Genomic DNA, 72,089 nt, shown 5'->3' with positions numbered 1-72,089 from the left:
TCATCACGCCTTATCATAAGAACGCCAAGTATTCTGTTTGGGAACACTTGGTGCTCTATGAGCAAATGATGGAGACTTTCCATTTGAAGGACAGCAGTAGGTGCATCCAGTACGTCAAATGGACATTCTCCCCAGAATACTCCAGTTTCTTTGCAGGGCTGGAGGACCAAAACCATTCAAGATGGTCCGCATATAGGGCGGCCATCTTGAAACATTTTTCTGTTCATAGAAATCCCCAAGAGGCTCGCAAGGCAGCCTACAATTTGCAATGTGGGGAGGATCAGGCCCCACAAGAATTCGTGCAAGAATTGAAGTGTGCCTTTGCGCAGACCACCAAAAGGGTGCGCACAGACAGCAAAGAGTTTGTCAATACTTTTTTCCATGCCTTGCCCAAATACATCATGACCCAGCTAGTGAGAGATTTTCACGAGAAGAGGTCACTAGACTGGGTCATTGAACAGGCTACCCGGATCTATGAGGTGCAGAAGCCCATAGAAAATAAAAATAATGTGCGGAAAAACCCCAAAACCAACAGCACCCCTGCTGCTGCCAAGGTGGCAGAGGGAAGGGTTGCCCCCATTTTACATTTGGGGATGGGGGGCCTAAAAACCTGCCTGCACCAAATAAATCTAACACCAGAAGGCCCTCGGGCCAGTCACAGACAGGGAGTCAAGGAGGTAGTCCCACAAATGGGGACCCTCGCTCCCCTGATTATGTAAGTCCCCGCTACAAGGGAAACCGACCCATCCTGGGTTATGTGTGGACTCCTCCAGCCCAAGGGGGGGGGATCCGGCCAAGCACCTAACCCAGGGAATTTCCCTCCTATCTTCCCCCAGGAGGGCAGAAATTCACCAAACCCTGGGCAGAATTTTTTCCCCAGGTATCCACCCAACTTCCAGCCCCAAAACCATCCATCCTTCTTTCCCCAATTCCCTGAGCCCAGACAACATAATCCGGGAGAGGGGAGGCCAAGGGTGTAGGGGTACCCAAATCTTCCCAACCCGGGGTATTACCAGAGAAGGGATAGCTACCCTTCCCGGGATCAGCCCAGGGGGGAAAACAGAACCCCGTATCAGCCTGAGCGGGTTTCACAACTTGAGCGCCAGGTCCAAAACATGGCACGGGATCTGGGTCACATGCTGAGGGCGCAACAGAACCCTCAGATGGGCATGCCGGCACAGAACGCCCCAAACTCTGGACCTGGTGCTCCAGAACAATGACGGGGGCAGCACCCCGATAACCCACCGGTTCCCAGGGAGGAGGCACAAAGGGAGGGGGTGAAAAGCCTTGGAGGAAGCTTCCTCCCTCACTTGTAAACAGCCCCTGGAAACCCAGGAACCGGAAACGAAATCTCCTGCCCCTGAAAGTCTGCCTCCAAAGGAGCAGAGGGGGGGTAGGAGAAACAAAGTACCCAAACAGGCCCAGTTTGTGGAGGAGGTACAGATCTTCCAATTTGAGGGAGAGGGATCCTCAGAGGATCCTGGGAAAAGGATCTTCTCCTTTAGAGATGGGGGAACTACTCCCAAAGAAAAATGGGTCCCAAGGGATTCCAATCCAGACTGGGGAGATATGGAGACTGAGCTACCGCCGCCCATCATCTCATCCCAGAACCCACAATACTGAAATCCCCTGGTTCAAACCCATCCTGGTGACTGCCTCCAAAAGGGGGGGGGGCGGCCCATCACCGGAACCAGGGGAACCCACAATGGCTCTGATCTCCAGTTGCCAACTTTTTCTTTTAGATTCCCAAGGCTCTCCACAGAATTCTGCCCAAATCCCTTCTCTTGCAATGTCCAAAACCAGAAAATTGGCCCACCAGTTGTCCAAAAATGTGCATTATCTGTGCCCCCTTGAGGAGAAGGAGGGAAGATATTATGCCCCGGTACAAGTACAGGGGCAGGGTACAATTTTGGCACTGGTGGACACTGGATCCCAAGCTACCCTTCTGTCCAAAAGGGCCTTTGATGAACTGAATTCAGGTAGGGGGGAGAAGTACCAAATTCCCCTCACCTCTCTTCCTGGACAACTCCAGAACTTTGACGGGAAGGAAATTCCCATCTAGGGGACCGCAGATTTGGACATCAAAATTGGGTGACACAAGGTGAAACACCTGGTCATAGTAGTGAGGGCACCGCTTGTTTACTAGGGAATGACCTCCTGAGAAGGTTGTCACCCCTAATAGATTGCGTAAACAAGGTCCTCTGGACCCAGACTAGCCGACCAATAAAATTGTCAACCATGTTAGTTTAAACGGCACCTGCCACATGGTTGAACAAAAATCTGACCAAGTAGAATTTCACTCCCAGAACAACCAAATTCCAGACGTGACAGTAATAGCAGTAGGACAACAGACTGGCGATGGGGGGTCCTCTCTATTTCTGAAAATCAACCTTCCTTCCAGTTTAAGGTGGTATTCCACACTGGAAGGAAACACTCTGAAATTCTTTACTAATCTACAATCAGAAACTCCCACTCCTATAGTCCAGAAAGATGTGAAATCAGCTCAGAGCCTGGCTGATATTCAGCAAATTGGAGATCAGTGTTCATCCCTGTTCAGTTAAATGATGGGAAGGACTTTGTTCTCGCCCGAGTGTGTGTGAACAATGTTAAGAGCTTCATCAGCGAAGCCGTGTTCCGCCAACTCCCAAAAGATACAGCCATTCCCACATTCAAACTGATAGACAAATGGGAAATGGACCTGGAAGCACCTAATTCCAAACATCTCCTGCCAAGCAGGTGTATGCTCAAAATCTCCATTGGCAACAAGAGCATAGTCCATAATTGTTGGGTCATGCGAGACGTCACTGCCGCCTTTTACTTAGGCAGTGACATTCTCAATCGCTTTGCCATTAGTTTGGACCTAATAAACTTCAAAGCTTGGTCCCGATTAGCGGATAATCCCATGGGCTTTGATGATCCAGAAAAAGCATTTAGGTCAGCTCAATTGCTACCTTATGCAGTTGAAATTCAGCTTAAAGAGGAAGTCACCATCCCGGAAAGGACCCGACAATTCTCCCTGGAAGTGAAAGTTAAAAGAGGACAAAAATTGAAAAACCCTGATGCTTATATTCATCTAAATGCTTCTCTCCAACAGCAAGGGTTAGAGGTAAACCCAACACCATTAGTCAACATAGAACATGACACCATTCCAATAGAGGTGGATAACAGCGACTTACAGAGTATTACTCTAACTGCAGGCACCATCATTGGAATGGCGGTTGATGACCGACATTTCTCCATTGATTTTGGAAATGAACTGTTAGGACAAATCCCCAAGGACTGTTTTGACAGTGACAGTGATGACAATACAACACCAGACAGGATTTTCACCCGGCATGGGGGGAACTTGCTGGTGTACACTTCTTACCCTTATGATAAGGAAGATGTGACTTGTGACTTCAGAGGGGACGAGGTGATTTTCCAGGTCCATGAGGGCTGCCTTTCCCACCTGAAGCCTCCAGTCCAAATCAGCACTCTGACCAGGGACTTCTCCACCCAGCTGGAGGAGGCCGCTGAGATAGCCAAACCAGACGTCTTTCCAGGCTTCAGGCAGATGGTGGAAGAGAGAGTCAACCTAGCTGATGCCTGTGTGACTCTGGAACAGAAGCAAAAGTTGAAACAAGTTTTCTTGGATTTCCAAGAACTCTTTACGGTAGACTCATATGACTGTGGTCGCACCGACATCCACACAACAACAATTCCCACGGACCCTGGAATGACTCCAGTGTTTGTGAAGCAATATCGTTTGCCTCTCGCATCCATGGAGTCCCTTACTGAAATAATTAAGAACCTTGATTCCCGGGGAATAATCTGTCCAGTCCACAGCACTTTCAATAATCCGGTGCTGCGAATATTGAAGCCAAACGGCCAGTGGAGACTCTGCGCCGACCTTAGGGAGCTCAACAAACGGGTCCATACTTCCCGATGCCCTCTGCCCTACATTGACCAAGGGCTGGCCCAGATCCAGGGGTCACAGGTATTCACAGCAATAGACCTGACCAATGGATACTGGACCGTGCCTGTCAGTATGGAGGACCAATACAAACTGGCTTTTACCTTTGGGGGCCAGCAGTACACATGGACTCGGACTCCCTTCGGATACCTCAACTCTGGCAATGAATTCAACATTTTCCTACATAAGGCCATGCCCGACCTGGGTGCGAGGGGTAACCTGGCTTATGTAGATGATGTCCTCATCAAAAGTTCATCTGTGGAAGAACACATAGCGGAGATCCGTTATGTTCTGACACAGCTGAGGGCCGCCGGAGCAAAACTTTCCTTTTCAGAAAGCACAGTGGTGTAGAACCTGTGTTAATTTCTTGGGGCATGAGATTACTCCTCAGGGTCACTGTCCCCAAGAAAAGAAAGTGTAAGCACTTCACAAACTGAAGGATCCCACAACTCTGCGGGAACTAAGGCGCCTCCTTGGACTGACTAATTACAGCAGAAAGTTCATTGAGGGATACGCAGAGATCGCCAGACCCCTGATTCATCTCTTGAAGGGGGGGTCAAGTGGGAATGGGGTCCAGAACAATCCGAGGCAGTAAGACAACTCAAGAGAAGCCTCTCACAAGCGCCTTACCTAGCTTACCCTGTCAGAAACAAGGAGTTCTTCCTGGAGACAGGGTTCTCTAATATGTGCTTGACGGCAGTATTATACCAAAAGCATGACAAGGTCAATAAAGTAATCTCCTATGCGAGCAAAACTTTATCCTCTGTGGAGGAAAAATTCAACGATTGTGAAAAGGCACTCCTGGCAACGGTGTGGGCATTGAAGAATTACTGCCCGTTTATCCAGGGGGAACACATCATAGTGGAGACTCCACACCAGCCTCTGCAATACCTCCAAAGTGACAGAATCCGGGCCGGAAATGTGAGTAATTCCCGAATTACTTCTTGGATTCTGTCAATGTAAGGCTTTCCTGTGGAGGTCAGATATGGCCAAAACAAGAAGAGTCCCCTCGCGCAAGGTCTGGCTGACTTGCATGATTGTGCCAGAGAAAACTGTCTCGAGGACGAAAGTCTAAAAATCAAGGACAACATGGAGGCATACCTTAATTCCCCACACAAAGTCTTTGAAGAAGACAAGTGTGAGGGAATGCCCACTGTCTATGTGGACGGATGCTCGTACCATGTTGACAACAACAGGGAGAAAGAACTGGTGGCCGGCGTAGCGAATGCATGGGTGAATGAGTCCCCAGAACCCTCCGCTGGATACAAAATTGGTCCCCGAAGTAGTCAGGTGGCAGAATTGATGGCTGTGCATCAAGCCATCCTCACTGCTGTCCAACATCAACTCCACAAACTGGTCATAATCACAGATTCGGATTATGTACGGAACGGGTTCGTGGAGCACCTGGTTAATTGGAAAACCAGAGGCATGCTATGTGCTAATAACAAACCCTTGAAACATGGGAAGTTAATCCAAAACATTGATGATCTGGTCACCTCGAATGGGATGACCATCTATTGGAAAAAGATCAAGGGTCATTCCAAAGTAGAGGGACCAGACAAAACTGGAAATGACTTAGCTGATCAGCTGGCCAAAACTGGGGCCATCCAAGGGGATCTAATAGAAACAGAGTCCTTGTTGGGGGAATCCAGGTCACTGCTATCACTAGGTCCCAGACAAATGCTCACAATGATCTTTCAACTGCCCAATGGAGTAAGGAGACCCCTGATGCTGATTTAATTACAGCTCAGAAGGGGGATCCAGTCATTGGTAAGTTTTACCAACACCTTGAGGACCCTGAGAACTTTCCCCTGACGGATACCAATTACATTGGGAAAGAGGACCTAAGAGTGTTGATGAAATGTCCAAAAATGTTCCGAATCCAAGACGGTTTGTTGGTTAGGAAATCCAAAGCTGGCCATGATCAGTGGGTGGTTCCTACCTCATTCCGAAGCCTGATGTTAAATCACACCCATGATGCGGCCATCGCCGGTCATAGGGGGTTTCACACAACATTGGAAATCTTAAGAGAGGTTGCATAGTGGCCACACATGGGGCAGGACCTCAACCAATACTTGAAGGGGTGTCTTGTGTGTGCACAGTTTCAGCCAGCATCCCTCACACACCGTACGCCTCTCCAAAAGAGGGGGTTGACACTGCCTTGGTCAGATTTGCAAATCGACTTTGTAGGCCCTGTAATTCGCTCGTCTAGAGGAAACATGTACATGTTGACCATTACATGCTTGTTTACCAAGTGGGTGGAATGTCTCCCGGCCCCAAACTGCAATGCAGATCAGCAGCTGCCCTGATGATTAACCACATCTTTTCCCGTTTTGGTCTACCTCAAAGGATTGAGTCAGACAGAGGTAGCCATTTCACCAGCGAGGTAATGACAAAGATGTGGGAGATACTGGGGGTCAAAAGGAAGTTACATATTGCTTACCGGCCAGCTTCCTCTGGGGCAGTAGAACGCTACAACCGAACCATTGTGAGCATCTTAAAAAAGTTTGTGGCAGATTCTGGGCCAAGTTGGGATATCTGACTACCTCTGGTCCTAATGGCCATCAGATCTACCCCTTCATCTTCAACTAAAATGTCACCATTTGGGTTGATGACCGGACTCAAGATGGTGCTTCCCCAGCATTTGCTCTACAAGACCCAAGAGCAGACGTTGATAAATGCCTCCACAACTCATGAGTATGTGGAGAATTTAAGGAAACACAGTCAACATGCTTTTGCCTATGCTCAGCGGAATCTAGAAAGATCAGCTGATAGCATGAAAACCCACTACGACCACCAGGAAAGTATACGAGGTGGGGGACCGGGTCTATCTATACAATTTCCAAAGGAACCAGGCCAAACAGCGAACATTTTTGCCTACATGGAAGGGACTGTTTGAAATTATAGACAAATTCTCCCCTGTAGCCTATAAGATCCGCATCCCTAAAGGTAGTCTGGCGGAAGGGGAAGATAAGTGGGTCCATATAAATCAGCTAAAGTGTTGCCATCACAGGCACACTCTGCAGCAACTGGAGGAATCCTCTGGAATCCCAGAGGGGGCCTCCCCAGAGTAATTCAGTTCCCATCCTAAAATATGCCACATATAGTCTCTAAAATATTATGATTGGAAAAAAAAATGTTTCATGATGATATCTTGTTTTTCAAAATATGAATGCTATGATCTATTCTCGTGATTTATAAAATGTATATGTTGCCCCACTATATCAATAGTGGGGGAGAAATGTCTATGAATAGGTATTGCCGCTTTCCTTTGTCTTCCTAAGAGAAAGAAAACCTTTGGACTGGCCAAGGAGAATGATCCAGGGACCGGGAGCAAAGATCCGAGGGGCCCGGGGTACCGCCCAATATTCCCATCAGGACCGGCGAGGAGAACCGATCGATCCAACTGGGTGGAGGAAAAGATGCTGAACTGTGCCATCTACGGAATTGGAAGAAGATGAGGCGAGCATCCCAGATCTTGCAAGTTCCATCAGTGAAAGATCAGAATGGCCATCGCAAGAGGGGGGGCTTGTGGGATGTTTTTACCCATGCAGCCAAGCCCTAACATAAAACTGTGCAGTACTGGCATTGAAAACATCATGATGGCCAGAACTCCCCAGAGAGTGCACAGGGAAAACATGAAGAATAGGCTGCCACCCATTTTTGCCTATGTTGTGAGCACAAGAGGGCACTGCCTAAAACCACCATTGGGCTACACACACAGTAGCCTGAAACCATTGGGAATGGCAATGCTGATTGCCAAAAGCAACCCAGAATTGTGGGGAATTCATTTTATTAATGTCAAAAGGGATGCAATATTGGTGCTCACCACTATCAGAAAGCCGGTGTTTTAAAACCACCAGAATTTTGTGTAAAACTGAACAAATGAACCCAAACCAGGCCAAGGAAAGACTTGCTAAGAGGTGGATACAATGTAAATCTATATTCTGAAATGACTTGAAGCAAGTAATTATTTAATGTATATATAATAAAATAGCTGGGGATGTCAACAGCTTAAGTGAATTTAGGGGTAAAGCCACTAAAATCGAAATGTTTAGAACCTACTTTTGAGTGTCACATAGGTTGCAATTGTTTAAATGTCATAGTTTTGAACTTAGAATCAGTGTTCTAGCTGCATGTGTAAAAATTGTAAGTTTGGGTTGAATGTAGAAAAATGGGAACTAAAGTGACATTTAGCTGAATTCTGCCTGACAACTACCTCCGACAGGAGTTGAACTGGCTCAACAACTCTTCCCAGGCCTGGCTGCATCCTGCTGCCCCTGCCAAAAGGAGATGACACCTCTCTGATTGAATTAGGGGAGTGGCACCTGGGGACTACAGGAAACTGAACAAAGCCCTGTCCTGGACTCAGGCAAATGTTATATTGGGGGGGGCCGTAAAGTGGCTTCCTCTTGGGAGAAACTGGGAGGGGCAGTACCTGTGAGGACAAGCTGAGCTTGGGGGAAGTGGGCAAACCAGAAACTCCACCATGTGCTTGGGGGAAACCACACCGCTTTGGGCCAGAGCATAATTTAAAAAAAAGATGGATAATTCATAGTATGGACTTGTCAGAATTATATAAGTAATATCATTATTCTTGTGATTTTTCTGTGCACGTTTTAAAAGGTGTTAGGACCCTGTGGTGCATTCTGGGGGGTTGCTAGCGGAAAATAGGGTCTTACTCCAAATGTCTGCATGTTAAAAATCTGACACTTCATCAAATAATGTCCATACTCCTTGCGCACATTTGTGTAATTTTTGGTAAATGTCCGATATTGGTAAACCGACCAAAAAGCGCAAAATGTTGTCATTTCTGAATCCCAGCTCGCAGGAACATGGGGCTTGAACAGAGACCTGTCTTAATTCATCTGTAATATGTACATGTAATGTCAACCACTTGTGTATCTGGGAAATATGTATTTGAATCAAATATAGATTTGTGGGCAACTTGACCAGGGGAGGATCCTCTGACCCATAAACAGACCTCATCATGAAGACAATCCATTTCCTCCCCCAATCATGGGAGAGGGGAGAATTGGGCCAATGACAAGTAGAGAGGGGCAGGCTCAGTTATGCCACGCACACACCCACTTTCTAAACACATAAAAGCAGACAGTGCAGGACAGGTGGAGACATTCACTTTCCACTTTCTTGCGGGACGCTTTGCCAGGAGACTTCAGACTTCACATCCAGAGATCCAGACTTCAAATCCATCAATCTCCAGAACCTGTAGCAGAAATTAACTCCAGAATTTGTAGCAGAGAGGCCTGAATCCACAAGCTGAATCCTCTTCAGCAGGCCTCAAAACCAACCAAACTATTCAACAGCCGGGCGAGCTGTTTGAATTTTTTGCCAAGAACTTTTGCAAGAACCTGTAGCAGTATCCAGAAAGCAGTGCTGTATCCAGAACCTGAGAGAACCACAAACCAGACCGTTGTGAGCAGAACTGGTGCTTGACAGACCCAGAGAGCAGAGCTGACCCAGATAGCCGGGACTTCAGAACCACCCGCCGGAAGTCCCGTCCAACCTGACCAGACCTTGACGGCTTATTTCAAAAATATAGTGTGAGTACTCACTGTGCCAAAACCAATCTCTTAGTTTAAAATAATCGAATCCAAACTATTTTAGCCTATTAGAACTGCCTCCTAGAATCGTGTCATTCTGTCATCTTTAAAACTGAAAACTGTCATCTGTCATTCTGAATTCTGAGCTTTAAAATTTAAAATCCGAAAAACTACCTTGACTAAATCGGCCGTATCTCCGGAACCGTTTGTGCTAGGAGTGAGTTTCTTAAAGCTAAGATTCTAGGCTTTCCAACGAACCTAGAACCGACTTGTTACTCCTTATAGGGCCTCCGGAATTACGCTCGATGCACACGTTTAAATTTGCCGCGATTTGACATTTTGCACAATTTCAGCCACGTGTAAAAATCAGCAGCTCCTTGCTTTCCTTTGCTAAAATTCGTTTTTAACCTGCTAGTTACTCATAGAGCATTGCTAAAGTGAGCATGAACTAGATATCACCCATCCTGAACCCCCTATAGGGAATTAAAAGCCTTTTTAGCATATGTTTCACTTAATTGCAACCACATCAAAGTATCTTGCCTGTGTTAAAACTCATACCTGTTTTCCTCTAAGCTTGCTAGGGGGGAACTGAATTATATTTGATTGCATTCCTGAGAACTGTGTGTCTTCTTTCCATCTCCTTATATTGCATAAAGGGGGGGAGTGAATTGTCAAGGAAAAGTGATTACATTATCTTTTGTTGAAGCCATATCAAGTTATTTTCTGTACTGCATTTCATTCATCTTTGCGTTTCCTTGAACCATATAAAGCATTCTTTCCCATCTCATTCTTCTGTTCCTATTCATAAGTAACCAAGAACTGTGCTACTGTAGGATTACCTATTGCTGATTACTGCTCATATTCACAAGTGTACTATCCATTATCAATTTATTTATAGAAGTGTGAGATATATATATATATATATATATATATATATATATATATATATATAGTTTAATTTTTCAAATAAACCTTTTAAATTTGCAAAACAAGCCTATTTCTTGGCTCAGGGGGGTCAAGGGGGATTCTAAGAGAGGGGTGTTATACAAGGGTTCATCATCCAGATTATAACTTGCCATAAAAATACATAAATAAGGGCTTCCCTTGGGCATCCCAGACAAGGCACTGATTTAGTGGGATTGCTTGATTGAAGTCACTTACAGCTGGAGGAAATGCAATTCGCTGCTGTCACCTGGTCACAAACCCGTACGAACAGTGAACTCTCGACTGCCCAGTGGAGTAAAGATATCCCAGATGCAGATTTGATCAGTGCACAGAAAGAGGACCCGATCATTGGAAAATGTTATTGACACATTGAAGACCCTGTCATCTTTCCTTTAACAGAATCAGATTATGCTGGTAAAGAGGATCTCCTGGTGGTGATGAAGTTGTCCAAGATGTTCTGGGTCCAAGACAGTTTGTTGGTAGGGAGAGCCCTATCTAGATGCGACCAGTGGGTGGTGCCTATCTCATTCCGAAGCCTAATGTTGAACCACACCCATGACATGGCCTCTGACAGTCAAAGGGGGTTTCATACGACATTGGAAATCTTGTGTGAGGTTGCCTACTGGCCACACATGTGCAGGACTTCAATATTTACCTAAAGGGGTGTCTTTTGTGTGCTCAATTTCAACCTAGTTCGCTCACACATAGCGCTCCCCTACAAAAGAGGGGAATGACACTGCCTTGGTCAGATTTGCAAGTCGATTTCATTGGGCAAGTGATTTACTCCTGTAGAGGAAACACATAAATGTTGACTGTCACATGCTTGTTCACAAAGTGGATAGAATCTCTTCCTCCCCTGAATTGTAAGGCGGAGACAGCTGCCGTACTAATGATCAACCACATCTTTTCTCATTTCGGCCTCCCACAAAGGGTTGAGTCAGATCGAGGACATTATTTTACCAGTGAGCTGATGGTAAATATGTGGGAGATTCTAGGGGTAAAAAGAAAACCACACATTGCCTACCGCCCAGCCTCGAGCATGTTTCACAGTTCCTACTCACGATTCTACAAGATAGAGGTTTATAGCCAGGCTCTCCTTAGTTAAAGGGAACCGATATCTAGGTAGTCTCACAGGTCAGCCCTCGTAAGCAGATTCAGTCTGTTTCCCTTGCAACTTGTCCATCACCTAACTAGGGTACTATCTTGCATAAAGCCTTATTTGTTCCGAGAGCTCCATTATGGCCAAGAGGACCTTGTTCTCAAGCTAAGTCCTGGGATATCGAGGCTGGCATTTCCTCCTGCTCTGCTGCCCACTGGTCACTGACTTTGACCTTATTTCTCTCATGTCCAGTCTGTTCCCAATTCTTTGTAGTGCCAGAGCTTAGGAATCGGGTCCTCATATATGAGAGCCAGAGGACCGTACCCCTCCCCCCTGCGCATAGTTGACACATGTGAGAGAGGCTTTCTGTACAGCTCTTTCATGGGGATTGTGCCAAAGCCTAACCAGAAAGAGGAGGTGCTTTACCCAACGGTATTCTTGAGTATCATTTACTCCAGATTCTGTTCTCAGCATGATTGGTGTGGTGCCAAGTGGCACTGACATCAGTCTGCTCTGAGCCATATTCTCACCTGTTACAACTGCCTTAGTTGTCACCTGACCCCTAGATTTCAGCTCTGTGGGCTGCCGTCCCCTCACACACATGGTGGCTTCCCTGACAGTGTGCCCAACGCATTAGTTAGAGTGCAATATGCCCACGCTCACTGACTGCCCCAGTACGGCTCTCTTTTTTTGCACTTGCCAGACCTATGAAGTGGAAGCCAAACTCCAATGTTGTCAGAAAATGGGACCTTCTCGAGAGGCAAGTCTACCAACAAGAAACTTGTGCTTGGCATTTTCTCCTTCCCTACTGGTCAGCAGGATCTTACACCTCGAAAAGACTTCTAACCGCCCACATTACCAGCCAAATGGGCCCAGGAGTACAAGTGCTCTCAGGTCATTCTAGACAGCAGAATCCCACCACTAGCCAAGAAGACTCAGTTAACTTGGATATGACCTGTATGCTAATGTATAAATTAAATAGTAAGTGTGCTAGTACTCATGCCTGTCACAGTTTCTCTGTGACTAACACCGGTTCAGTCTGCTATCCTCCTCCAATATACTGTGGTGCACCCTGGCCGAGTTCACACTGTATAGCACGTGCCATTAGTGCCCAGTCACGCTGAACAGCCTGTGTGTCTCCCATAGCTGGCCCCTACCGATGAATAGAAAACATGCTTTAGGTTAATGAATGCATAACAACAAACAAGCAGAACATAAACAGTAAGATACAGTGTATGTGCATAAGTGAGGTACAGTGTAGCATTCCATTGGTTTACTACTAACTTGCAGATTGAGCCAAATCACATATAACATATAAATCGCTTATCCGGTTGGATACTAGATAGAGAAAACAGACTTTGGTAGTTACAAATACAACAGCAATGTGTTTGCAGTGCTTGCGATGTGGCCAGTGTGGTTCCGATAACCATAACCATTTGAGTATAGTTCACAGCACAGCATGTTTTATACAGATATAAACTAATCGTTCCCTATATATGCTTTCGCCTACCCACCATGTTTATTAGTGAAACGCATGATTCAGATTTACACTGACAATAAATCTGATCTTTCAACCATATCTCGACCCTAGGAACGGACTACACCCCCCTTTCAGAGCCACGCGTCTTCTGGCCACTATGGTGGTAAGATTAAGGAAACACGCATCACATACAAATTTACCCCTGAAGTAACCCAGTAATCAGCATTTTGGATCTAATGGCACCTCCTGCTCCATTATTTTTGCGCATAATTTAGGGATATTGTGTGGGGTTGAGTGCATGCCCAATTCCATTCTGTCTCAGAAAGTGGTTGACCGAGAGCAGTCTCCCATATTGTTTTAACTGACATTGTTGCTTGGGGTTCAGACCTTTTAACTTATATATTTTGGATACGAGCTGGGTTCTGTCTGTTATTGTGATGAGGAAGGGGTGATATCTGAAACCAATGGTTTATCAGGACACCCTGGGACATATGCCCCAAGCTTCTGTTTGTAAAGACATCTATTTTTAATAGAAAAAGACAGCCAAACTGTTAATGTGGCTTTTTATGCAGAGGTGGTCCAAAGATACAAATGTACCCTCTATGAATAAGTCAATGAGTGTAATCACCCTGAGAGCCTCTATGCAATGTTGTAGCAGACCCACAAATGTGATGGGCAAAACCACTGTCCTAAAGAGTGATATTATCGGAGAGTAGGGAGACTCATCGCTGGGTTTTTGACCATGCTGTGGAATATTTTCTAGGGTGGGTACCAAAGCTGCCATTTCGGTTTGCATTGCTTAACTTTGCTCCAGATCATTGTTGCAGTGGAGGCTGGTTTCGTCCTCGTCAAACCACTATGAATGTGAGTTATCAACTGCTAGACCACGTTTTTCATACAGAAGAGTGAGCGTGTTAAAGGAGATTGGTGGAACCTTGTCTGCCCCTAGGGGTTTTAGCAAGATGCTCATAGTTCTATTGAAAAATCTTGCTGGCCGCAAGATAGGAATATTCTGGTAATCATGAAGCAGCTTCAGGTGTCTAACAATTTTAATTAGCCATCCTCCATCTAGGAAAGAGATATGCTTTATCATCTCTCCACCTTATGGTCAAGTACATCTGGAGGTTTTATAATGTTTTCCTAATAAAAGATACCCACATTCATAGAGACCATCACTCTGACGACATGTTGCCACTTTTTAAATTGTCAGGAAATTATAGAAATGTCTAAAACCATCAAATTTCACTATACAATATTAATGTCTTTAAATGTTGTCCTGACTTGCATAACATTTTTTTTTATCAAGAAAGCACAGCACATAGTGGTTAGAAATTATATATAAAAACACAATAGCCATGATTTTTAAAATGAGCAATTCCTCCCACATTTTTTGGTCATGCTGATAAAGAACTACACCTGTGTGGCAAGGCATGGGTGGGGATATATGGAGACATAATGGTATAAACATAGGACAGAGGGGGAATGATGGAATACTGGGCGAGGAGATTCAGAAGGGGAAGACACTGAATATTGGAACGCAGAGCGACTAACTCTACCCAGATGACAGATCTGTCCATTGAGAGAGAAAGGCCAGAACATCCCATAGAAGGAAGACCAGTCAATGCCTGAGGATTGATTTCCAAATAAAGCATGAGGGTTTGATGTAGGAATGATGTCCAGCTGACTGGGTTCCCTGCTGGTTCTCAAAAAAACAGAAGTTACATACGGAAATGTAAATCACCCCAACCCTCAAAGTGTCCAATCTGATCAGGGTAAAGACTGGGAAGGTAAAAGCATGGGGAATGCAGGGGGGGTGGAATTTGAAAACAGGGACACAGCGGCTAATATTCCAATGTTCTCTGTTTCTTAGAGATATATCAAATTCAAAATGAGATGTGGTTTCTTTAAGCCCAGTCCACTTCGTAGTGAAAAACAAAATCTAAATCTGAAAGCTTTTTGGATGCCACTTGAAAGTGGAATTGCCTTTCTAAAGTTAAGCATTATTCATGAATATGTTTCGTTTTTAAAGCCATTGTTGAGTCATTCAGATCATAGTGGAATCATGATCCACTGTTGGCTAAGAGACATCATGCAGTTAATGCTGCTAGTGGCGACCATGGTATAGACTTGATATTTGTGCAACAAGATGCATGCTGCAAGAAATTCATTCTATTCTTTAAGATCTGGGTGAAGTGCAAGTCTTATGTATCTCCTTGTCTTTTAATGCATAGGCAGTGTCAGCTGTATTGTGGGAGAGAAGTGGGTTTCCAACTAAGTATCTGTTACTGAAGAATAGTACACCTCCAGCCTAGAAATATAAAGAGACTGAAAACATTATATGCCGGCCTGTTTCAAACCGGGCATGCATCTAGATTGAAAGGAATTCATTCATATTCAAGGAAACCTGCACACACTCACACAAGCACACTGATTCATGTATGTAAAGATTGCAAGCACCACACTTATATTGAGTGAAAGTCACTTGTACATGTTCAGTGAAAGCCACGCTCAGGTGCATTGAGAACCCAGTAGACATGTAAGTTTACCATATAGTGAATATATTAATAAAAAGCTATTTGGAATTCTAATTTATAGGAATTTAAGCATGATGCCTTTGTTTAATACACACGCTTACTTATAATCACCACATTTACAACTTCATGCATGCATAGAAGACTTATATTGGCAGGTTTCATTTCATTTCGTTTAGTTTAAGTGTTTATGTTGGATACCTAAAATATTGTAGTGGTCCTCAGGGTAAAGCTGGTGAACAGTGGGTCTCATTATAAGATTGCCGGTCCAGTAACAATGGTACTGCTAAGCTTGCCGGTACCGTTGTTACTGGACTGACAAACTACAAGTTCTGCTCGTGGATGCCTTCCCGCCCTCCAGGACTGGCCTGCCGGACGGACCGGCACCTGCGAGCATAGCATGTCGGATACACCAGCACCATTCAGAATGGTGCTGGTGCATACGACCACCACATTCCCATTTGAGCCCTAACGGGCTGAAATGGGAATGGGGAGCATTTTATTCCGACGCCCACGAATGGGCAATTACCGGGTCCAGTGGGGCCGTAATGGCCCGGTAACTGCCCATTCGCAGGTGCCGGAATAAATCGCAAGTTTGGCAGCAGCCTGCTGATCTTACCAGCAAGGCTACCACCAAACTTGTAATGAGGCCCAGTCTGTATATCTTCTTCTTTTAAATACATTTCGTTTTTTGAATAGCTCACTATCTGTTCTTGGCCCTCAATTGTGAGGTTGAATTCAATAATTTGGAGTATTAGATTGGGGTGTCACGACAGCATGAGCCATTATTTAAACATATAAAAACATATATAAAAAAAAACTCAACAACCGTGTGATCCCATTGTCAACATTGTGTAGCAGATTAAATAACTTGCAAAAGTTATGCTGTGTCAATTTACCCCAACTAATCAGTGTGAATTAGATGGAGCATTGAAAGGAGTATATGATTTGCCAAAAACGTGGCCAGGATCTTATTGCCAGTGTAAATAAATTAGAACGGTCTATAGGACTTACATTGTTCATCTGGTTTATCTGGCTAATCCGGCTGCAGTAGAACTATTAGGTAGTCTTAATGAAGTTAGGAAAGAACCCTTCTCCACCCCTAAAGATGTATTATACACAGCCTTACGTTGTGGTGCCAGAATCTCAATAAGCACTTTGTAGAACTCAACCGTGAGTCCATCCTTGCCTGGGGCTTTCATACTGAGGAGAGATGTGAGAGATGTAATGGCTTCCTTGATTTCACTAATTGTGACAGGGTCATTTCAAATCTTAGCTTTTTCTGTGCTAATATGCTTGAGGATGATCCTATCCAATAGAGTTTATATTTCCTGCTCAGAACCCACTATCCTAGAAGTGTATTGCTTCGTGTAGAATTCCAGTAATGCATTCTTTATATCTTGATCCCCTATACATCCAACCCCTCTCTAGATGAATAACTGCCTTATTGGTGCTTCTTGGTTTCTCCCGCCAAAGCAGCTAGCATGTGTCCTGGTCTATCCTTCTCACCATACCTTCTGGCTTGCAGTTTAACCTCTGAGTAGTGACTCTCGTTGTCAAGTCCTGAAATCTCCTCAGTTGGTGACTTATCTCGCGTAGTGTTTCTTAATTGTTGGACTTGATGGATTCTCTCCCTTGCTTCCTCAGTTTCATTTTACAGTTTTTTAAATCATTTCTAATCTATTTTGTTATAGCTGATGCTCTTGAAATGGACATACCTCTGATATAACATTACAGAAGCAGTATTCATTTCGAAGTGTACAAATATAACGATAAACAGGCCATTATTCTATTCATCATCGGGTAGTGCATCTCCCTTAAAACGCCCAGGCCTCAGGATTAATAGGCGAGCTGTAGAGGTGAGGGTCAGTATTTCCATAGCATGATCTCATAGTGTCTGCAGGAGTATGGACTCACTTCAAATCAGGCCCAGTACCGTTGGAGACACCATTGTGCAATGGTCATCAGGATCAGTGGGATAACATGTGTATTCTTGTCTAGAGGGTTTACAATGTCTCCATTAGACATCTGCACATATTACTACATACCCATTATATCTATGGACATGGCGAGCTACTTCATTGAAAAGGATGAGTCATCTATATTGGTTGAATAGATGTTCATCATTCACATCCACATACAAGCTGCCTTTCTTACCAGTAATAGGAAGCGTCCCTCACAGTCAGACTCAACTGAGTGCATTTTAAAGCCTAGTGATCTGTGAAAGAACATCACCCCCTAGATACGGAGATAAAAAAAAGAATACTCCCGAAGTTCACTTTATGTAGGGGCCAATATATATTTAATCTCGTTATATAGGTGAGTCTCCTGTACTTGCAATAGATCCACCTTGTATATGTTGGCATATTCTGAAATTTTTCGAGCCTTCCTATTGTCTTTAACCCCTCAAATATGCCATGTACTAAATAATATTGACTTAGTAGCTACAGAGAGTATATGTGACCTTTATGTTGTGTGCCATACCTCATTTAACCATTGCACTTGATATATAGGGATGAGCAGAGCAAAACCCAATCCGCTTCCCCCGCCCACACTAGTAACACACGCACACCAGCATAACCAAAAAACAGTTAATGATAAATTAGTTAAGAGGAAAAAGAGTGCGGAGTAAGTTAACTTCCTGCAGTTTACGTATTAGGAGTGTCTAGGGAAACCTCTCATCTGTGGGGTGCAGCACAGTCTCTTCCAGTCAAAACAGAACAGTACAAAACATTTCTGGACAGAAAAGCCAATTTTGGTGATAGTAGCAATCAGGAACAATACCCACTGTAAGAGGTAAGGATTAATTGACTTCTTGCAATGGTTCCAGGTTATCTGCCCTTTATCTGGTATTTCTGACCTCCCTGCATTTTCCCTTCGCAAATTCTTCATTAGCTCCAGGGCCAGCGAAGAAAGGGATGTGATTATTGACAAAAACCTTAAGATTCACGTGATATATCATGGTGTATTTCAAGTTTGCTATTTGCAGTGTCTCCTTCACTTTCTGAGTGTATCCCCTAGCCTCCTGCACTATGGGGCCTGCCCAGTAGTGGTGCAACCTGAGAGAGTGGTGGTGGCTGGTAGCTGTGTTGTGAGTTGCACCGGTCCCGCCTACCTCAACATACAGGCTGGTGCCTGTCTGGGCTCCCTGGGGGGAGTGGAGTTACTGGAACTCGACAGGAGGTGCTGGGGGCTCATGAACCCGAACGTATTGTATCCTGGATTTAGCGGGGGTACATAGTGACAGAACACCCCCCGCTGGTCGACATACTACCAGACAACACCAGCACAGATCAAGGAGACTATAAACGGCCATCCCAGCATGGGCAACCCCAAAAACAAGCCAAGATGGACCAGTTTGCTAAACCCCATCAGGCGCCCCCCCTCCTGCAGTCCCAGCTGGTTGGCTGAGCCTTGAACCAGACGTTACTGGCCCTGAAGAATAGTACCCACTATCTAAAAAAGATGTCCTAACATGTAAGGTAGATGTCTCACCTGTCCAAACTGACAAGCTCTGTGGCTGTATGACTGGGGCGGAGCAGAGAATCAGCGACAGGGAGGATAAGATGGCTGACCTGCAGCGAGAGGTTGCAGCACTCCAGCAAACAGTTAAGAAGGTGGCAGCAAATGATCATGGCCTTCAAGGTAGATCCAGATGAAATAATATTTGTATCTTGAGGGGTCCTGAATCTATGCCTGTGGACAATATGGAAAAATGTGTGGAAAAGCTGCTTATGGGGATCCTGTAGAACCCTCAGGTCACAAGTATGTTCATGGTGGAGCGGGCACACAGGTCCCTAGCGGCCAGGCCTCCCACTGGGGTGCCAGAGTAGGCCATTATTGCCAGAATTTTCAATAACTGGGACAGAGACATGCTGCTCCGAACTGCCAGAGACAAGAAAGAGCTACGTTGGAGGTCAACAACCAATCCGCCACTTCCCAGATTTAAGCCCACAAGTACAAGACCAAAGAAAAACCTTTCAAACTGTTAATAACATCCTATGCAGGAAGGAAGTGCTCTACTCAATGTTATACCCAGCCAAGCTCAGAGTGGTACATGATGGCAGGGTAACCTTTTTCACATCTCCTGAGTCCGTCAAACACTTTGCATTAGACCTTCCTGATCCCCGTGGATCTCCTCGCCAATTACCTTGTTGACCCACTGTTCTGCTCTTTTGGGTTCAACTACCACAATGACTTGTCTTTGTGGGACTGTGCACCCCCAGCAGGGTGCCCGCTGTGTCCCAGTCCCAACTGGAACTGTTTATAAAGCTAATCTAGCCGCCATCGGCTCCCCATTCCTGCAGGCACTGAGAACACTGCCTGGTCTTATTTGATGGAGATTGTTAGGGTGGGGGTGAGTTTGGGGTCGGTAAGTTTGTGTTTCTGGCATGGGTGGGAGTAGGCATTAAATGGGATTAGGAGGTATACATTGCAGCGAAAATGTGTTTGTATTTGGGGTTAGGTAGCAGTATTAGTGGATATTATTGCGCTCTTAGAGGAACAGAAGTGACCTGCTTCCCCAGTTGGACATCACAGGGGTTCATGGGCAGCTCACGAGGTCCCAGGGGGAATCTCTGTCCGATCACAGTATGGGGATGACTTGGAAGATACGTGGTTTCACCAACCATAAGAAAGTCTGTTTTATTACGAACTATGTTAAGAATCATGGTGTAAAAAGCCTATGTTTGCAGGAAACACACCTGGCACTGGATGGGGACCTTCCCAATAGGTGCAGCTCCTGCTTTACCTCTCACTCACTGGGGAGTGGCTACATACATCCACCGGTCATTAGAATTTAGACTTCGTTACCAAATCGGGGAAGAGAAAGGGCGTTACCTTTTGCTGGCGGGTGAGGTGGCAGGTTTGCGGGTTCTCCTTGTAAACATATACTCACCAAATAATGATTGTCCAGAATTATTTCAGCATTAGGCTTACCACTGTCATACATTTCCTAACTACAAGGTTGTTTGGGTAGGGTACTTTAATGTAGCAATCTCCATGGGTCTGGAAGGATCTTCTACTACTCAACTTACCCTCCCCAGGGCGGATCAAAAGTGGACAGCCATAGCAGAATACCATGGACTATACGACGCCTGGTGCTTGACACACCCCACTGCTAGGGAGTACACGGAAGCTCCTTTAGGATAGATTATGTCATGGTAACAGCAGATTTAGCTCAGAATATTGTGGTGGCTCTGGAGAATCCGTATCCATATATTTATTTCTTTGCTGCGCAGACACAATACTCTGCCTGATGGTGGTTCCCTTCTACGGAACTAACTCATACTCATCTTGAGAAGGCGACTACTTACCCGAATGATGTGAGGGGATTGTTATCAGGAGACCCAGAGAGAGTGGGGCAATCAGAGAGCCAACCAGTGGAAATCATTTGCAGGGCCTGGGGCCACCAACTCCGGGTTGTGGTGGACGGAATATGTTACTCCCCAGCCCTGGCCATACATAGAGTTTGCGGAGTTCCGCTCACTCATAATAAAGTATTTCAGATTCATTTTGAGAGATTGGGGGTTCATGCCCTGGGGAACTTCGTACATGAGTGGAATTTCATCACTTGGGATGCTCTGAAGGTCAAGGGGGAGTGGACAGCAGTGACTATGTTGCTGTATTTTCGCTTGAGAGATATTCAAATCTAAATGGCCAGACTTTCTGCACGCCCCTGTAAACTCTCCAATACTTCAATATGTTACTGCACCGCCGACCACCACGAAACTAGTCTCCTCTATCTGTAGGATTATTAGATCACGGAAGGTAATTAGGGGGGGGACACTAAGGTTAAATGGGAGCTGCCATTGGGAAGGGTGATTGCTGAAGTAGAAGGTAATCTGTATGCAGATGAGCAGCCTGTCCCTGAATAGTGGGTTTCAGTTAATTCACTTTAAATTCCTATATCGGGTTTATTATTCCCCTGCTCATCTACATGGGTTCTTCCCTGACAGATGGCCCCTATGTATTAAATGTGGATCCAACCTGGCAGACTTCTACCATGTGGCCTTGGGTTGCCCGCAAATTTGACCATTTTGGGATACAATAGAGGAGGCCACAATTAAGATGCTACCTACCCAAAGGTAGTACTCCCCCGATCCGTGGTTGTTGGCTCTGATTGAGGGTGGTTCTCAGGTGGAGCAGAAACTGGTGGGGACGACGTCAGCTGTAGCAAGACCCTTAATTGCTAGGACCTGGGGAAGAGCAGGGCCCCATGCTTTCAAGGGTGGGTGAACCACATGAGTATGGGTGAGAAAAGAGAGTCACGATATGCGGCATCACTGCCAGGTCGCAGCAGGCCATTGGACTACTGGGGACCTTTTAGGGCCTTTGTTACCCAAACTACAGGTACAGGGGACTCGAGCTCACTGCGGATACCAGCATTGGGGAAAGCCTGCTATTGCCAGGGCAGAATTAATGGTGTTTGGAAGAATAAGGTTGATACCCGCCTCGCTTTGGATCACCAGTCGTTTATTGCCAGATAGTTAAAATGTTATAGGTACGTGGGGGTAATGAGTGGGGTGCTCCCATTGACTGATGTATGCCCGGGGGGTCCTTTCTTGCATTCTTATACCTAACAGTCTTATTTAAATTGGTCAAGCGTATTGTGCTGCGTTTGATTTCGTTGGGGGGAGGAAGGTGGGCGAGTTTTGATGAGGGAGGAGGGGGTGAATTTTGATGAGGGTGTTGTTATTACCTTGTGTATCATTAAACTAATTTTTTTAAAAAAATATTTAAAAAATCTAAATTAGCTGATAAGCATTTGTAGGAACAGAACATATAATGTTGATTGAAACAAATTGCTTCATCTCACTTGTCCTCTGTCTCCCTCCTCCATCACCCACCTGGCCAATGTCTTAACAATGTCAGGCCCTGGGCAAGGATTGATGGACTAGGGAAAAGGGAGGGCATGAGGGCTAAGTGAATATGAGAGCAGATCCAGTAACCACATGAACCATGGAACTTCCAGTGCTGCCAACGAGAAGCAAAGACACACGTCTGACTGCAAGGACCTCAACATTTAATGCAAATAACAGATGCTACCACTACCAAACTCCCAGAACTATTGGTAATACTTGTTTTCTTGACCTCAGGATTACAAGATGAGTCTGCCTTGTTGGTTCTAACAACATGAACATGCTGGTTTCACGCAGCTCTTTGCATAGCACTAGAAACTGCTGTGATGTTCATATAGTAGCCTGCTTCATGGTATCATATTAGCTGGCACCCGCAAATCTTTGTCCTCTCTCACACAATCCTAATCTGAATGCATAGTAACTTCTGAGTTACAAGAGCCTTTCCCAGAGTCTTTAGCTCACTATCTTTCACAGAGGAGAAATATCCAAAACAATTCAGTCTTTGTCCTGCCCCAGGGCATTGGAGCACCGAAATGCGAGGAAATTCTCCTCTGAACAAGAGTACCAACAGCATACTCAGACAAGTGTTGCGGTCTAGTTGGACCTCATCAGTAGGGTGGAGCTGTGCCTCTCTAGGAATAGTGAACAAGGGGTCCACGTCTGGATTCCCCTAGTGACTTAGGGTGCGACCCAAAAGTTACTTAAATTATGCAAAAAACAGGAGGGGTCCTGAGAGTCCATCTGCCAGACATTAGTCCTGGTTACGAGAGCCATAACCAGATTATTTTGATCACTATCTTTCACAGAGGAGAAATATCCAAACATATCAGTCTTTGTCCTGCACTAGGGCAGTCAAACACTGAAATGCTAGGCAATTCTCCTTTGAATAAGAGTACCAAGAGCAACCCCAGACACTTGTTTTGGTCTGTGCCTCTCTAAGAATAGTAAACACATGGTCCATGTCTGGATTCCCCTAGTAATTTAGGGTGAGACCCAAAAGTTACTTAAATTATGCAAAGATCAAGGGGGGACCTGGGAGTCAATTTGCTGGAAATTAGTCCTGGTTGCGAGAACCTTACCCAGATTCTTTAGTTTACTATCTTTCATAGAGGAGAAATATCCAAAACGTTATCAGTCTTAATCCTGCCCTAGTGCAGTTATACACCAAAATGCTAGGCAATTCTCCTCAGAACAAAAGTACCAACAGCATACCCAGACACATGTTTTGGCTGGTTGGAGCTCACCAGCACTGGAGCTGTGCCCAGGGCTCAAGTCGAGGGTACACGTGGGGGAACGGAGTCCCCCCACTTTATTCAGAGGGTGGACTCAGTCCCCCCAGCTAAAATGAGAAACATTGAATGTCCTCTTTCAATATATGATTTAAAGGCGACCTCAGGGATCAAAAACCGCAGTTGTCAGGCTTGTAGGCCGCACACTTCACCACTGCACTATATAACCTGATGTAAAATGACAAACAACTGAAGGTAAAATTTCGCATTTCGGTACTGCAAGTCCCAGGGAAAACATTTTTATTGGTTCTTTGAGTTTAAAACATGCACATGTTATAACGTTTTCAAAAACATTATTAGAAGAAAATATCCTTTCTTCCCTACTGATGAGGTCCAACCAGACCGAAACACATGACTGGAGTTGCTGTTGGTACTCTTGTTCAGAGGTGCCTTGCCTAACATTACAGTGCTGGACTGCCCCAGGGCAGGACAAAGAGTGATATGTTTTGGATATTTCTCCTCTGAGAAAGATAGTGAGCTAAAGAATCTGGGTAAGGCTCTCATAACTAGGACACCCCTTGTTTTTTGGGACTATGTGTCTACACATAGTCCCAGACATGCAGTACTCAGCCCCCCGCAGGGAGCCCCCATTCAGAAGGCAAGAGTTTGTGGATTGATGGAGACAGAAAGTATGTTCTTGCTGCAGCTTCAAGGGAGACCTGTCGCTTTAATCAGAAACCACAGAGTGCTCCATTAACTAGAGAGACCCTTTGATCCACAACAGACCAGAAGATGAGCGGGGCTTAGTATTACATGTTTTCACCCATTTACCTTTTCTGTTGTAAAGCACTCTGGTTATGACCTCATGCATCTAGGAGATTGTTGGTGGGGACCAGTATTTGATTCATTATTGTAGGCTTAGCCCACACCAATCACTGTGGCCCAGTAGGCTTTAAAATAGGGCTGAGCCTCTCTTTTGAGCAGATCATCTGAAGACTTTGCAAGGAGTAAGAAGAAGAACTCATTTGATCCTGGCTGAAGGTACAGTCTGCCTTACAGACTGCCTTAGGACATTCTGGCCTACAGCTTCCGCCAGTGAAGGAAGGCCAGAATGTCCAAAGAGGGAAGCAAGATCCCACCCCTAAACATCTCCCAGTGAACAGGGGGATATACTGAATCCAGAGGACCCTCCAACAGCTCCAGAACTGGTAACCACCCAGCACACAGCGTGCCCTGCTAGACTCTGCAAGCAAGATTCGGAGGTGGGAAGTGCCAGAGAGTCTCTGAACCAAACCCAGGACAAGGCCGGTGACTGCAACACTCCCCTCAACTTTGGGCCATCCACTTTAAAGTACGTCACAAGCCCAGTGAAGTAGCTCGAAGTGGTGAATCGACAAGCATTAACCACTGTCTGCCTTAAATGGCATTTTTGAGCCAGTCGAGCCCCTTGAGGTGCAACCAACTGCACTGGTGCCTGATACCCGCTGCTGTCTTGCGTGTTGAACTCAGTCGCAGGAGCTGCAAAGCACCTGAAACCGACTTGACCCTATCGAGCACCAAGAACCTCTACAAGCACAAAGTACATTGTGGTTGTGTCCCCCTGTTATTTCTCTGAAGGCCCCTAGTGAAACTTTGCAACCCTTTGCTCCCTTTGTGTTGAAACCTAATATTCTTGAACTATTGTGATTATTTACTTTACCAACTACCATCCTGCCTGTATCCAGAGTGCATCCCTTTTCCTTCTTGAAACTGTCCTCTTCATTGCTTTACAGGCCGAGTTGTATTTTGTAGTGTGCTAGAACTGTCTGTTGAATAATAATAAAGTAGATATCTTTATACAACCTTGACAGGACAGTCCCTTTTTATCATTGGGTAATAATTGTACTTCCGATGTGCTGCAACTAATCAACGATCCACGACCTTGAGGAGATAAGCCTGATGTTACGTCCACATTACCAAAATTGGACAAAGAGGTTTATAATTTGCTTGTGTTTCCAATCTGTTCTGATCCCTTCTGGTGTACTATATTGATGGTTTACAAACCGATATTCATCCCTGGACCAATGGTGCCCCGGATGTTGATTTGTCAAAACTTCATGTGCAAAACTGGTAAAATACATCAATTTCAAATATAGAGAATGTTCTACTGAGAGTTTTCTGAGATTCTGTAACACCACATATGCTACAATTGTACAAAATGGGAATGTACTGGGCTTGTCAAACTGGGAATATACTGAGTCAATTAAACTGGGAGTACACTGGGATCCTAAATTGTCCTAATAGCAGGATTGTAAAACTGAGAACATATTTGAATTGAAGAAAAAGCACTATTTTGGAGTTGCAAAACTCAGAGTATACTGGGTTGAAAAACTGGGAGTAGACGTGGTTCTCAAATAATGCGCTGCACTGTGACGCCCTTAAAAGTCAAGCTCTAGGTATCCTGTGATTGTTACTATGGATTTACACTGAGATTGTGTAAACTGGAATTGTCGAGAGGATATGATTGGAAAAGTCCCACAATGGCCTGCCTTTTTGGAGGGTGGTTGAGGTGGGCTGGGCAAGGCATTTGGCCCACACCTGCCAGCTAACAAGCCAATTGCAGATAATGTAGAAGTCTACATTTCTTTGTCTTGGCTGCAATCCCACTGCCAGTCAAGCCCATAGCCCACAACAGGGAGGATTGCCCTCTCTTTGGGCAGCTGCAACAGACAGTGAAACCTTCTTGGTGAGGGCAGGTAGGGCCAACAGTGATGGGTTACGTGAAGAGTATGAAAACAAGTAATAGAGGAGCATTACAAGTTTGTTGTCATGGTAATCAAATGGCGGTAATGCGTTACTATATTTATTGGCAGTAACGGAATTCGCACGATTTTTATTGCAACGCAAATGTGTACATTTGACTTTGAACTAGAGGATTTACCTCCAGCGCCCTGGGGGAGGAACATTCTTCATTTCGACATGGGAAAGTGAAAGATTTACCATGGGCAGAATTAGCACTTGTTATAAATGTTCCAAATACCCTAAGAAGTCAAATGATCTGCAAAAATGGGGATTAGCAGTGCCATGACACCATTCATAGCTCAGGGCAACACGTTCATGTTGGAAACAGGACAATGCAGCACAACACGGGACCGAATCCGGATCCCGCGCTCAGAAGCTTATCTCTAGTATTAAGCATTTTATAAAGAACAATTATTAAAAGAGCAATTAATACAGAGTGGCCGCAACAGTAACCGATTTTGGTGGGATCTCCTTGTGATTTCCATAGAAATACTGCCAAAATGTATCTGGAATTCTTGATGTGGGGCCTAATGGAAACTAGAAATTGTGGGCACATGGGCATAATGTGAACATGCAATGATGCACTAAATTGGCACACAAGAAACTGGCCATGATTTGCCAACAGGCTATAATGGAAACTACCAATGGTCTGCTAGGTGTGCATGGGGTCATTTGATAACTTGTCATACATAGTTCAAACTGGTAAAGATTTGCTATATATATATATATATATATATATATATATATATATATATATATATATATATATATATATGTACATACATATATATATATATATATATATATATATATATATATATATATATATATGTACGTACATATATATATATATATCGATCATAATCTTTAATTGTCAAAATATTTGGTGCTTTATAGTTGCATTGCAACTTGGATCGTTTATACAGGGAACCGCGTTGAATTTACAGGCTCCACCCCCACTCCTAGACCCGTATCTCATTAAGGCTGTGGCGATGCAGTTTCAGAGAAGAGACGCATTCAAAAGAATATTAACATATTATTTAATAATTATAACAGAACAGTGGTAGAACAATCTTTGAATTTCGGTAAATATGCTAAAATAAATACAAGTCATCACAAATGGAATACACGCACTTTAAAAAAAAAATAATCACTGGAGAAATAGTTATATATTTCTAAATATACGCACACGCTTACTCATTTTAAATATGAATGAGAACAGAGACCTATCCGTTTCAGTCATACATTCCTTCCTCTATCATCTTGCAATTGCTCATTGGCTACATAGAATACAGTTTAAAACAATCATCTCCTGAAGCTTGCAGGAAAAATGGGTGACAATATAAGAATTCCATCCATTCTTATATTGTTTCAGGATTCAGTGATCCGGAAGCATTTACTAAATCCCACAAAGGGAGGTGATGCAAGGGTGCAGTTTTTAGGTTTCCCTTCATTTCGTTAACACATATCCTTATAGGAACTCCCTGAACCGAGGCAGAGGCGTTTGGCAATTGATCAATGCAGGCGATTTCACAAGGGAAGCCTAGTACGCCATTGGCCCCAGTTACACAGCACCATATAGCCTATGATGTAGACACACTTAAACAATCCTCGTAAGTAGTGGAGATGCCATGCTAATGGCATCCACTCAACTCTAACTCTTCTGGGCCTCCGTGCATCTCCTGAGTAGGCAATTCAAGTACACAGACTAGATCAGCCGCAACGCACTAGTAAGTAAACCTGGGCATTTATCTGCTTCCTGAGGCTGGAAAAGTTTGAGTTACTATTAACTTCTTTTCATAGAATGATTAATAAGTCTCTCGTTGATCGAAAAGTCACAACTGCTTAATTCTGTTCTCCAGTTCCAGAAGCTCCCTCTCTATTTCATACGGGAGGTCAGAGTTCACTTGTTCATCGAAGTATTTCTTGATGTCTTCCACCTCATCCTCCCAGAACTCTCTGGACAGGTGGAACAGCTCTGCCATGTTGACGTCCCCCAGTCCCTTTAAGTTGAGGTCTCCTGCGGTTGGCACATAGCCAATGGGAGTGTGCTTTGCACACTCTTCACCGTTGATCCTTCTGAACATCCACTCCAGCACACGGGAGTTCTCTCCATACCCGGGCCAGAGGTAGTTGCCTTCAGCATCTTTGCGGAACCAGTTGACATGGAAGATCCTGGGCAGTTTGGCAGCGGGGAATTGCTCCATGCTCAGCCAATGGGCAAGGTAGCGACCAAAGTTGTAGCCGAAGAAAGGCCTCATGGCAAAAGGATCATGCATGATAACCTTGCCTGCAATAAGAGGAACATGGGATCACAAGTCAATTTTATTAAAGTTTTAAAGGTTTACTCTGATGTCTGCAAACATGTTTAGTAAACATTTTCCTTCAAAGATAAGGAAAAGTCCAAGGCAGACCAGTTTGGCTAAGATGCACCACCTGATGAGGACACTGAGGTGTATAAAGAATGGTAGGGCTGGGGAAAGGTAAGTTGCATATCAGGGCATTTTCTCTGATGATATGATGCCGCTGTCACATAGGAGAGCTACTCTGGTATATTTCATAGTGTGCACTTGAATCCTGACTTACCTTTGTGCTCTGCAGCTGCTGTGGATTCAGACCTCATGGCGGCCCCTACAAACACCCCGTGCTTCCAGTTCAGAGCTTCATACACCAGAGGGACACCTGCAGATCACAAGAGAGTACGTTCAGAAAAGATCTGAGCGACCAAATGCCTCCATCATATTGCCTTCCGTACAACTAAGGCAGGCTCTGCTGTTACCATGCCCTGTCTATTATTTCTTGCAAGCCTTATTCCAAGTCAAAATGTCTCCAAAGTAGCTTTAGGGCACTGCCACTGGTAGCTTAAGGGCACTTCAACTGGTAGTTTAGGGAGCTGCCATTGATGAAAGGATAAAGTTGGTCAGGTGACATAGCTCTGGATGTGAGGGACAGGCAAGGCCTTTATTTCAGACACAGGGGAAGGCGTTAAATGCAAATTTAAAAGGGAGCTTCTGTTTTGGATTGGAAGTGGCCAGTCGTTTTTTTATGTAGGTCAAAAGTCAGATATCTAAAAATGTTGACCGGACCTGCCTCCTACGGAACTGAACATCCTAAATTTCACATTGGATTGTTGTGGGGCAGAGAAACAGTAGTCAGCCATCTAAGTAGCCCAATTACACGCCATGATCACTTCACGTAGAGTGGCAAAAATCCATGCTTATGAACAAGCAACATCAATGGGTGCTGGTTACAGGGATGAGAGGGTGCCATTAGGTCGACAGTGTTAAGGAGATATGGGGTGCCCTCTGAAAACTTCATCGGGAATGCAGCGGGCAGCACAATCAAAGATACAGTCGGAGCAAAAGGGCCTGTAGCTTGCGAGCAGAAAGCCTAGACAGCCTGCGACTGGCAAAGAACTCAGATCTGTTTCTGGGACGTCTTGTGAGCTCTATCTTAGTGGTATTAATGAACACATTCTACTTGCAAATGCTGCTCATTTCGGAGTGCGCGTTGACATGTGTAGGCAGGAAATCAGTGCTCTCGAATATTAAAGAGTTGGCAAGATCTGTGGCACATTAATTTTATGGATCATGCTCTCTTGGAATATTCACATTTAATGCATGATCATATAATTACTATGTGTATGTTCATTGCAGAAAAAGCAGGCAGCGTTTGGCTCTCTTCATATTTTTCATTACTGTTACCTTTGGGTCTTCGTCCTCCAAATATGATGCCCTCTATGGGTACGCCTTCTGGAGATTCCCATGCTGGGTCAATGATGGGGCACTGGCTGGCAGGAGTGCAAAACCTGGAATTGGGGTGGGCACAAGGCTCATCTGAGAGGGAGGATAAGGGAAGGTGTAAGAACGGCTGATAATACAAAGCAGACTGAAAAGAGTGAGCAGACCATGGCAAGAATGATCTACTATCGCAGCACGCGCCACCTTACCACTATCCTCAGTCCATTCCTTGTTCTTCCATGAAGTCAGGGTCTCCCCAGGTTCCAGGGTCTCCCCGATACCCTCCCAGTAGATGCCACCATCACTAGTCTCCCCAACATTGGTGAAGATTGTGTTCCTCTCTATCGTCTTCATGGCGTTTGGGTTTGTCTTGATTGATGTGCCAGGTGCAACCCCAAAAAATCCATTCTCTGGATTAATCGCCCTGAGGTTTCCTGCAACACAATACCATGAGGGATCAGAAAATAAAGACTTGCACTGGGTGTAGTGAGACATCCTAAAACCATTCCACAAACATAAGCCACAGCCTTTGATATAGACCGGTTACCTTTATCATCAAACTTCATCCAGGCAATATCGTCTCCCACGCACTCGATTTTCCACCCTGGCAAAGATGGGTTCATCATCGCCAGGTTGGTTTTCCCACAGGCACTGGGAAAGGCGGCTGCAAAATACTTCTTCTCACCCTGAGGATTTGTGATGCCCAATATCTGTCATAACAAAAGGAGATGTTTGTTTGCTGCCAAGAGGCCATCATTTTATTACAGCAAAAGAAAAATATATCTGTACTAGCCTCTTTTCAAAAAAGGAGCAGAGTGTCTTTGTCAAACTTTCCCACCGACTGACAAAAAACTGTTGAAAGAATATATCTCTATAATCTTTATGCCCAACATTGGAATAATTTTGGGGCAAACGATGTTAGATTTTAGAAATGGCCCTTAAACACGTTCGACACATATTCCTTGCATATGCATTTTCTGTTACCCTTCCCTCTCAAAGTTCTGCATCCTGTGCGTTCGATTCCCAGCATGCTCATTTCCTGATCTGCTCCACCCCCACACATTCTATTTCCTGTTCCCTGCATTTTCTGAATTTCCATTTCCTGTTCTGCTCCCCTGCCATGCGTTCTATTTCCTATACTCTCTATTGCTTGGGTCCCCATTTCCTGTTATGTGCCCCTCTGTTTCCCCTTCTACTGATTTCCTGTCCCCACAAAGTGGCTGCTTATCCGGTTCTCATAGTACTTTATTGCTATGCCATGTTAACCTCTTCTACTTTCCTAAGGACCATTAGATACCTAAATATCCCCTTCACATCTCAAATGATGGAAAAGAAAGAACATTGACATATGCCCTAGAATTTGATGGCATTTTCAATGTACATGGCAATCTATTAGTTTTGTTTTGCTAAAGAAATGCCTTACCAGCATGTGTTCGGCCAGCCATCCCTCTTCCTTGGCAATTCTGCTGGCAATCCTTAGAGCAAAGCACTTTTTCCCCAGCAAGGAGTTTCCGCCATAGCCGCTGCCAAAGGACACAATCTCTTTGCGGTCAGGAATGTGGGCGATGAGCGTCAGGTCAGGGTTGCACGGCCAGTTGTTCACCAAGAGTTCTGTGAACACAAAATAAATGCATTACTACTGAGACCGCACTCATTGACATGGGCAGGCTTGGCTACAAGAGGAGAGGAAGAGCTACCCGGCTCTGCGGTTAACATACTTTCCAGCGGTAAGGGGTAGCCGACTGAATGGAGACATTTCACAAACTCGCCGCTCCCGAGGGATCTCAAGACCTCTGTACCCATGCGGGTCATGATCCTCATGCTGGCCACGACATAGGGAGAATCTGTGAGCTCAATCCCGATCTTGGAGAGCGGAGATCCAATGGGTCCCATGCTGAAGGGGATGACGTACATGGTGCGACCTAGAAAACAAAGGATTTCAAATTAAGGAAATTTGACATCGAGTAAACTCAATGAAAACATGAATTTATCTTTAACAGGACCTAATACTTTCAAGTCTCATTGTGAGGTTCCATTCATCCTGAAAATCCATCACTCGAAGAGAGGAGAAGCTTGTCACCGGGAAAAACCTGACTTTCTCTACGTGTCTATATATAGCCCTGTAGATCCATCAACCCTTTAACCTCTCTAGTCCATTTAAGGCATTATGTAGAAGATGACGGGCATCTGCACACCGGGCGTCATTACAAGTCTGCCGGTCCAGAAATAAGGGTGCCGGTAGCAACGTACCGGCACCCTTTCCAGACCGGCAGACTACAACTCTGCTTTCCAGGGCCACTGCGCCAGGCAGGTCTGACCTGCAGGGCGTAACTGCCCTGGAAAGCAGAGTTGTCACGGAAGCACCCGCACCGTTAGAAATGGTGCCAGTGCTTCTGAGTCCCCATTCCCGTGGAGTCCTACGGGACTCCAAGGGATCTGGGGCTTACCAAATTCGCCACCTCACCCGCTCCGCCGGGACTTGTAATGTCCCAGTGACATTGGGAAGTCAGGCGGCATATTCAGTGTCACAAGGACGGTGGCAATCCGCCAGTAGTACCGGTAGGTTACTACCACCCTCGCATTGAGGCCTATTGCGTACCCATAACCATGCAATATATCCGCCACCAACCTATCAATCTATCTGTTTAGCAATATCTCTACTTGTCAATCACACAAAGTCATGATTATTTTACCCCACATATCATTAGTTCTTTTAGCAGATGTATCACTCTTGTATGTCCATTGAGACACACCCGAGCACACTCGTAGTCTTGCTCACAATCCTTATTTGAACCCTATAGTTACATCTTACATTCCCAATATTACTTTGTATCTAATCTAAATGTCCTAGCCCTTGGTTGTGCTAAAGCAGTTCGTCTTTCTCTACTTTTTGATGATCGGGTGGGACGCTGACCTGGCTTTGACTTAAAATCTCCTTTGTTTTGAAAGGTGTAGAGATATAGAGTACATGATAATGCGTGATGTCTTGATCATCATGTGCAGGTTCGAAATGCAGGCGACTGGGGAGCATTCAAAAGCATTTTGACAGCTTGTAAACTCCCCTTTTGAGCTTCACTCTTAGGGTTTGTGTGACTGTCGGCCTCAATAAACAGCGATAGACTAGCACAGGTCCATTGATATCACTCTGTCCTATAACAATTACTTTTGTATGGTTGAGTGTCCACCTAAGGGAACAGGTGATTAAAACAAACATGTCCCAGGAAGTCAAAGATCTTCACCAGAAGAAAATGGGACTGAGCCGATAGACCATCCAAGATCACAACAGTTGACTTTGGTGCAGTCGCTGGGAACATGCCTTTCACAAACCTTTTTTTGGCCCTTACCTTTCATGCATCCAGGAAACCTGGCTTTAAATGCCTTATTGAAGTCCCCCTCTGACATCCAGCGACCGAGCTGACTGGTTCCAGTTTTGCATCTCGGGACGGTGTCCCTTTCCTCTTGAGTAATGATCACTGTCCTGCTTTCTATCCGTGCCACATCCCGGGGGTCAGTGAGGGCCAGCCAGCTATCGAAAGGTGAAATGGAGGAGACTGTGTCAGCACACTAGAACAAATACAGTGTGACTGCCAAGCCAGAATTGCTATCAGACGGGGCTATCAGACACAAGTGTACCACAGAGCATGCCAGGGTGTTCTGTGAAATGTGTTTGTATTACAGAAGAATTGAAAGTTCATGCAATTGAAAGCCCTGTCCATACAGTTCAGTGCTGAAATGTTTTTAAGGAAGCTTTATCGCTTTATCCTCTCACAGTTTCTGACGTATCATTATAACTTCTATTGCCTTGAATGGACACCTCTCCAAGGCCTCAGAGCCACATCAACACTGAATAACATACTCAAGTAAACAGGCACATTTCCAAAGAGTGCAAATGTGCAAAGAGAGCATGTCCATCACTTACCAGTTCTCATACTTGCTCAGCCTCTTGACCATGCCCCGCGTCTCCATAAGTTCTAGGATCCTGTCGTTCTCCTCTTCGGACCCGTCACAGATGTGGATGTTCTCGGGCTGGCATACCTTGGCGTTGCCCACAACAAAGGCCCTCACTTCCGAGCTCAAGCTGTTCAGGTCTCCCTGGACCATCTTGCCTGTGATCTTCATCTCGGTCTGCTGCAGGGGGGGCATCTCAGCAGGGGTGGAAGACGCTCTCAGTGATTGGACAGGAGCAAAGCAACCTGGAATTCAAGAGTTCAGACACTCAGAAAATGTAACAATGCGCCACATTTCGGGTTCTGTTATGATAATGCACTGTATAACCTCTCAATGAACGATGATGAGACAATCATTAAAGGCACATCTTTTATTAAAGTTGGAAAATATGTGATACTTGCGAAAGCATTTGTCACAGTAAGTGGGTTCCTGGTACCCGTAGGGCTGGCCTTCATAAGGATGAATGTCATCAAACTCAACCTCAATGTTAAAGCCTGGAGTAATCACTGATCCTGAATTCTGCATGACTCAGGATCCCATTGGGTCCTACAGATGGAGCGCTGCACCTTAAGAGCCTTTCCAGGCTCATCACCATCTCCACACAATTTTGCTTCCACTAATTCTACTACTTTTTCCAAGGTGCTAGAAACCTCCATCTCTGCAAAATGCTCAGACCAGGAGTATTCGTATTGTCCCCTTTCTATATCAGCACTGTGTCTGATCCACTCCCAACAAGCACCGCTACTTATACCACCGTATTCCCTCTATCTCAATCCTATCACACGATCTCGAAGGGATAGTTCTGTGTGCCCCATCCTATTCCTGCTTCTCTCAGGCCCAGCCACACTTTTGACCCTGTTTTTGTTCTTTTTTCCTCCACAGGCAATGGGATGGTATTATTTATTTATTTATTGTGCATATGTTAGGCGCTTATGCAGTTAATCACTTCTTTTTCAAAGCGATCACAGGGCAACAGGGAGGGAACATGGGATTGAAAAGAATAATACAGTGGATGATGAAGACGAACCTACTATGCCTTGTGAGTATTCAGAACGTGCAAGTGCAGCGAGAAGAGGGGCAGTGTGAGTGGGGGTGGTAGGTGCTGGAATGTCCACGCTCGTGTGTGAACAGCAGATGAAGTGCCTAGTATGGTAAGTGCTATGCGGCCTGGAGCTACATTGGATAGATAGCGCAAGCCTACAGGACAAAGATCGGTGGGTGCTGAGGCAAGTGCTGCGAGGTAGGCAGAGGCTGAAGCAATTGGGTATGGGAGGACAGGAACCTGAGGATGCATAAGGGCCCTGGTCACCAATCACAGCGACTGAGAGATTAGCAGAGGAGGGAAGAAGGGAAGGAGGAGCTGAAGAGGAAAGTCTTGAGGACCCTCTGGAATTTGAGGAAGTTCTGCTCAAGATGGAGAGGAAGGGGGAGGTTTTTCCGTAAGAGGGAGCCAACAGAAAAAAGTGATCAGCCTTCTGTTTAGCAAAGCGCTTTATACACAGACAGTTGGTGCTGGAGGACCGCAGAGGTCTAGAGGGAGAGTATTTAGTAAGATAGAGTTGCAGATAGCGTGGTCCCTGCTGCACTATTTGGTAGACAGTTACCCAGAGCAGGGGCACAACATGCCATTTTTGCTGGCAAGGTACTGGCACTGTAAGACCACTTAGGTGGTGATTAGTGCAGTAGCAAAGCGTTATAACAAATACAATACATAACATAACAAATGTATTTCGATGTTTGTATATCACCACCAGTCACAATATGGCCACTTCAAAGAGCTTGGCTGTGTTTTGAATAAAATCATGGTTAAATCTGGCCTCATTGTGATTGGCTGCAATAGTTGCCTTATCGGCCTATGGGTTAGTTCATGTCGAATTTGAAGGAAAGAGACCAGAGAAGTCATCTCTGATTGTTGGGTCCCTTTTAACACCAAATATATCAACACCGCAGGAAACACTATATAATAAGTGTGATGTGAAGCACCCCACAGGAGTAAAATATACAGATACGCTCGTGCCCTATTCAACAGCTTTGTACTGTGATGGAACATTATAAGAGTCATGTGGGTGGTTCAGATTTAGCGGTGCCATGTATGGTATGTGTTATACGTGCAACATTGTTCTTTGACATAAAGAATTCAAGGAATCAATACTACACAATCTGCTTGGTGTGACTCCCTCTGCTGGCAGGGAGAGGACCTACACCATCCACAGCTGCACTGCCAGATTGGCTACTACACATCAAAGAATGGGGTATTCAGCCCCCTTCTGTGCCACACTGCCGGTAGGCACTCATGAGCCTCAGGGGCACTTTAAGGTCTTTATTCTAAAATAAAGAAGCGTTATAAATTGCAGAATTTACTTACTTTGCTTCTCTTGAGATGCAGAGAATAAATCTGCGTTTCAGTCTTTTTCGTGTCGTCGAATTCTTCAAGGGCTCTCTCTGAAGTCTTCCTGGATTCCGAGAGTCTTCCTTGGCTCTTGAAGTCTTGGTTATCTGCAGGTGCTGCGATGCTCTTAAATAGTCCTGGAGGGTTGGAGCCCCTGCCGCGCCCCCACAGGTAAGTGGTGGAGGCTCGTCCCTGACGTCATCAGTCGTGGACTCGCCCCCTTGGAACTTGGCCCACAAACAACTGCAGCCAGAAAGGATTTGTCAAAAAATAAAGCCTCAGAGGGCAAGGTTTGATCAGATAATTGATTCAAAGAACCCCCGGTGGAGGATGTGTATTTTTCCTTCTTGCAGATGCGTACAATGTGGAACATTTGTGCAATCCGCTGCCTAGTTGACTTTTGACCTACATGCCTTCTGATGAAAGTAGGCCCGACTGTCTACGGAGGCCGTGAGAGGATGAACCTGTGCGGTAGGACGTCACTGTCTCTAGGGCTCCAGCCGCAGGTTACAGTGCACATAAAAGAGCAGAACAACAGGCAAAGGCCGGGGGCTCGACCGAGGCCTGTTTACTCGCCTTGTACACGTTCCCCGCGCACTGGATAAAGTACAGTGTGTGACGGCGGAGAAAAGCAAAGAAAACAGAAAGGCGGCCAGTCAGCGAAATGAGTATGTTCCGTTCAAGCATGTGCATTGTACTACCCTGACTGAAGTTATTGAAGTATTTGTGAATGTTTTCTCCAGTCAGCCTCGTTTTAAATGAGGCGGCACAGTAAATGGGGGAATAAAAGCGAGGCGTAATGCTTTTATGCGTCCATTTAATGCACAACTCATTTTGAAGCAATGACAAGATGGAGGAAGGGCATGGAGCAGGAGCGGAGATAAGCTCTCCGCTGTGTAGTCCTCCTCCATCTCGTGGGTGGGCCTCTTTGTACGCCTGCATGAGATTTTCAAATGCTGTACAAGTGGATTCCTAAGGAATCAACCTTGGGGTTGTACCTGTTCAAGACCACGTGGATTCCATAGGAATCTATTAGTAAACACCACCTGTAAAGCGCATTTGCAGGCACCATTTACTTTCCCATGAGATGGAGTTGATAATGGAAAGGGTAAAAGCGAGTTCACCTCGATTTTACTCTTTCCGTTTCCACTCTGCTTTGACCAGGTTTAAAATTACATGCAGGGTGACTCCCGCACGTGAGTGCAAACGTTGGCGGCCCCCTGCATTCAACGTGCAAAAGTGCAAACGTTGGCATGCAACGTTTTATTATTTTAATGTGAGGCTCAGTGTATTGCCAATTCATGGGTATAGCTGAAGGTAGGACCCGAATGGCGGATCAGGGGTTAAGTTAAAGCCTTGACCCTAATGGCATTGCACAGTTGTAAGTGGCCAGCAACCCATCCAAACTGTTCCTTGTCAGAATACACCCTCATTAATGTTGAGGGCAGGAGCAAGAAATCTGAGATTCAGGGCATTTCATTAACAATCTAAGGGCCTCATTTTAAATGTGGCAGTGACGGAAATGGAGATGTAAATGCGCGGTGTAATGCATGTATATTTGCTTTTCCCACTCTGCCCCATATTAAAGCTAGCACAAGGCAGTGGAGGGGCAACGAGCAGAGATCACATGACTGCAATGCTCACCCCCTGCATTACGTGTGAACACTTCCTTTTACACCTCCCTGACACTTTCACGCAGGCATAAAATGAACGGATTCCTATGGAATGTGCCTGGGTTTTGCAACTGGGTAAAACCAGGTGCATTCCTCAGGAATTCATTAGAAGACTTCGCCTTCCAAGCGGACTCGCAGGCAGCGCTTACTTCGGCATGGGATAGAGTGGAAAATTGAAAGAATACGTGGGAAGTGGGATTGCCTTCCTTTGACTTTTTCGTGTCCACTCCGCATCGTGGTCCTGTAACATTGCGTGCTGGGACCTGCTGGGAGTTAGCAGGCGGGTGATTGGGTAGTGAACACCTAGGCTGGTGCATGTGAAGGATGGCCAAAGATGGGACCGTGGATGTTTATGCTCTAAAATGCAGGTTAGTACAGGACGTGAGCTTGAGCCCAGGAGGTGGTGACGGCACTGGGGTCGAAGTGGAACAAGTAGGAGATGTTTATATTGAGTAGTGTTGTGGGGAAAGAGAAGAGGACACAGTCCAGTAGCAAGAGCTAGGCCTCGGAAGAAGGTGATAAGTGGGTGATCGGAGAGGGTGGGAGACAGTTTGGTGCATACAGGGTATGTCAGTAGGTCAAGGGTTCAATGCCAATGACTGACTAATGAGGATTAGTTTGGGGAGAATGCAAGTAGGAAGTTGTTACGGCACTGAGGGGGGAGGCAGGCGGATGTGTGTGGTGGGGCAGGAAACCTCCATCAGTAGAGGGGCTTTTCTCACTGCCACTCAGATATCGATTTGATTACTTTTAACGGGTTCTAATGCTAGATACCTTTGGTTGGCGAGAAGAAGTAAGAACATGGTTAGCATTATTCACTCATGGACAGGTGCCAGGAACTTATTTGTGTTCAGTCCCAGAGGGTGGTGGTTCCACATCAGAAATAAGGGTGATTGTGGAGCCTGTGTCATCAGTGAAGGGGAGACTGAGGTTGGCTTCTTAGGTTTCTTTGGTTTCCTCCAGTGGCAGGCATCACATGACCCTTAGGAGTCACTTCCTAACTTGAGAATTGTGGTGATGTATTCATTAGTGCCCACACCATTAATCTAGCAACATTACTTCAGTGTCAGAATAAGCAGAGCCAGGTGAAAAGCGGCCCAGAAGGAGCATTCAGAAAGTCCCTTGCTACTTTGTTTGTTGCTCATTTTTTCCATTTGAGTTCATAGGCTGCTCCTGGCAGCATATGTGGTATTTCTCATCTTTTGTCCCCTGACAGGCTTTCCTGTCGTTTTTTATCCTTCTTTCTTAGCAGTTGAAGCACTTTGTCTCCTTGTTCCTGAGCACCAGTCTGAAGAGACTTTGAACGGTCAAGAGACTTTGGCACAGAAGGCCATGATGTTGAAGTTTTGAACTGCACCCTCTTGCTAGAGAAGCCCAATACTGCGCTAAAATCCAGTGTGTCACCTTATCATGTGCTGAAAACGTGGGGCAGAGAAGGCAACGGCTTGAATATCCTGACATATCATTTCTGGAACACTTTTTTTTTGCATAACATTGTTTCCCACACTATTTGTAATTAGAGGTAAGGGTTGGCATTAGTTTTGTTTTAGTACAGGCCCTCTTATTTTGACAAGACACCACTAGCACTGCATGATTATTATTTGATGGTCGTAGCTTGCTTCCATCTTTAGATTTAGGACTAGACAGGCGTTTTTCAAACCTAATTGAAGTTCAATAAACACCCTTGAACTGTGGTCACTTGTGTCTGTCTCACTGTTGATACCATGCCTACCTTACATCTACGTCACGTAGGCTTTCTGCATCTTTGATTATCCAATTCTTGGCACTTGCAGATGTTTTCTTCTTTGCTTAATCTAAGAGAAATATGTTTTACGTACATGACTTGTCCTCTTTTTCTTCTTTAAATTTTTTATTGGTTTTCAACAAACAACAAACATTGCACCTCAACATGGTGGATAAAAACTACAACCCCCCGCTCCCAATTCCAAGTTCATGTATGCTCTGTGGGTAATGTACAACTGAATCTGCTGCAACCTAGCATTCCTCAAGACTTTCTTATGATATCCTTGCATCTTTTCCCACAGTCTATCGTCTATGGTCTCCCCACTCTCCTCTTTCCATCCCTGCCTGACCTGGACCAACTCTTTACCCACCTTGGACATCAGTATCTCATAAATTCTGGAGACTTCGTGACCTCCCTCTGACACCGCTTGGATAGTTCTGTAGCTGCGTCTGGCTGTTGGGACAGTTCTGTTTCTGACCACATCTTCAATAATAGCTTCATCAGCCTAGCATATGTGATGTACTCTCCGCTGTGTAAGCCTGTGTCCTCTATCAATGTGTCAAACTCCATCTTTTCCCCTTCCCGCCACACATCTCCCACTGTTTTCACACCCACTGGTTCCTAGTATTCCCCAATAGCGCACCTCAATTGTTCGTCTATGCCCCTTAGTGTTACAAGGGGGATATGTGAGGAGCACGGCTGCGTGTTCCCCATTACGGTGCAGGCTCTGTGCCAGATCTATCTGCCTAGGGCCAGCAATGCCGATCTATTTTCGTTCGGGGGGTCTGTCACCCACATCCACTCGTTTAGGAAGTAAGGTGCACATTCCGCCTTCAATAGCCTTAACTCCGGGTTAGTGTCATCAGATAACCATCTAACTACATACTGAAGCTGGCCCGCTAGATAATACACCTCGAAGTTGGGCAGCCTTATCGACTTGTCCTCTTTGCTGCCTTTGTGCCTGTCAATTATTCCTTGATGTGGCATCCTTGACCTCAGGCCAAAGACATTCTTTGTTCCACCCACAAAGCTGTTTAAAAAAAAATGTATTTATAGGACAGCACACAGGTGATCACATAAATTAACAATTAAATGCAACACCAAACCTTGACATACGAAAGCAATAAATCCCCCATCCCTTCCCCGGTGGCCCCATGGGTCAGGTTGACTCTCAGTCCGAGTGGGCCAGATTGTGCACCGATTGTTCTCTATCCGAGTGCAGAGCTCTCATGATTAGGTGCGGCTTATAGGTCAAAGCCAGGTAGTTCCGATCATGATCCAAGAGTGGCGGCCAAATGTTCGCAAAACGGTGAAGGGTGCCCGCCCTGGCTGCAGTAACCTTCTCTGCTATCAGGACCTCCCAAAGCTTAATCCACCATAGCGTCATCAGGGGACCTTCAGTAGACTTCCAAGTGCTGGCCTCAGTAATTTTTTTTCCGCCAGCAAGAGTTGGGTTATCAGGGCAGCTTTTCTGCCCATTCTCGGATAAGAGCCTGGGACTGGGACCCCCAGAAGGACATTTTCGGGCACCAAGGGGATTGCCACTTGGGTGATGTCTTTTATCGTGGCGAGGCATTGGGACCAGAATTCTCTAATCTTAGGGAAAGTCCACCACATGTGGAAATAGGACCCTGGGAATCCGCAGAGACGCCAACATTGGGTGTGTAGAGCCTGATGAAAGTGGTGCAAGCGGAGCGGGGGTAGTACCATCTTAGGAGCAGTTTGTGGGCGCACTCCCGGTTGCTAATGCAGGGGGAGGACACGCAGGTTCTCGACCAGATATTTACCCAAGTCTGATCCTCTATGGCTTGTCCCAGGTCTGCCTCCCATTGAGACATGTAAGAGGCCCTGGCGACAAAGGGGTCATCTTGCAGTAGCTTATAGAGAGTGGAGATCTTCCCCTGGGCTGGCAGATCATTCACAGTGAGTTCTAGCGGAGTGGGGGCTTGCGTTGCTGCTGCTCGTGTCAGGGGATGGGAGCACCAATGTCTCATTTGGGAATAGGTGAACCTGTCTGTTTCCGCTAACCGGAACGTCTCTTGCATTGCTCAAAGATGCGTGGGCGGCCATCCTAAAAGAGCTGGCCTAGGGATTCAAGGCCTCCCGCCACCCAGTTCTGAAAGTTCAAGGGGCAGGAGCCCGGCAAAAAGGGCCGGGTTGTGAAAGATTGGGGAGGATGGGCCCCGGCCTCCCGGGGTGCCCCTATGTTTCCGAGCCCAGTTCCACGCTTTCACCAGGTGTTTAGTAGAGGCCAAAGTATTCGGGCAGGTTCGACGCAGTGACAGGGGGACATATGGGAGAAAGCGAAGAGGAAGAGGGAAGCGGGATTGCTCGATCTCCACCCACCACGGGCGCTCCAAGGCTATTCCCAATGCCTGAAGGTGGGCTAGTTGTGCTGCAATCTGGTATCTGCGGAGGTCAGGGATCCCCAGTCCACCCAGTTTGGGACTGCCCATCATGGTTCTATGGGGGATTCTTTGCAGACGCCGCAGAGGGGAGAGCCGGATCGTGATGGGCAGAGAGGAGCAGGCATAGAGGAATTGTGGGAGGAGATTCATCTTGCAAGCCGTAATGTGGCCCAGAAGCGAGATCTCCTGCGAGAGCCAACGGTTAAGGACTTTTTCCAACTCTTCAAAGAGGGAGGGAAAGTTTGCCTGATAGACGTCTGCCGGATGGGCTGGGATCCGCACCCCCACGGAAGGGATTGTCCCGGAACTCCATTGCATTGGGCATTGCTTCTCTAGGGATTCCCTTTCCCCAGGACCTAGCCCCACCCCCAGGGCCACTGATTTCTCAAAGTTGATGGCAAAACCTGCCACTCTCCCGAACCTCTGAATTTCGGCTAGTGCCGGCTTCATAGAAGCCGAGATGTCAGTGATTGTTAATATTACGCGTAAAGGGCAATCTTGTGCTGGGAATTGCCTACTTGTAGGCCTTTGATTCGAGAGTTCAGGTGGATGCGTTGGGCCAAGGGCTCCATGGCATGGGCAAACAGCAAGAGGGTTAGGGGGCACCCTTGCCTCATTCCACACATCAGAGGAATCGGGTCAGATAGGTGGTTATTGACTCTCAGGAGAGTATAAGTGGACTGATAGTTAGCTAGGACCATCTTTTGGAAAGTTGGGCCTAAGTGAAAGGCTTCGAGGGAGAGGCACAGGAATGTCCAGTCCACTTGGTCAAAGGCTTTAGTTGCGTCTAGGGCCAGCAGGGCGAGTTGTTGCAATTCTTGATTCGCAACGTCTATTAAATTCAGGGCTCTGCGGATGTTGTCTCTTGTTGACCTGTAAGTTATGAATCCTGTCTGGTCTGGGTCTATAATATCAGGGAGAACATGGGCTAAGCGATTTGCCAAGATTTCAGAGTATATATTGATGTCAAGGTTTAGCAGTGAAATGGGCCTATATGAGGTATTGTCCCTGGGGTTCTTTCTGGGCTTAAGAATAAGAACCGTGGTCGACTACTGCAAAGAGGGGGGTAATACTCTCCATGGTGGCGAAGGAGTTAAAGAGGAGAGTCAAGGGCGCCACCAACTGAGGGCGAAAGATTTTGTAGAATCAAGTGGAGAATCCGTCTGGGCCCGGGGCACTGGATTTAAGGCTGTTAATGGCTGCGTCGACTTCCTCGTCTGTGATGAGAGCCTCGAGACTATCCCTTGCCGCGGCCTTGAGGTGCGGAAGAGCAGCACCCTGCAGGTAGTCCCGTTGTTCAGTTTGGTCTGTTGGAACTGTTTCATTGTCTCTGAAAGGTGGGCCACCGCCAGCCACAGCTTCCCTCGTTCCGCAAATTGGACCATGCCATGGGGGTCGCAAAACCCTAAAATGGTGTTTCTTTTCTTGGCTTTGGTGAGTTTTTCCGCCAACAGTTTATTAGCTTTGTTACTTTTGGCATAATACCACTGTTTAGTTTTGGTTAGCAAGTGCGACATGTCCTCGGCATAGTGCACCTCAAACTTCTTCCGAGCCGCCTGTAAAACTCGATAGGATTTCGGGGACCAACCCTTCCTCTTATGGGTGGCCTCATCTTCTAGAATCTCGTTCTCCAGGGCCGCGCAAGCAGCATGTCTACGTTTGTGGAAAGCTGCACCCTGGGCGATCAGTTCCCCCGTCAGCACTGCCTTCATGGCATCTCAGGTGTTGGCTGGGGACGGGTCCTCATTCCAGTTTTCTGTGAAAATGTTTTAATCAACCTTGCATTCAAGATGGGGTCATACAAGTTCCATCTGCAGAGGGGGGGGTCGGGATTGTATGCTCGCAGGGTCAGCGAGACTGGAGCTTGATCAGAAAGGACCCTAGGGCCAATGGAGATATCATCTGTAAAAGCCAGGACCTGGAGGGAGGCCAGCAGCAGATCAATCTGGTAGAAGGTTCGGTGCACATACAAGTAAAATGTGAAGTCTTTCTCCTCAGGATAGATTACCCTCCAAGTGTCCACGACATCTAGGGTCTGAAAGAGGTGAAGCAGGCTCTTTGCCAACTTTATGTCTCTGGAAGATGGGGGATGTGACTTGTCCATAAGCGGGTCAGGGGCTCCATTGAAGTCCCCTCCAATGATGACTTGTCCCTCAACGAATGGGAGGAGAGCCTCTTCTAAGTCATGATAGAACCCCTCTTGTTTATCATTGGGGGCGTAACTTGAGATGAGGGAGTAGAGTTGGCCGAAGATAAGGCATTTGACTGCTATGAAGCAGCCCTCTGGGCAACGTAATTAGTCCAAGATTTGCGCTCTGAGATCGTTCGCAAAGAGGATTGCCGTGCCCCCCTTCTTAGTGCCATTAGAGGCCAGCAGTTGTAGGGGAAAGAGTCTACTGCGAAGGCGGGAGAAGTCCGCTGGGATCAAATGAGTCTCTTGCAAAAAGGCTACTGAGGCTTCCCTATCCTGTAGCCGTTGAAGGGTGGATTTCCTTTTCGGGGGGACGAGGGAGGAATTCAGGCCTCTAACTTTTAAGATGACAAATTTTAGTTTTTGATGCAGGGGCAGGACCTCTGGAGACGGAGTAGACCCCAGGGGTGGGGTTTGGGGGGAGCCAGAGTCAGCCATTGTCGAGAGGTTTGTTCTTAACTGTATCATCCTGAGGCTGAAGTTTTTTAGGTTGCCTCCAATGGGAGGAAAGGACTTCTAACTTTGACCTCCAACGGGAAGTCAGGATCTGAACTTGGGGGGCCGATGAAATCTCATCGGAAATCCCCATAGCCAACAGGGCTATAGCCAACCAGGAAGGTTGGAATTCACTCTATGGGAAATATGGTGACATGTACCCTGGAGTTGGGCATGGGCCGCACGGGGCCCACAGCAGCATTTGATAATTTGTGTTCCAGTGCTGTATGTTCCTCAGGAGCACTCCCGGACATTACTTAACTTTGCGATTTCTTTGCACTCTTGACCAGGAAGTCCGCCTCGGCGTAGGGGAGGATCTGCCCGGTCCAGACTCTGCGAGGTCGAGAGAGGGAGGCTTTGCTCCTCCCAGAGAGCCGGGGCAAAGGATTGCTGTGGCATCGTCGAGGTGGCTAATCATTTAGGGGGTTCAGTTGTGAGTAAACTGGAGTGCAGTTGGTGATCTTGGAGAAAAAGCGTGAGCGGTCGAAGGACCCTAAGCTTCTGCAGTGTCGGGAGAGAGAGGTCCTGGAAGATTTGCAGTGGGGAGCCTTGGAACGTTAGTTCGTCGCTCGAGCGGCCTATTGCAGCGATGGCTTCCTTGGTGGTATAGAAGTGGACTCTTGTGATCACATCCAGAGGGGAGTCCGAGTCCATTCCACGTCGTGGGCGCAGTCTGTGGGTACAATCTAATAGGAGCTGAGACTTGTCCAAGTGCAGAAACATCAACTGAAAGAAATCGCCAACGTACTCAGCTAGATCCTTATGAGGAACTGAGGAGGGGAACCCTCCAATCCGCAGATTATTACGGTGAGTTCTGTTTTCAAGGTCCTCTTGTTTGAATTTGAGGATCTCGGTTTTGTCCATCAATGCCTGAATTGTGCACTGCACCTCCACAAGGGTAGTAGAGTTTTTCTGGGATAGGTGCTCGGACTCCCCCAACCTGTGCTCGAAGTCCGAGACCCTCTGGTCCATCTGTTCCAGTTTCGAGGTGATAATGACAGCTGGTTTGGAACACTTTTTTCATGGGTCCCACAATGGATAGCACATATATTCAAGATTTTGGGAGCCCTGCTATTTATGATACTACTAGGATTTTGTGTTATCAAGATAATCATCACACAATGCCAGAAAACTGTGAAGAAAGCCATTGGAATGAAGATCATGATCGATGTCAAACCAGGATGGAAGCCTAGAGACCTAACCGATGAAGAAATCAAAGACTCTATGAAGGCTAGCGAATACGCGCCAGAAGGAACAAAGTTTGTGTATCCCAGAAAACGAAGAAAATATGAAGAAAAATGGATCTACTGCAGCCCAAATGGACGATGTCAGTTAATGACCTGGAACAAAGATGAACATGTAAAAACAGCAGGAAGTTTGAAGGGAGTGATAAAAATATAGACTCCAAAGAAACATACGTTCACACCATCATGTACAAACCCAGAAGACGATGATCAAGATGCAGAAGAGACAAGTAAAACAAATGCAAAGGAGGAAACAGAAGTGGTCGTTGAACCAGAAAAGGAACCAAAGGAGGAAGCAGAAGTGGTTGATGAAGTGGTCGATGAGGGGGGAATGTAGAGGAGATCCCAGACTTGGCCTGCACCCCAGCCCCACCTTTACCAGGAACATGTTTGCCAAGGTATGTGACGTATGAGGAGCAAATGAGACAACAGAGAGCAGCTCTGGGATTCTGCCCAGGGCCCATCACAAGAGCAATACCTGGTGAAGTGCCTATAACTAGACAACCTTGGGCAGCCCGGTACCCACTGAGACAACCGTACCAGCAGTTAACACGAAACAAAGACTACTTGCACACTGTCCCTGAAGAGACCCATAGAGCCATAATGGAAGTTGAGTGGTGACGACACACGGGCCCGGACAGACTCACAGATGAAGGAAACAACGGCTTAAGGCTGACACACAAGTCGAAAAGTTATGAATAATGGTTTGACAGACTTAAAAAGAAGAAACAACGTTGCAGAACAAAGAACGTAACCATGAAGGAAGGATGGTTACACGTAACTGACTAAAATGCTTGTAAATAGGCTTGGAACGCAAGAAGCCAAGGAAACGGTACTGCTTGCAATGCTTAGTAGAACAATAGAGCGGCAAGCACCAATTATATAACTACCTCAATGAAGCACACTATACAAGTGCAACTCCATTTTGTAAAAGCAGAATTAAGCCCAGGTTGCAAAGGGTAAAACAGGCCGAGATTCATATTCCAGCTAAAGCCAGAAGGGAAGAGCGGAATCGAAACTCAGTAAGAAGGAACTCATGCCTGGGAATTCAAGGTCAACTCTGAGAGCGGCAACCTCAAAGAATTGAAACTTCAGAGCATAGCAGCCAGCCAGTGAAGTTCAGGATAAGGAGGCCCCAGGCAGGTGACGAGGCTACGGAAGAATCAAATACACGAAAAGAAGGAAAATGAAGCAGATTCACAGTGAACAGACACGTGACCAGCCAAGGGTTGAAGAGGTACCAACGTCTGATGTCACCCAGAACCCGAGGATGCCATAACTTTTCCTCATAAGAAGCTACAGTTTCGAGGCCATCCTCAGCCAACTAATTGACACATAGCCCTAAAGTACTGATTGATGGAAGGGAGGCAGGGTGAATCTTGGGGCACAAGGCACCTGGGTGTCCATTCTGCATGCTGTTAATTAAAGTGGAGATTTATGTCTAGGGGTGTAACCCACCCAATCACAATGGACCAAATAATCTAGTGTCCTATAGCTGTACAACCAATAAGACGTCGTACTTGTAGTGACGTCTATCACAAGTGATGTAGAGGGATGGGCGTAGACGGCCAACCGATAAGAGTTATCCAATCCTCAGGCTCTGTTACCATATACAGATATAGTACCTATACTTAAGTTACCTTTCTCAACCAATAGAATTGCATGACAAACTTCGAGTGTTACACGTCAATGATGACGAGAATGTGCTATAGCTTTTGCTGTCTGAATGAAGAACTTGGGAGTTGAAGAGCGACAGGCGATCACATCACTGTTGATTTCCATTTGTTTCCCTGTTTTTTGTACTTGTCATTAAAAGGATTTCCCTTTGCCAAACCATTGACTTGTCCTTATTGATTGGTGTTGGAGTAAGAGAATCCTGCACCCCATCCTCCTCAAGGTGCAGCTATATCGTTTTAAGGTGCTGGAGGGCGAGCTCTAAATCTCTTGGGCCCGTTCAGAGGTCACTGTGCCCTCCAGTACACTTTCACAGCCGATATGTCAAGATCCATGATTATTTAACAATACCTAGTAGTGTCTAAACATTGCCTGCAACAGTACTTTTATTGTTGGGTGACTAAGCTGCGCGCAAGCCTCCAACTCGATCCAACAACCTGCCGAACCAACTTCCGGGGCTTGTACCATTGAGGAACACTTACCTACTTGGTTGCACCCTAGAGCACAAGCAGGTGCATACATTTTCCAGGGGGGGCTACAAAATGGAACTTTGGTGTTTGACCAAGGGCCACATTCAGCTTTCCGCCATGGCAACCCATCTAACACTCAGAAATAACAATGAAGTGCTCAATTTTAATGAAAGTTGTTTGCCCAAGCAACATTGAAGGAAATGCATTGGGCCATCAAATTTAATATAAACATAAGACGATATCTCAACCTTACAGGTGGCATTGGGCTTTCCCCTCCTATTATCTACAACCAAGCAACCACCTTGGAAGTTTTGGTGTCTTTTAAAGGTCATTAGGCCAGAAACATTGTTCATACAATAAAACATTGCAGGACCACTTGATAACAGACTTTAGGGCTGTCTCTCAAGGCAGTTAGGTACAAAAATGTACATTTCAAAGTGTAAAGGATGAAAACACAGACTTAAGACCTGATGAGGTTCAGGGGAGAAGTTTTGCAGAGTGGAAGTTCTTCACTAGGCACAGTTGAGAAAATAAATGTTGAATCATGCACTTTGGAGAACCTTGATTGAGTCAGTAAAATTGGTCAAAACATGATGAGATCCACATGCAGCTTCACAGAGGTAATTGTGCTTTTTCTGCATTTCTCAGCTATTACACCCACATCCAATGTACTCATGCCTAGAAACAGTTATCACCAAAGTGCACATGCCCATCAAGAGACATGGCCAGTCTACTCCTGGCCAGCACAGGTATGACCATCATGTATGGGCCCGAAAATAAGTCTGATGAGGAACCTTTGTTACTTTCCCAAGTGCTTTTTCTCCAGTAACATCAACACTAAGTGCATTTTCAATGAGTTGCCATGCTTTGCTATAGCAAAGTATTTTTCTCAAATTGATTTCACCTAGAGCTTTTTCCTCAAGTTGCCTTTGTTTAAATAACTACTTACCCCTAGCTCTTTACATCAAGCCCTCATCCTACCGCTTCATCCCTAATACCTCACACCCCTACCACCTAACTCCTCACCCGTACTTTCATTAACCCATCCTTTCATCCATTTCCCTTAATGTTTAACTCTTCACACCTGGTCCTTTATCCTCCACACCCAACACTTCCCTCTAACCCTGTCAAACACTCACAATAATGGAGGAGAGAAATCAACACTCTCCCCCGAACCACAGAAGCTGAATGAATTCGACCCTCCCACCGTGGTTGCCACAGATGCCTGAAATAGTACACAGGACACCATGTGGCAGCCAGTGGGGGGACGAGGAGTTAGGGAGAGGTTATGGATGAGATGGGAGGAAGTTAGGGACACTGAGAAGAGGGTTAGGGCAGACCTAAGTTGGATAGGTGAAGGGGAAGCACCAGGGAAAAACCCTACCTGTCTAATACCTGTCTCCTGATATGATACCTGTCTCCTGATACCTGACTCATATACTGCACAGACCTAGACCGTACATAAACACACCTTAATACGTGTGAACATGACTCATGAACAAACACAGAGGATCATAACACACACATGTAGTAGCAAGCGGAATGAACACAGGACAATGGGGAATTCCCCATGTATGAAGTACAAAACACATGGCCCAGGGGGCAAGCTTTTAGCAATACATAGGCACATTAATTCCTTTCTCTGTAGTTATGTACCAGGCAAGGGAACAGACTTTGATTCTCATGAAGACCGGACTCAGTGGTCTTAGAAATATGAGTGAACAGCACTCGTCCTTAGCAATACTGCCAACACAACCATGCTGTGGTTTCCTCCCAACTGATTATGAAAACCAACTGTAGCACCCAGAGACAGTAAATTGCCATCCCCAGTGTTCAATGCAAAGGAACGTATTCATATCAAGGCAGGGAAACGCATTCATAAATGAGCCCCCACCCCGCAAGGTAGCCAGCTTATCTGAGCTCCGAGGGCCCCGTGGGACTCCTCGGAGGAACAGTAGCACGCTGTAATCTGCTGCCGGTCCGCCCACTTGGAACTATGAGAGCGAATGCCTGCGGCTTCCGCGGTCACACTGGCAGAGCCTCGCCGTCCATAAACTCCTGCAGCGCTGCACCGTCCTGCTCAGATTCCAACCACACCCACCAATAATAAGCCACACCTGTTCACGCGCCGTTGCTTCTTTATGCTGCTCGCAATCACTGCAGCTGGCAACGCGCACGTGACCATTCGTCTGTGTCCAGGACTACATACTCCCATGGCTTGCTGGGAACTGTAGTCTTGCCTCCATAAGTGCCGTATGAGTTTCAGAAGGCAAAACTTGTCACTCCCTTGCGCTTCCAGCCCTTATTCCTCACATTACCTCCTCTCCCAGGCCTCTTCCCAAGACCAGGTTTTTGCGGATGTCTCTGATGAAAGAGTTTCACTAACCAAGGGGCATGCACTGCTTCCGCGGCTCCCATGAGCAATCTTCCAGTCCATAACCTTCCCACTGAATCAAATACCATAACTGTTGCTTTTTCTTCTTGGCATCCAAAATTTGTTTTTTGTTTCACCTCATATCCAGGTGTCCTTCTTTCACCATAGGGGGAGGTTGTTTAGTCTTTATTTCCTGAGCTGCAGGTTTAAGCAGAGATACATGAAATACCGGATGTACCGGCAAAGTCTTTGGCAATCTCATTTTCACTGCAGTATCTGATACACACTTAATGATATCATATGGACCAATAAGTCTTGGCATAAATTTACTAGATCCTAACAAGGAAGTTTCTGGTTCATGGCCAAACCTGATCCGCAATATTGTAATGCGGGCTCTCTTGCCTATGCTTATCAGCTTGTTTCTTATAGGCTTTCTTGGATCTTTCCAAATTTGTGCGTTCCCTCGGCCTGACTTCAAGAAGCAACTGTTTCCGGTCTTGTAGCACCTGCATTATTCCAACTCCGGTAGTTGCTAAGGGAATCATGTTTTGTTCATACCCATATAAACATTCATTAGGTGCCATTCCCAATGAGCTGTGGGAGGTATTATTGTAAGTAAATTCCACCAACCACAGTGCCTGCACCCAGGAGTCCCTGCCATCTCCCAAGTAACCTCTCAAATATTGTTCCAAAGTCTAATTCACTCCCTCAGTCTGGCCATCGGTTTGGGGATGATAACTGGCGGACAAAGCACAGTTGATTCCCAGCATCTGACAGAAAGCACGCCAAAATCTGGATGTAAACTGTGAGCCTCTATCCGAGACAATACACTTTGGTAACCCATGCAACCTAACAACATGTTGTAAAAACAATTCAGCCAACCTGCCGGCCCCAGGGATCCCAATGCATTGAACAAAATGAGCCTGTTTGGACAAGAAATCCAACACCACCCAAATGGTGTCAAACTGGTTATCAGGACGCAAATCAGTAATAAAATCCATTGAAATATGAGTCCAAACTCTTTCTGGTGTGGGCAATGGCTGTAAATAACCTCTCTTTTTAACATGATCTGCCTTGTTACGCACACAATTTTCACATTGTAACAGATACCTTTCCACATCCTGTCTCAAGGTAGGCCACCAAAAATATTTCTCCAACATCTTTTGCATTTTTCTCTGACCTGCATGTCCTGCCAAAGGGGATTTATGGCACCAAAATAAAGCCTTTTCCTGCAATTTACTTGTGGGCAAATACAAATGACCCTGGTGGTAGGGCAACCCTTCACGCACAGTACGTGCCGGGTGACTGGCTTTCCATTATTGCAATTGTCTGGAGGGGACAGCTTTCTTTATTTGGTCAGTTAGTTGTTTTTTAACCGCCCCAATGACTTTCTCCGGAGAAATAATGGTCTTGACTTCTCCTACTGTATTGTCTATATTTTGTTGCCGGGATAATGCATCCGCTTTTCCATTCTTACTCCCTGGCCTGAATGTCACCACAAAATCAAATTCATTAAAGTACTGGGACCATCAAAGCTGTCTTTGACTTAAGGTGTGAGCGGTCTTGAAATACTGTAAGTTTTTATGGTCAGTTACCACCACCACCTGATGTCTCACCCCCAGTAGATAATGTCTCCATTCTAAGAATGCTGCCCGAATGGCCAACAATTCTTTGTCAGTGATTGAATAATTTTGCTCACAACCAGTTAGTTTCCTTGAAAAAAAAGCCACTGGATGCCATAACCCTTCTTCATCCTTCTGGAATAATATGGCTCCTATGGCAATGTTACTGGCATCAGTCTCCACCTAAAAAGGTTTCTCCGTGTTTGGGTGTCTTAACACCGAGGCCGTAGTGAAGGCCACTTTCAATTCTTTAAAAGCCTTTTCTGCCTGCAGACTCCACACAAAACTCACAGCCTTCTTAAGCAATTGTGTGATGGGCGTGACTATTTTAGAAAAATTACTGATAAAGCGCCAATAGAAATTGGCCAATCCTAAAAAGGATTGGATGTCTTTAATACATTGTGGAGATGGCCAATCTGTGACTGCCTGCACTTTCTTGGGATCCATGACCACACCTGTTGGGGTCAGAATAAACCCTAAGAACTCAACCTGTTTTACATGAAACGCACATTTTTCCAATTTTACACATAATTGGTATTCTTGTAAATGGTGCAACACTGCCCGAACATGTTGTACATGTTGTTCTGGAGAATCTGAATATATCAAAATATCATCAATATAAACAATAACAAAAATATCAATAAAGTCTTGCAATACTTCTTGCATAAAAAACTGAAAAGCCGCGGGGGCATTACATAAACCAAACGGCATTACAAGGTACTTAAACAACCCAAACTTAGTCCGAAAAGCCGTTTTCCACTCATCCCCCTCTTTCACTCTTATCAAATGATAATCCCCTCTTAAATCAAACTTGGTGTAAATCTGCGCAGACCTCACTTGACCCAACAGAACTGAAATGAATGGCAAAGGAAACCTATTTTTTACCGTAACCCTATTTAGTGAACGATAAACAATGCATGTTCGTAAAGTGCCTTCCTTCTTAGGAACAAAAAATAAAGGCGAGGAGACCGGGGAAGTAGAATGCCGAATGAACCCTTTGGCAAACATCTCATCTAAATATTCCCTGAGATATTTATTTTCAGTTTCTGTGAGAGCATATATTCTGCTGCACGGCAATTTTGCCCCCTCCTCCAGTTCAATGACACAATCATAGGGGCGTTGAGGAGGCAATCTTTCTGCTCCTCCCTTATCAAACACTTTTGCAAACTCTCTATATTGGGCAAGTATTCCTGACTCAACTTCTCCGACCACTTGATCAGTGAGTTTTCTTTGAACCAACCTAGATGGGGGCCCTCCTTCTGGTGACATATGCTTCTGACACTTCTGTTCCTCAAACCACACCATTTGCTTCTCGCAGTCAATCCGCAGATTATGTTTTATTAACCAGGGCATTCCCAAGATTAGACCAAACTGAGGTGCTGCGATTAAATCAAACGTAATCTCTTCTCTATGACCTGATGCGCACAGCATCTCCAGTTTCCCTGTTTGCTGCCGAATAGGTCCTGATACTAACGGCGATCCATTCACTGACTGTACTCCCTCCACCCTTTCCTTCTCTTGTATTGGTAACCCCCACTGTGCGGCCAGGGCAATGTCTACAAAATTGCCTGTCGCCCCTGAATCAACTCTCACCAATACCTCCTGTTTAGACACAGCAAAACACAACGTCACCAATATATACAAGTGTGAAGTTTTATTACCAACCGTGTTTGCTACCCATCTTTAACTCACTGGGGCCTGTCACGGGTGTTCCCCCTACAGCCGGCCCATCACTTTTCCCATCTCCTTCTTGGTTCTTTCACTTCCCACCCCTCTCTGTGGAGTATTTGGACAGGTACATATGAAATGTCCTGCCTGCCCACAGTACAAACACAAATTGTTAGCTTTAAGCTGCTCCTTTTCTGCGGCTGATAGTGGTCCTCTAATGCTACCAATCTGCATGGGTTCCACCTGACTTCCCCTACCTCCTCTACTTCTATCCAATCTCACAAAGGGTGCCGCTTCCAGTCTTTTCTTGTCCCCCTTTCTTTCATTCATCCTGTTATCCAATCTTAATGCCAAATCTATCATGGCCGGTCATGTCCCTGGTTGTGGCTCTACTTGAGCAATGGCATCCTTCAGTTCTTCTCTCAGACCTTGATGAAATAATACTGTCTGTTTAGCCAAGGGCCATTCCGTCTCAATCACTAACTTATTAAATTGGTTCACATAAGTCACTAGGTCTCTACTACCCTGTTTCAAGCCCAGCAATTCCTTATATTGTGCCAAAGAAACCTCACGCCGGTCAAACAATCTACCAAATTCTGCCAAAAACCCATCCCAATTATATAACAGAGGGTCATCCTTTTGTACCAGTGGCATTGCCCAAGTCGCTGCATCTCCCGTTAAATATGATATCACAAACACAGTTCTGGCCTGAATAGTTTCAAAGGCTACTGGTTTACATAAAAAATGCAGTCTGCATTGAGTAAGGAATATCATATACTTGCGAGGATCCCCTGAAAAACGCTCAGGAGCTGCCAAAGGTACACTGCTAGGGGGTTGCATAATTACGGTAGCATTTTGATTTGTACCTGCTTCTCTGGCCCTTGAAGTAGACCCACTGGGCCCCTCCAGAGGAGTTTGCTGCGCCACTAAACCCTGTACCAGTGCCTTCAAAGTGTCAGACTCTTGACAGGCATGTGCCAATTCTACCTGAATATCTTGAAGGACCTTTAGCACATCGGCCAAAGGCAGAGGAGTCGACTCCATTTGGCTTGCGTGGTTGTAAGTATCCCAATATGGGGGTGGCTTATTATGTCAAACACTCAAAATAATGGAGGAGAGAAATCGACACTCTCCCCCGAACCACAGAAGCCGAATTAATTTGACCCTCCCACCGTGGTTGGTACAGATGCCTGAAATAGTACACAAGACACCATGTGGCAGCCAGTGGGGGGAAGAGGAGTTAGGGAGAGGTTGTGGATGGGATGGGGGAAATTAGGGATACCGGGAAGAGGGTTAGGGCAAACCTAATTTGGTTAGGTGAAGGGGAAGCACCAGGGAAAAACCCTACCTGTCTAATACCTGTCTCCTGATATGATACCTGTCTCCTGATACCTGACTCATATACTGCACAGACCTAGACCTTACATAAACACACCTTAATACGTGTGAACATGACTCATGAACAAACACAGAGGATCATAACACACACATGTAGTAGCAAGCGGAATGAACACAGGACAATGGGGTATTCCCCGTGTATGAAGTACAAAACACATGGCCCACGGGGCAAGCTTTCAGCAATACATAGACACATAAATTCCTTCTCTGTAGTTCTGTACCAGGCAAGGGAACAGACTTTGATTCTCATGAAGACCGGACTCAGTAGTCTTAGAAATATGAGTGAATAGCACTCATCCTTAGCAATAATGCCAACACAACCATGCTGTGGTTTCCTCCCAACTGATTATGAAAACCAACTGTAGCACCCAGACACAGTAAATTGCCGTCCCCAGTGTTCAATGCAAGGGAACGTATTCATATCAAGGCAGGGAAACGTATTCATAAATGAGCCCCCACCCCGCAAGGTAGCCACCACTTATCTGAGTTCCGAGGGCCCCGTGGGACTGCTCGGAGGAACAGCAGCATGCCGTAATCAGCCGCCGGTCCGCCCCCTTGGAACTATGAGAGTGAATGCCTGCGGCTTCCGCGGTCAAACTGGCAGAGCCTCACCGTCCATAAACTCCTGCAGTGCTCCGCCGTCCAGCTCAGATTCCAACCGCACCCACGAATAATAAGCCACACCTATTCACGCGCCGTCGCTTCTTTATGCTGCTCGCAATCACTGCAGCTGGCAACGCGCACGTGACCATTTGCCCGTGTCCAGGACTACATACTCCCATGGCCTGCTGGGAACTGTAGTCTTGCCTCCATAAGTGCCGTATGAGTTTCAGAAGGCAAAACTTGTCACCCCCTTGCACTTCCAGCACTTATTCCTCACAAACCCCTTCACCCTTAAACATTCACCCCTTACTCTTCATCCTATTCATTATCTCTTACCCCTAAACCTTCATTTCTAACCCTTTAACATCACTCTCTGAAATACTCCTGGAGGGAAATATTATTTAAGGAAAAACACGCAATATGCTACTCGAGGACAATACACTCAAGGAATGGTGTTTTAGCCATGACCAGCTACCACAGCAATAGATGTGGCCCGCATGAACATGCTCAAGAACAGAAATAGATATGACCAGTATTCATATGTCCAAATAAAGGGGTGAATAGCTTATATATGCCCAGAAATACATACATGCAATCTACAAGTGTCTAGCAATGGGTCTGGCCAACTGCCAGAGGCCCAGCAACCAGGCTTCCTGCTATCGAAATGGACAGCTATGTGTATGGCTTGCAACCTTATTTCCTTGTTTCTGACTGAATTCAGAGAATTCTGATTTGCAAAGAAGAGGTAATAAATGATTCCAATGTGCTAATAAGAGGTATCATAGCAACGAACGGGTAGCGCCACAACATGAGCCAAATGATCGTCATGCCCTGCCGAAACCCATCAAAAACAAAGTTTAGAAAATGATGCACACTAATGCCTATAAACAAAGAGGCAACTATCAAAATAGTAAATGACACATTCAAGAAAAGAACCGATTTAATTGTTATCTAATTAGTTTCCTTTTATTGGTTTTATTTCAACATTTTAATAGCACAAAGATAGCATAGAGGTCTGAAGGCCACGGACATCATTTAGTGGTCGACCAAGGTTGCAGCTGCGACCCCTGGTGACTTCCATGCGACCTCTGGCACTGCCTCTGCGACCTCTGGGCAGGGATTGGAGAGGCAGTGTCAGTGAAAAAGGACCATAAAACGGGTTCTTAAAGCACTGGAGAAGGCCAGAATTCCGAGTGATTTCCTAAAATAATGTTTATGTGGAACCATGTTGGGCAGCTGCAAACCAAGGGTACTACTTGTGGGCCACACAGAACAGGGACTAGACTGCACAGTGCATCACTAGCATGTTATGGCAAGCCTAGATGAGAAAAAGGAGACAGGCCATTCAGGAGGTAGAAAAAGAAGCACCCTATGCAGGGACGGCGTCAGGGACTTTCATACATTTCAATTGAAAAGGCCCCCCAGGCTCTGAGGGGAGCTCCACAGCCCCCCATGTGTTGGGTAAACTGCATACTGTTGCTAGTGTGTTGCTAACAGAAACTGCACTGTCAAACAACAAGGTTCAGTTTACATATTGATGCCAGGAGTGCACTGATTCTGCTGCACACCCTTGTGCACCGGGGCAACAACCAGGAGATCTCACACTCTCAGGTCATGGCCCTCTAATTTCTTTCTAGTAAACTGTACCACTATTCTTGGGTGCTGCTTGCTACACCCTTAGAATGCTATCAAGGCCTCTTTCGTTTTCATAGCATGTAATGAGGAGGGCCATACTGTACATTGTATTCAACATGCCATCCAGAGGGTATTACTGAGGGTTTTTGCTATGAAATACTTTTGTGCCCTGGTCAGAATGCATGAACTTTTAAAATGTTTTTAAGTCAAGTCAAGATCTATGTGTATAGAACAGCTTTTCAGGTTCATTTTTAACTATGCAGTGGTCAGTGCCTTAATTTACAGTATTTATGTTTGGTTAAAAATACAAAGAATAAATATTTATGAGCAAATGTATGACCCTGTAGAGACCAAGCAAGTGCCATATTACAGTATGCAACTCCCTCATGGACTACTTCAACTCTAAAACACACATCATAAAAGTCCTCAAGTCGTCCCCTCCACCACCCCTCTTCCACCCACCACCCCCAAACCCTGCAACACATAGGACACATTCCACCACATTGACCAAGACACCTTTGTCACCCTCACATCGAAAACTAAGCCTGCACACTTTTTGAATAATGCATGCCCATGTCAGGCTGTATTAAATTGCATCCCCACAATGGGTCAACATCAACAGATGTCCCTCTTGTCCCTTCCACACTCAAAATCTTCCCCCTTCTCAAGGAACCATCCCTTAACCCCACACTCCGTGAGTACTACCACCCCATCACGATCCTTTCTTACCTCACCACACAGAATGATGCAACGCATAGCCACAAGCCAATTCTACCAACACATCACTGTAGAGGAGCAGGTAGATGTAATAAACCTAACTCCCGCCCCATCACTGCGTCGTACTGGAACAGCAGGAAAAGAGCTGTTTGAGGGACACCCTGTGTTGTCCCTATACCGCATCGAGTGCATGAGAGATTACATGCACTCAGACAACAGTATCTAATGTATTCTCGCACTGAGAGTGGGAAAGGATGTCGAGTGGAAGGATGTCAGCACGCTATATTGGACATCATGTAGTACTGAGTGAAATCTGACAACGGCAGAGTGATTTAATGAAGAAGATATACGAGGACATACTGAAATGATAGGAAAATACTTAAGAGTGACAATGTAACTAAAGTGATAAGAGAAACATGCATGAAATTATAAAGTAACAGTATACAAAGAAGAAGGAAGTATCTTGATGATCAATAAGTGTAAATACGCAGCAACACAAGGTAGATGAGACATATAGAAGCTTGCTATAGAGGCAAATATAACGTAACAAGGACGGCCATGACAGGAAAATGGACAACGGCTCGTGTAAGATTCAATCCAGCACCCTCAGAAACAGACCAGGGGTGCAGAGTCAGGAGATGTTGTAAAATTAGCTTTGTGTGCAAACCGAAGGGGAGTCTATGTTGGCCAGGGACCAAGCATGCTAGTTCAAGAAATAGCTGCAAAGCACAAAGGGAGGCAGACAGATAAGTCATGGACATGAGACATATTTCTCTTAGATTAAAGAAGAAGAAAACATTTGCAAGAGCCAAGCATTGGACAATTAAAATGGATGAGGCTCCTACGAGATGGAATGAGCAATTCTCTAGAGGCTAAGAGTAGCAATGACACACAACATAATTGAATCAAATAGCAGTAAATAGGAGGTCGAAATTGACAAATTTGCGGGCTCCTCACACATGCCTCAGAATTCAAAAACAAGGGCTATTCTTTAAACTCTGGATGAAGATAGTGATGTGCTTACACTCCCTTGTATTTCCCAGAACATAGAGCAAGCTACAATATCAACTACAGATGGAAATCTTTGGTTTATGGTCAGACTGATGACAGATGAACTAATTGGGAAAGTGGGGAGTAATCATATGTGAATCAAGCACCTGGGTTTCATTTTGCTAACGTGCTGCTAGCCAATCCGAAAGTCCAAGGTTGGGTGGGAATGCCAACCAATAATTGGGTCTATGGAGCAACCTGCTATACAATGTTGCATAGACCAATCTGCTGCCATTTTGTTTAGTAGAATCAGTATTATACGTATTTAGATGTAGTTCAAGGCATGACTTACTAAGTACTAAGCCATATGTATGCTATACATAGATATGCCCCCCTAACCAATCCTTCCCGCTAATAGGTTCTACGGTTTGCCACGTGGCATGACTTCATAGATGATGCATATTGTCCTATAAAATCCCTGTGTAAACAAGTTTGTGTGTGAGTGTGCATGCATCAGTCCGATATCTGACAGTTTGCCCTGCTTTATTAAATGGAGAATAAAGTAGTACTTTGCCATATTCTTTGAGTCTGTCTGGTTATTTGGTCTGATATCTTTATTGGTAATCCCATCTATCACAAGAGACACTTCAAGGTGCTAAAGCACATTTTGGTAGTGGTGCAAATGGTGCAGATCTAATCGACCCATGCCCAGATCCAGACCCCCAGATGCTCTACTGCCCCTGGCATTAGCCAGAGGACTGCAGAGCTTCCTGTGGAGGACAGCACACAACAAAACACACGTAAGAAGATACGGTTGACAGGTTCCCCTTTGACGAAATTCCTGTCCGTCCCTTCAGGTTCCCCGTGGAAAGAAGACGAACAGCTCAGTTGAGGGAGAGTCGATGCCGAGGGACTCGAGCTGAGCCACGGACATAAGTAGAACATTTAAAGTGGCAAAAATAGGGCAGGGACTATGTTGTTAATTACATGGCCACAGTAGTGGCCATGTAGTTATGGTTAAGTTGTTGTTTCCACTCTGAATTTATTTGCAAAGTTTGGTGAGGATTCGTCTGGGGGGGGGGCAAAGTTATAAGGGGGGTCCCAAAACTTTTTTTTCCCCATAGACTGAATGGGGAAAAAACTTTGCTCGCGACTACAGCCCAAACCGCTGGACGGATTTTCACCAAATTTGGACCAGGGGTAGCGGCTTGGTCCCGAAAGCGTGCTTTTGCAGATTTGGTGAAAATCCGTCCAGTAGTTTTTTTTTTAAATGACCAAAAAATAGGTCACAAAAAATGTGTGATATCTGTGTTCGGTCTGCGGACTCACTTCCCTGTTCGCTCCGCAGACAGTGTTCTGATTGGCCAATCGGCTTGCATGATGTCCACGGTCATGCAACGTGTTCGCTGATTGGACGGCGTAGAGCATGAAGCGCGTCAGATTTTCGGTAGCGCCCGCCATCTTGGATTCGCGGACGTCCGCGGACAGCACGGTGAAACTTGGTTTAAAAATTGTATTTAGTAGAGTGTGTTCGTGTGTAAGAGTTTTTGGGGAGGGTGGGAGAGTATGAGATAGGTTAAATGTTTATTTGTTTATATGGTAGACCCTCTTGTTGTGTTCGATTTGTCTGCGGACAACACGGCTGTCCTGAAATGTATGTAAATAAAGAAAATGGGGGTGTCCAGAGGACGCTGTCCGTATTGTTCGCTGGCAAGTTCAATGTGTTCTAAAAACACTTGCGGTGTCCTGAAATGTTTGCAAATAAACAAAATGGGGGTGTCCTGAGGATGCTGTCCATATTGTTCACTGGCAAGTTGAATGTGTTCTAAGAACACTTGCGGTGTCCTGCAATGTTCGCAAATAAACAAAATGGGGGTGTCCTGAGGATGCTGTCCGTATTGTTTGCTGGCAAGTTGAATGTGTTCTAAGAACACTCGCGGTGTCCTGAAATGTTTGTAAATAAACAAAATGGCAGTGTTCTGAGGACGCTGTCCGTATTGTTCGCTGGCAAGTTGAAAGTGTTCTAAGAACACTTGCGGTGTCCTGAAATATTCGTAAATAAACAAAATGGGGGTGTTCTGAGGATGCTGTCCGTATTGTTCGCTGGCAAGTTGAATGTGTTCTAAGAACACTCGTTGTGTCCTGAAATGTACGTAAATAAACAAAATGGGGGTGTCCTGAGGACGCTGTCCGTATTGTTCGGTGGCAAGTTGAATTTGTTCTAAGAACACTCGCGGTGTCCTGAAATGTTTGTAAATTTACAAAATGGGGGTGTTCTGAGGACGCTGTCTGTATTGTTCGCTGACAAGTTGAAAGTGTTCTAAGAACACTCGTGGTGTCCTGAAATGTTCGTAAATAAACAAAATGGGGGTGTTCTGAGGACGCTGTCCGTATTGTTTGCTAGCAAGTTGAATGTGTTCTAAGAACACTCACTGTGTCCTGAAATGTTCGCAAAATAACAAAATGTGGGTGTCCTGAGGACCCTGTCCGTATTGTTTGCTGTGAAGTTGAATGTGTTCTAAGAACACTCGCGGTGTCCTGAAATGTTCGTAAATAAACAAAATGGGGGTGTTCTGAGGACGCTGTCCGTATTGTTCGCTGACAAGTTGAATGTGTTCTAAGAACACTCGCGGTGTCCTGAAATGTTTGCAAATAAACAAAATGGGGGTGTCCTGAGGACTCTGTCCGTATTGTTTGCTGGCAAGTTGAATGTGTTCTAAGAACACTCGCAGTGTCCTGAAATGTTCGCAAATAAACAAAGTGGGGGTGTCCTGGGGACGCTGTCTGTCTTGTTCGCTGGCAAGTTGAATGTGTTCTAAGAACACTCGCTGTGTCCTGAAATGTTCGCAAATAATCAAAATGGGGGAGTCCTAAGGACGCTGTCCGTATTGTTAGGTGGCAAGTTGAATGTGTTCTAAGAACACTCACCGTGTCCTGAAATGTTAGTAAATTAACAAAATGGGGGTGTACTTGAAACTTCTTTTGTTTCACTAAATGACTGTATTAGCTGTTTTGATTCAACATTTTTTACAAATTCTGCTAGAAATGGATGCTTATGTTGGACACTTTTATTATCATTTGGTCTACTTCTGCGTTGCTTTCTACAGACTTGAGTTTTGGTAGGCATTCTTTACGGTCTGTTGAAAAAAATAAACAAGGTATGGGTTGGGGTGTTCTGCAATGTATGTGTGCTGTGTGCATGAGTGTTTGAGTAAGATGATGAAGATGTATGTAATGGTGTGTGATTGTGCAGTGGGCAACTACAACTACTAGGGATGGGTATTCTTGAATTAATGTGCTACTAAACTTGGGATCAGATGACAGAAAAAGTAAGCTAGTGGTGTGGAGAAGTATAAATAGTAAATCTAATGCTATACAATTAAAACAGTTGTTTGTTCTATAATATCAAAATTCTAGCAGCTGAGTTGGGTCATTTGTGTGTCGAAAAATAGGAATTTGTGGGCCATTCTGGATGCAAATTTCTGTTTAAGAAATGGGGATTTTTGGAGAGAATGGTGCACAATCTCTATTTTATGGTCTCAGAAATAGCATGAATTAACTTTACTGTTTGTTTGAGTAATAATACAAATATTATGGTGGTATTCAACTTACTTTTTTTCTATAATGAGCAGGTTACTTCTTAGTTGTTCTTTGTACTTCAAAATCGGCTGCTTCTTTTCAGGAGAATGGTCTTCACTGAAATTGTAAAAGAAATATATTAGTAATTTTGTTTGTATATACCACTGTTTTTAATTTAGACATTGATTTTTTTAATTGACATCCTCAGCGCCTTCCTCAAAACGATTAAAACTATCTTATTCACATAAGATACGTTGCACCAGTTGAATACATATCATATGTTGTTAATGAATAAACTGTATTGCAAGACTAACTGTAGCAAACAAAATATGTTTAGTATGCCTTGTGAAGTTCATAATATACCACTGAATACCACTATTCCTGTAACTAAGCTTTTGCAAGTAATAGTGCCTCAATGTCATGGGCTGCTTGACCTATATAAATGTAAGTAATTAAATACATAAAAAAAGAAAAAAATGTTTATGTTATTGTACAAGCATTGTTGTTTGAGATTTGAACATAGTGTGTGCATGCAATTTTGTTTGACTATATGTAGTCTATATATTTTATTTAAAAAATGTTAGTTCAATATGATTTGAGTGTGTGTGTGTATAAAGAAATTAAATAGTATAAAGGTTTGTAAGTGGCAGTTGATTTAAGGAGATTGAAAAAAAGACAGTAAATTCATTTTACAGATTATACAAGATAAAATTCAGTTAATCTGTTTATATGAAACTAGAAAATCTGTTCATGTATTTTACAGAAAATATGCATACCTGTATTTTGTGTTCATGCAAATGGATATGCATGCAGCTGCAAGTAGAAATCTTGGAGACTTGTACAGTAGTTCTTCTAGAAGACACTTTCCAATGATATGACACTTGTACTCAGAGAGATTAAGAGTACATTTAAAGTGGGGATCTATGATGATGCAGTTAGATGTAGAGGTCTTGGATGTGATTGGTGGATGTTCATGTGACTTCTTTGCTATATCCAATGAGGGAATGGCACAGAAAGTGAAAAGGAAATGGTAGAAGGACTGTTCATGTTACGATATGTCTGCAGACATGGCGGTAGTTCGCGGACATCGGATGTTCCATCCGGGGTATTTGGGTTGGGAAGTCTTGCAAATGAGAATGAGCATAGAAAGGGATTGGACAGGAAAGTTTAGTGGGTGTGTTGTGACAGGAGAAAGTTTCTCAGATACTCTTTTTGCTGAGAGAAAAACAGATAGCTATGGCTGTGTGTTTCAGAAAACAGATTGTTTGGATTTTGGGAGACTCGTGGATACATTGGTTGAAGGTGCATGCAGAAAGCTGTGGAGTAGCTGTAGATCTTGGATTCCCACATGTGGAAGTGCACTGGCATGGAGTATGTGGAATGAAGTGGTTGGACTTGCTACCTCTCTGTGCTACTTTGGAGACAGAGCAACATCCAGACATAATTGTAATTCATTTTGGAGGGAACAGTTTAGGACATGTGTCTGGAATTTCTTTGCAATTTGCAATGAAAGAAGGACTTGGAAAGGTCATGGACATGTTCCCAAATTCTCAAGTAATTTTTTCACGGATTGCACAGAGACAAGTGTGGCTTTGTTCTTCTTCATTTGGTCCACAAATGGAGAAAGCAAGGCGCAATGTCAATAAGGCTGTTTTTGCCTTGCTAAGAGATTTTGGCATGTCCTCTTTTCACAACGAAAATATTATGTTTCGTAGTACATACATTTTTCGCAGAGATGGAGTACATCTAACTTATGCTGGCAATCAGATTTTTCTAAGAAATATACAAAATGCATTGCAACCTTTTTTAGAATTACAGCATCCATTTTGAAGTAGGTGTTGAGTATTTATAATTTTTCAAACACAAACACCACCAAAAGGCTCTTTTCAGAGCCACCACTTCCTCCCAGAGAAAATTGCAATGATTATGATAGGGCAGCACCCCAAAATTTTAGATGTCCGCGGACTGTCCGCAGACTTCTAAAAAATACAAAGGGCCCTGCTTCATGTATTTTCACTTCTATTTTTTAACTGTGAAAGGCGGCTCTGAAAAGAGCCTTATTTCTTTTTTGATTTTTGTTGTTTTATATTCTTTTTGGTTTTTTATACACAACACACTAGGAGAGGAGGGGAAAGGAGGGTAAAAGGGGAGACACCAACCACAGGGATAAGAAAGGGCGAGCTGAGAGAGGAAGATGTAGAGTGGGTTTTATTTGGGGAGTGGGCAGATCTTCTTGTGCTCTGAGACGATAGTCTCAAAAGCACTTCGAAGTTGCTCCCCCCTGCAGAGTACTGCGTCGCAGTACATACCCACAACTGTGACCCTCGAAAGGTAAGGGTCATCAGCATCGCGAAATGGCCTGTGAGGCAGCTAGAGGAAGACGCTGTCCCACAGGAGTGTTCCTTGTGGTGACAGGATCAGAAACGGAGGATGAAGTAGAGGAAATCAACCTGCTACTCTTATCGCAAGGTACAACCTTGCGAATGGCCCCAGTGTGAAATGACTTGAGGTGTTGCTTCATGGTAGTGGTCCCAAAGCTATACGAACCATGCCTCCTGCGACTGGTTACCATTTTGCACTCATTGCAGGTGACTCGGTTCGCACAATCCTTAGGACCATTCCCATGAATGGTAAATAACTGCCACACCCAAAACTCACGCAGAGTGCGGGTAGTAGGGATTTCCACTACCTCATTCTCGTCATCCTCTTCTTCCTCCTCTGCATCCTCACTCCTGTTCCCCTCTGCAGGCCCTTGGGGAGGTGGTGGTGGTGGAGGGGGCGGGGGTGGTGCTGAAGCAGGTACAGCACCAGGTGGCAGTAGTGCAGCCATGGATGGCATCAGGATGAAGAGGTTAATCTGCAGGTGGCAGGAAAAATCCTGGGCTCTGTAGAATAGCCAGAAACACAATGAGAATAAGCTCTAGGGCGTGGTCTTTTATAGGGGTGCTTGCACACGGATTGCGGACATGCGCACTGTCCGTGGACAGATCAAACACAAAAAAAGGTTCAAAAAGTTTCAAAAAGTATGTAGAAACTCATGATTAGTATGTGGGACTTGTGCTATGGTAAGTTTTTATTGAAAAATATTGTGGATTACTTGAAAATGTACTTTTAAATTGTTCGGGGACACGAACAGTGTCTGCATTTTAGAACACATGACCAGCGTGGGCGCGGTCACATGATCGCTTCGCGAACATGTCCGCGAAGGGAGCGGCTGTCCGCAGGACACCAAATGCACAGACATTGGTTTGTGCATGTGCGTTGATGTTCTACGAACAATGTTCGGGTCCTGAACTAATTGAAAGTGCGTCAAACGAACAGTTACGGACAGGCGTTTGTTCTTAGAACAGTTTCAACTCTCTTGCGAACAATACGGACAGATATAGCGTCCTCAGAACACCTCAATTTTGTTTATTTACGCACATTTAAGGACACCACATGTGTTCTTAGAACAGTTTCAACTTGGTTGCGAATAATACGGACGGGCATAGCGTCCTCAGGACATCCCTATTTTGTTTATTTACGAATATTTCAGGACACCGCGTGTGTTCTTAGAACAGTTTCAACTTGCTAGCGAACAGTACAGACAGGTATAGTGTTCTTCAGGACACCTACATTTTTTCGTTTCTTTACGAACATTTCAGGACACCGTGTGTGTTCTTAGAACAGTTTCAACTTGCTAGCGAACAGTACGGACAGGTATAGTGTTCTTCAGGACACTTCCATTTTCGTTTCTTTACAAACATTTCAGGACACCGCATGTGTTCTTAGAACAGTTTCAACTTGCTAGCGAACAGTAAGGACAGGAGTAGTGTTCTTCAGGACACCTCCATTTTCGTTTCTTTACGGACATTCAGGACACCCGCGCTGTCCGCGGACACCTAAATTGCTTTTTTATTTTTAAAACCTGAAATTAATTACAACACAATATAAAATTGTAACTTTATTTAACATATATTAACAATTTATGACAGAGAAGGTGAGGCAGCAACGGAAACAAAAACAGGAGAATAAGGGGTATCTACAGGATTTGTATCAGGTGAAGAAAGGATGGAAGTCTCATCAAAACGTTTTGGTTCATGGAGAGGGTTTGGGGATAATTGACTTGGATATGGTGAGGGGGGACAGGTACATGTAGGACAATGGTACAAGGTTTTTGGTTTAAGATGATCTTCCACAAAAGTTTTTAAATTATTAAAATTGGCCACCAATAAATCCATTTTTTCTTGTATGCTGTGAAGAGTGTTATCCATAACAGCTTCTTCTGAAGTATTTTCTATTTTGGTATGCTCTGTACAAAAAAAAATATATATGTTAAATATTCAGTGAAAAAACTTTGTTAAAGGGACGTTATGGTTCAAAGTAAAACCGAAAAACCCCTGAAATTCGTCAGTTATGGTAACATATCAATCATAACTCGCGCCACCGTGCACTGCTAACACTAACACCCAGGACATCAAAGATGACATCACAAATGTCATCGATGACATCACTGATGACATCACATGTGCATTTACTTTTCATAAAAACTCTGTACAAGGGATTCTTACAATGCTGACCAAAAACTGTCAAGGATCATTGGGATAAATATTATGAGCTAATTAGTGCATTAAGCAATGCAGTGATATAAATAGCATTCTATTATGAAGTTCTATCCAGTATACTAAGCTACTCATGCAGAAACATAGGCAGTGTGTGCAGCATACATGATGAAGGTGCCATATTCATAATCTTGCCATATTGAATACTGAAATGATAACTGCTTTCTTATTAGAGTTTTGTGTACTGTGAAACATGTAATAAGTACTTAATAAAACCCATTTGATACATAATTATTACAGACAAAACACAAAGAGACAACAACACATACAAATATGAGTATATACAGGGACAGTGAAGTAAACAAAAAAGCAGAAATAGTAGCAGAAATAGTTCATAATCTAACTGATTGCCTTTATGCAGAGAAACTATTGCTCTGTTTCAAAGCTGCTACTTACCATATGTATGTGTATCACATGATGTGACTGCACCCAAAGGAAAGGAGAGTGAGTAAAATGTATACAAATATGAGCATATACAGGGAAGGTAGAGTAATAAAAATAAAACTATGAGAAAGTGCTGATAACCCTAATGATTATCTTCATGCACAGAAAGGATTGCTCTCTTTCAAGCCTGTGTCTTCCGCTATGTATATGTTTCATATGATGTGACTTGACCCTAAGTCTACAAATATAGTACCTTTTCAATTTTTACTTCCTGACTGTTACTGAAGAAAACTATGTGGCTACGATATGTCAGTAAAGGATAAAAAGGAAGAGCCAGCCATGTGATGTCATCAGTGATGTCATCAATGACATTTGTGCTGTCATCTTTGATGTCGTGGGTGTTAGTGTTAGCAGTGCACGGTGGCCGGAGTTATGGTTGCTTATGTTACCATAACTGCTGAATTTCAGGGGTTTTTCGGTTTTACTTTGAACCATAACGTCCCTTTAACAACGTTTTTTCACTGAATTTCATAGGTTTTTAGTAGCGCAACTTAACCATAACGTCCCTTTAACAAAGTTTTTTTTACTGAATTTCATAGGTTTTTAGTAGCGCAACTTAACCATAACGTCCCTTTAGCAAAGTTTTTTCACTGAATTACATAGGTTTTTAGTAGCACAACTTAACCATAATATCCCTGACTTCATATACATGTAACATAGAACATACTAACCCCCTCGTAGTGATTTTCATGTCCGCGGACTACCGCCATGTCCGCGGACATATCGAAAATCTGAGCGTGGTGAATGTAAATTTAAATAGTGTGCCCCATTTCCCCTTTGAAGTTGGCTCTGAAAAGAGCCGTTTTTTTTTTTTTTACAGATGCTTGACAGACACCTGTTATTTTGTATTTTTTTTCTTGGTTTTTTTTCTTACTTTACTCCTAAAATCTTCACATAAGCTTCTCCAAAGCAACCCTTACATTCCAAAATAGAAAGGCATTTCCCCTAAAAGATAAAGAAATGCCATCTTCTTTAAAATTAACAGCATTACTGGCATCAATATTGTCATTGTTACAGAAGAACATAGCAGCTCTAAGCATGAAGGCACACATGCCTCGGTTGATGTTTTGCTGAGGACAAAAAACTGAGCTATTGTCCCATATTGCCCTAGGTAGTAATCCAGAAAAAATTACTTTCGCATTTGGAAGGATGTTCATTACGGCTTGAACCAAGCATTCCAAATCAGCCAACAAAGTAGGAGTACTGACGTTGCCCAAATGGAAAGCACCATAGTGCAAAACTACCACATGCGGCCTGTTCATCGTGGCCATATCCTCACAAACTTGTACAATTCCCCGTACATTGCAATCAGGCACAGTGCTCCACACCTCCTCCACTCCTTTCACATCAAAATTCTTTGCAACATGCCTGCATTCAGCGTACTGCTGTAAACCATGCACAAACATATCTCCGAGCACCAACACCCTGACTTTCTTCACTTCTGCCATCTTCACTACACACAGTCTCTTTCAACACAAATCCACAACCTCGACATCTGATTGGCTGATCCGTACAGTCTACTTTCCATGTTGGATTTCCTGGAAAAACCCGGATGTAGCACGCCCTGTCCACGAACAGCCGCGGTGTCCGCGGACGGCGTCCACTTTACTCTCTGTGCCATTCCCTCATTGCATACAGCTGAGCAATCACACAATACGAATAACGTCCTTCGAACACCCCCATTTTGTGAATTTTCGAACATTTCAGGACAATTATCATTTCATTATTCAACATATTAACATTACAAATATTATACTTTCATCTTGTACTCTGCACACAATGCTATGTTTCTCCATTAGTAGCTCAGTATACTAGATAGAATCCCATAATACAATGCTATTTATATCAATGCATCGTTCAAAGCACTAATAACGGTATGATATTTATTGCAATATCCTTGACATTTTTTTCGCAACATTATAATAAAAATCCCTAGTACAAAAATTCCATGAAAAGTACATACACATGTGATGTCATCAGTGATTTCATCAATGACATTTACGATGTCATCTTCGATGTCCTGGGTGTTAGTCTTAGCAGTGCACGGTGGTGGCGCGAGTTATTTTTCATAGCTTACCATAACTTGCGATTTTCAGGGGTCTTTCGCCTGTACTTAGAACCATAACGTCCCTTAAACAAACTTTTTTTAATATCACGCAAACAATATACAAACATGGCGTGCAAAAACCAACTTCTACAGATGGCTTTACACAGAATGTTGCAAAGTAAGAATTTATGCTCGTTCACAGTGAAGGTCAGCTGCTTCCATTTTTTTCTCGGGCCCCGGAGAGGCTCACGAAGCAGACTATAAGGTTGTATTGTGTTTTGACCTTGACAGACAGAGATTGTGATGAAAGACTTCTCTTGAAGGAGTGTTGCTAAAACGTAAGAGAAGATAAAGATGAAATTTCTGAAACGAAACCACTTTTATATATTATATCACTATGCGAAAGATCGTTCGCACACGCAGAGTCGTATTTTGGGACTGCACCACTCGTAGACAATGAAAATTGCAATTGTACTGTAAGTAACCCTTTAGATTAGTTTATACTAAATATAATTACAATAGCGTAGCATTAAAGACCGCTCAAGTTGAACTTGTTTGTTGAAAGTGGCATAATGTTTTCTACCGCGCACTATCACCGCCGAATTGATCCCCTGTCGTTTAGAGGGCTCTGAAAAAGGCAGACGACACAGGGTGGGTTAATAGAAATAATTTAACCGGTCTATAGGCGGTCAAGCGCTCTACTCGCTGTGCCACTACACTGTAGCCTGTCAAGTGGCACAGCGAGTACAATGCTCGCTTTGACATCCGTGCACAGCTTGCTAATGCAAGTTCGAATCCCGGCAAGGCCAAACTCAGCCTTTCATCCTTCCGTGGTCGATAAATGAGCACCACACACCGTGGTTAATAATAAGCACCGCTTAGATACCTCACGGTTCTTAGCGCTATATGAATGGGAAAATGTATTATTTTATTATTAACATACTCCGTTGCACTATCTTCGATAGCAAATAGTTTCACGCCCTAATAAATAAAATGATGATTTTTAATGAAGATCGGCTGGTGAGACTAATTTTTTTTTTTAAAAACAGGTATGTGGGCCCATTTTGCCTATGTCACGATTTACAGACTCCAGCGGATGGGGTCTTCAACTGCCAGGTGCAGGTCCAAATATGCAACTTCATGACCCTCACCATTTTATGGGACAATCGCCAAGCACCAATATGCCCTTACGCAGTACTAGCGGCTACAAACAACATACCAACCAATAGGGTGGTCTAATGGCTCGTTGTTGGAGCAACCTTCCGATTATCAAAGCGACCATTTACTGCTTTTATCATAAACCAACAGCCTATCTACCGCAAAGGAACAACGCGTGGCTCCAAATAAACTTTTGCTGATCGACAGCAGAGACAATAGCAAATCGCTGAATATTCACTAAACATTTCATGTGAAATAAATGTACTTTACCAAATGTACAATCCTGCTGTTTACTTTTAAACCACAGTTTCATATTCCGAATTGTGGCGCACTGAGTTGTAAGCTGATCTAACACCCTCTGTACCGCAAAGGAACATCGCGTGCCTCAACATGAACTTTTGCGGATCGACAACAAAGACAAATGTAAATTGCTGAATATTCTCTAAACATTTGATGTCAAATAAATGTACTTTACAAAATTTACAATCTTGCTGTTTGCTTTTAAATCACTCTTTCATATTCGGAATTTGTGGCGCGCTGTGTTGTGACATAATATGTGTTGTCTTCCGGGTTCTGTGTAAAGTCACTTAGGACTGCAGAGAACTGGGCGCGTTTGATGACGCACCCTGTAACGTCATGGAGAGAGGCGGGGAATATGAATGCTTTGATAATATCAGGTTTAGGGGCGGGAGATATGATTTAGTGTCGCAAAAGCAAGTCAGCCAGGTCAATAGCGCCAGTCATAGGATTATCACATAATGTCGGCGCACACCAGCCGGATTTATCGTTTCTTTAGTGGACAAAAAGTCGGTTGACGCCCATAGGAAATTGTACTA

The 72,089-nt window shown here is 44.7% G+C and overlaps 1 protein-coding gene across 1 annotated transcript; it reads right to left on the bottom strand.

Annotated features, from left to right (window-relative positions):
- Nucleotides 1-27,504: 27,504 nt before the first annotated feature.
- LOC138580504 (phosphoenolpyruvate carboxykinase, cytosolic [GTP]-like) lies at nt 27,505-36,634 on the bottom strand. Its single transcript, XM_069651097.1, has 10 exons — nt 36,495-36,634; nt 34,101-34,374; nt 33,526-33,707; nt 31,900-32,103; nt 31,605-31,792; nt 30,729-30,891; nt 30,391-30,615; nt 30,146-30,277; nt 29,028-29,123; nt 27,505-28,731 (listed from the first exon to the last, which is right to left on the bottom strand). Exons 2-10 carry the CDS (start codon nt 34,322-34,324, stop codon nt 28,277-28,279), a joined length of 1,869 nt encoding a protein of 622 aa, XP_069507198.1. The 5' UTR covers nt 34,325-34,374; nt 36,495-36,634; the 3' UTR covers nt 27,505-28,276.
- Between the last annotated feature and the right edge of the window lie 35,455 nt (nt 36,635-72,089).

This window comes from Ambystoma mexicanum, chromosome 3p (assembly GCF_040938575.1).
Source record: "Ambystoma mexicanum isolate Mex_15411 chromosome 3p, UKY_AmexF1_1, whole genome shotgun sequence".
In the NCBI taxonomy this organism is placed as follows: domain Eukaryota; kingdom Metazoa; phylum Chordata; class Amphibia; order Caudata; family Ambystomatidae; genus Ambystoma; species Ambystoma mexicanum.
This window is presented reverse-complemented; position numbering and strand designations above follow the sequence as displayed.

What these genes read in the sequence shown, in the direction of transcription:
- LOC138580504 (XM_069651097.1), bottom strand. Translation starts at nt 34,324, where the DNA reads ATGCCCCCCCTGCAGCAGACCGAGATGAAGATCACAGGCAAGATGGTC. An exon ending in GGCTGGCCGAACACATGCTG is followed by an intron (nt 30,892 to 31,604) that starts GTAAGGCATTTC and finishes TTGTTATGACAG; the next exon opens with ATATTGGGCATCACAAATCC. An exon ending in AGCAGCTGCAGAGCACAAAG is followed by an intron (nt 28,732 to 29,027) that starts GTAAGTCAGGAT and finishes CTCTTATTGCAG; the next exon opens with GCAAGGTTATCATGCATGAT.